The sequence below is a fragment of the Cupressus sempervirens genome, chromosome 7, assembly GCF_028749045.1.
Source record: "Cupressus sempervirens isolate cs-2001-9-10 chromosome 7, ASM2874904v1, whole genome shotgun sequence".
Lineage (NCBI taxonomy): Eukaryota > Viridiplantae > Streptophyta > Pinopsida > Cupressales > Cupressaceae > Cupressus > Cupressus sempervirens.
The window spans coordinates 866,278,867-866,350,955 of NC_143124.1; the positions used below are offsets into that span (position 1 = coordinate 866,278,867).

The following is a 72,089-nucleotide window of genomic DNA, read 5'->3' on the forward strand; positions in this document are numbered from 1 at the left end:
GTAGACGAGTTTGATTATTAAAGGGCCAACCCCCTAGTTTTGGCTGCTCTTAATTCAAAAACATTTAAATATATTATAAATATTACTTTATTTAAAATATCTATCCTTTATATTTAATTTATATTAAAATGAAAAATAATTAAACATCAATGTCATTTACATCATCAATGAACCACATAGCCACTCGCATGAGATGATAAAGGCTAGATTTCTCAAGGTAAATTGTCTAGTCAATATCATCATCACATAAACTAGGAAATGCCAGTAGGGAAGCATGTAACAATATCAGTCCAAATGCTACACTTATTGTAAAATATCCCTTCGATTTCCATCATGCTTGCTCAAACCATGCTTCTGCATAATCTACCCACTAAAATACATTACAACATATACATTTAATCAATCTTACAATTTCATTGCATGGTCTATCTAACCATTTCTACTTGCCAATATGATCTAAATGAAGTTTTTACATGACATGTATAGAACTAACAACCCAAAAAAAAAAAAATTCAATGGATTTCTCCCTTCTTGCAACTAGCTTGAAATTTTCCAATTCAACCCACCAACTACCATGCAAATAAATATTTATAAGATATATATTTTAATTAACATAGATATAAAATACAATAAATTTTATAATTTGATAAATTTCTAACATATAATTACATGTCATATAGAGGGGAAAATTAGGAATCCAAACTCAAAATTTATATAACTAAGTCTATTATTCACAATTATAATTTATTATCAAAACTAAAGTTGAAACAAATATAAATTATATTTTAGAATTTAATTCATTGCGGAGAGATTTTAGTGTAAAGATATAATTGTAAACTAGAACATGAACTTTATAAGATTTAATGGTTAACTCTATTGAAAGAAATAATTAGTTTTCTCAAACATTTTCTAGACATTAAAAATTATAGTAATAAGTCTACAATATTTTTGTAAATAAAAAATTCTAAATATCTATATTTTCTCTTGAAAATGACTAAGGAATTTAGTTAACCATTACAAAGGTATTTCTATGATTGAATATAACAATAATCTTGGCCAAGAAGTAGGGTATGTAGTATAAAAAAGTGCTCACCCAAGTACTAAATCAAAGTAGCGGTGCACATGTGTTTTATGGCCATAATCAAGACCTTATCATAACAAAATATCCATAATGTAAAAATCTATAAAGGTATCTCTTATAATGATTAAAAAAATAAAATTATAACCTTCTATAGGTGGTGCCTCACAAAATATAAAATGAAACTTGAAAGAAATTTTTTTTATTAAAAATTAAATAAAGTACAATGATTGTTTAGAGATGGGGCAAGGGCCTATTACACAATGGTAGATTGTGAGCCTCTCATCTTGAATGTCTTGGGTTTGAATCTACTTGAACTTAAAATATCACAATAATTATTCTCAATGAATAATAAAACCTAATAAATAATCTAGGCTTTGATCTCTTACCCAAAAATTAGAAAATAATTTTCTTAACTTATCAAATTTGAATTTAATCTACATATAGAGAACTCTTGTCTTATATATAAAAAATATACTAAACATTTTCAAAAAAGAAAAAAACCATATTACCTTATAGTTTTATCTAAATTTGAGTGGTAATGCAATCTTAAATAAGTGTATCAGTTCTTTAAAACAAATACATTATTATAATAAAGTAAAAGTAATAAAAGTAGTAGCACATCTAGGTTTGTAACTTAGTTGAAGTATGATTAAAAGAGATATTTCATTTTTTTCTATAATGAAAACCCTTTCACTTTCTACACTTTTACTAGATCAACAAGAATTTTAAATATCTTCTCCTTGATCTCCTTGTGAGAATTTGTAAACCCATCTCTGAATATATAGAAAAATTGTACTCCTCTGGTACTATTGACACATATCTTCTCCCACTCAAGAAATTGAATATTTGATTTTAAAAATTCTTTAATCAATTCCTTTAATAATTCATTATTGAGTTTGATGATATGATTTACTGCCTCTCTTTCTGAACAATTTGGATGATCACCCATATAACAAGAAATAGTTGAGGCGATCTTTCCGTGGAGCTTCTCCTCCTACAATAACATTTAAATACATTAATATTTATTTTCCTAAAATATCTACCTGTATATTTAATTCATATGAAAAGGGAAAACTATAAAACCTCAAAGTCATTTATATCATCAGTTAATCACATAGCCACTTGTATGAGATGATAAAAATTAGATTTCTCAACGTAAATCTTCTCAATATCATCATAACATAAACTAGGAGATGCCAGTTGGGAAGCAAGTAACAATATCAGTCCAAATCCTACACTTGTTTCAACATACTTTATGTACTCATTGTAGGTTGGAAAATATCCTGTCAGTTTCCATCGTGCTTGCTCAAAGAAGTCTTCCGCATAATTTGCCCACTAAAATACAATACAACGAATATGTTTGATCAATCTTAAAATTTCATTACATGGTACTTCTAACAATTTCTACTTGCAAATATGTTCTAAATGATTTTTAGTCCCTGCCGCATATAGGCGGGGACTAATGTTTTCACCATACTTTTCAATTAGTCACTATCTTGGGAGTCGGGGAAAACCTTAAAACAATCCCATTAAAATCTATTGAAAATTAAAACTATAAAGAAACATGGTGACAGTAGATAGCAAAATTATTTGATTAATCTAACTGCACACTTAAAACCAAATTACATAGCCTCTATAAATAGAGGACTTCCAACTATTTAGAGTGTACATGTGGATCATCTAATGTGACAGCACTAACACTTCACTTAACAACCTTGCCATGTGTTTGGAGACAAATTCAATTGTGCATACATGTGGTGGAGTTAACTACAGTCCTACAAAACTGATGGCTACAAAATAGGGAGCAGCAGTCAACTATTAAACAAAATAGCAGATTTGGTGCAACAAACTAGTGACTTATTCCAACATCCTCCCTTAATTTCTACCACTAAAGACTCTTTCAGTGGGAGAAATTACAATAAGAAATTCAAACATGATAGGTCCCGGCATTAAGCCTTTTGAGGTACCCATTTACAACATAGAAAATTCATTTTTCTTGTTAAGTGGTTTTAGCTTACCACAAACTCTTCGAAAAAAAATGCTTTAGGATCTTTCACCCAAACAAGTGGTTTTGGTTTACCACAAACCCTTCAATACTTTTAGGTTTTTCACCTAAATAAGTGGTTTTGGCTTACCACAAACCGTTCAATAGATTTACTTAAACAAGTGGTTTTGGATTACCACAAACCCTTCAAACTTCACAAAACCATTGATCCAATGATAGGTAAACCAACTCTAAACTTTTCTCTAGCATACTAATATTTAGTCCATATGAAAAATAATCCATCTACCGAGTCACATGGGTACCCAGCCAATGTGCTCGCTAGTTCTCTAGGAATATTTTTCAGATACATGGTTCATCAATATAGTAAAAACTTTTGAAGTGTCGGGTACAACCGATAGTGCACCTCTTGCTACAACCATCACTATTTTGATCTTCATATTGCAAACATTGACTTCAATGATCAGCCTTTCTTTTCATTTGACAACAACGTATCTTATAAATCACATTTAAAACAACAGCTTCTTAAAAAATCACAGCCCAAAATTGCAAACACACCATTTCTAGCAATATTTCTAGCTGAACTTCTAAATGAATCTCCAGCTGAACCTGGCTAAACCTGGGTCTAGTACCATATTGAAAATTAAAACTATAAAGAAACATGGTGATAGCTGATAACAAAATTATTTCATTAATCTGACTGCACACTTAAAACCAACTTACATAGCCTTTATAAATAGAGGACTTCCAACTGTTTAGAGTGTACATGTGGATCATCTAATGTGATAGCACTAACACTTCACTTAACAACCTTGCCATGTGTTTGGAGACAAATTCAATTATGCATACATGTGGTGGAGTTAACTACAGTCCTACAAAACTAATGGCTACAGAATAGGGAGCAGCAGTCAACTGTTAAACAGAATAGCAGATTTGGTGCAACAAACTAGTGACTTATTCCAAAAAAATCATCTCCATAGCTGCATTTCCATTTTTCATTATTATTTCCTTAAATTTCTATCCATTTCTATTGGCTCAGAAATTTTCTTCGATAGTTTTTTTATTTTCTTACCTGAGAAATTAACATTACAGCTGCATGCATTCCACGTGTTATTCCCACAGCCTACAACACCTGCCAACAATAAAGTTGCATGCATTCCATGTGCTATTCCCATAGCCTATAACACCTGCCTCATGCATCACCGGGTCTCCATTTTACAATGGCTTCTCCAAGTTTTCTCATATTACATTTTTCTGATGAAGTTCCTTTATTATTGCAGACTTGATTTACAAAATTGTTCCATGGCATTTGCTCACTTCCTTGAATTGGGTGTTATTGATGGGTTGCTATATTATCATAGAAGTCTTCACTTTACCACTGCAAGTAATTCCATCATCTCTCACCTGCAGATCATCCGATATGACATTCTCAGTACTCTTCTTTAATGCTATTTCATTTTATTTTTTGTTGCCATTTTTTAATAGTTTGCTATCACAACAATTCAGTAAAATGTCACAATGTATGATGTTACTAACAATGTTCACAAATTTTAACTCTATTTGCAAAACAGGAGTGTTAATGTTCATTCTTGAAACCAAAATTATCAATTGCCTCTCTAATTCATAGTTGAAATGGGAGGCTCTTTCCTCCCAACTCCAATTCACTATCTTGCGCAGAAGGCTTAGTCATCATACAACATTAAAAGGATAACCAAAGATCTCTTGTGAATCTAAATTTTTTATATGGAACTCCCTTTGCAAATATCTATTATGCTTATGCCGTGTTAAGTAATTACCAGTCATTCTTTGCAATTTTATATGAGTTCTATTTTTTCAACAATTATCATGTATTTTCCATTTTTTACATCTTCTCTATTAATTGCCTCATCTGTGCACATTTTTTAATGTTTAGTATGTTAACTGCCTGATTTGTGCTTATTCTTGTAATCTTTTTTCTCCTAATTTGAAATCTTGATAGTGGAAGTTAGGCTAAATTACATTCAGGCTTATATTTTTCATGTTCAACTTTATTACCAGGGCCTCATCTTCAAAGGAGAAAAGAGGTAAAGAAGTTCACTGAAGAATTTAATATTTGTTAATACTGAAGATTTTGGCGCACTTATTTAGCTATTTTTAGTTTTATTACAAAGATAGTTGAAATTGAAATTATTTTATTTTTGAATTTGGAATTGTTCTGGTTCTTTATTTTCAAATTATTTTTACAACAATCTTCAATTTTTTCTCAATTTATTTTTTTTGCCTCTCGTAAATATTGCATAAGTATAAGTAATTTGAAACTAATTATGAGAATAGCGAGCATTGTAAAATTCTACTCTAATCCTATTTCCTTTATTGTTATCAGCATTGTTGGCTTCCTTTGCTTTAAATACTTTTATAATGAACATCTTGACTCTTGAGCAAAGTTGCTATTTTTTGTTACAGATATTTACATTGTTGGCTTCCTTTGCTTTAAATACTGTTATAATGAACATCTTGTACCTCTTGTACACAACCAATTTATCGAAAATGACTCTCATGCAAAGTTACTATTTTTTGCCCTTTCATTTGCAATGAACATTAGCATAGAGAATCAGATGTCTATAGCTTAAATTCTTGTACCTTGAACCTGCTTGATTTAAACTTGTTTTTTGTTTAACTCTATGACAAAATTAACTATAACTAAATTAAAATAGACATCTTGTTTGTTCATCATCTTTTTCGTATCTCCTAATCCTTCTATTGGTGTATGCTTTTGGCACTCTTTAAAAACATTAGAACTTACTATCTTGACTCTTCTATTAATGGTCTTATGTCCGACATGTGTTGTTATGAATCTTGACATATGCAAACCAAAAATTGGAAGAATTAAAACATCAGGCCTAAGACACAATTTAAATTTGTAAAATTCATTGCTATGCATCTCATATGTACTTCAATTACTACTATTATTTTAAATTCATTCTATGTGCAACGAGATAACAATATTTTGCCAACATTTGATTCTTGATTGTATACCTCAATTTGTAGATAGCAATGGATCTCACAACCTAATGCCAATGCTGCCAATGCTCGTGGAAAGTGGGAATTTGTGCTTAATGGTTGACTGTAGTTTTTATACTAAACTTTTAAATGGAGATGTCATCTACTTTGTGCTTTTTTTTAATGGATTTAACATAATTGTATATCTAAGATTAATTTGAAACTCAATATTTATGAGCATTAGATGCAATTCCTCCCTCTTTCCTTCCAAGATTCTCTCCTCATTTATCTTTTCTTTCTCTATTTAACTTGTTCTTTGTACTAGACATTGGCTCTTTACGAATTTACATGAGCTAGGTAGAATAGAATCAGTCCAAAAGTTCTATTACAATTCATTGTTTACTTTTTGGTTCACATTATTGTTATGAGCTAAATATGGCATTAGTTATAGAACTTGAATAAGTTTAAGAGCTCATTATTTTGGTTAGCATTAGTATGATATTTTTAAGAAGCTCTCAAGTCCATATCATATGTAGGAGCTAAATGCAGTCTTCTACAAAATAGAAAATCAACATAGTTTTAGTATAGATCTGAATTTCTCTCCATAACCATATGGAAATGAAATTGACATAGAGAAATTGCAAATCAGAGATTTGGGTTTCATTCTCGGTGGTTGTGATACCCTACACCAAAGCTATTGGGGAAAGAGAGCTTAGCGATATATACTTCTGCTCATGCACAAAGTTGTTGAGTAATACTGTAGTTCATCTTTACCATCTAATGCTAATAAGAATTTCTATAAGAATTTATATGAAATACAGTAGCTGATCAATGCTCCTGAATAGTGTAAATTCTTCAAGAGTTCAGTCTATGCATTAAAAGAGAAATATTATAGATTTATAGCAGGTCAGCAATACATTTGTAATTTTCTGAGATCAATGTTTCATTAATTTATGTTAATAAGTTTTCAGTCCTCTTGAAGAAATTAATAAATACTATTATTTTTTAGAATCTCTATATTTTAATATCAATATATGTTTTGTAATATCGGTCAAATTACCATCTCAGAGAACCCATTTTCCCTTAAATTGAGAAAAAATTCAACAGAGCTTGATGTTAGTGTCAAACAAACAACACAAGATATCTATCTCTTCTACATTGACCAGACATAGTTTCCAGCTGAATATTATATGGGATGAGCATACATACTGTAAATGACATTTGATCGCTTCTTAACTAGCTTCTCAAATACTGTGAGTCAAATTTGACCACTTCTTGATGATGAAATGGCTAGACCCATTTCTCCATGCAATTGACTACGCATGCAATCTCTAAATCTCATACTCTAGTCTTTCTACATCATGTGGGAACTAGAGCTCTCTGCTAACCAAAAACTTTTTCTCCATCTTTCCCACCAAGCCTACCACAAGCAGGGACTAATGCTGCACATAGCACTTGTTTTTAGATCAATTTAAAGTTTAGGTAATAATACTAATACTTCTATTGATATTGTATATGGTTCAACATAAAACAATGGACCGTTATTTTACTAATAATAATATATTCTCAGTAATATTTTTAAGAAATGTGTTTAAATACATAAAAAAATAATTCAAAGAAAAGTAATGTGATGCTAATTTTCATTTTCTATAAATTCTAATTATTTCTAAATTTTTATTGACACCATGTGTAAAGGTTACAAATTGGTAGAAATCTAGCATCTAGTATAATTTTTTATTTGACTTCTCTCTTTATATATAATTCAGATAATATGTTTAAAAATACATGAAAGTGGTCTTGGAGAAGCATACATATTGCCTTTGTAACAAAAGTCATCGTGTCATGCCCTTGATATTTAGCAGCATCTATTGTCAATTGATGAATTGTTTTAGAGCTAAATTCAAAGCATCTCTTCAAGTTGTTAGGAATATTTTCTATAATAGAAATGTCCCAACCGTTTGAAATGGCATCTATAATACACTTGAGTTGCTCAAGTGTTGCATAATCATCGAAACTATCATCTAATATTGTGATAACTGTTGTTATTTTTGCAAAAGCTATTCTACTACTAGAAAGCTCCAATTCATTTGGAGAAATAATTGCCCAAAAAAGAAATTCAATGATTCACTCCCTTGTTGCAAATAGCTTGGAAATTTTGAATTTCAACTCACCAACTGCCATGCAAATAAATATTTATAAGAAACATTGCTAAATTAACATAAATTCAAAGTACAATTAATTTTACTATTTGATAGATTGCTAACATATAATTGCATGTCATACAAAGTGAAAAATCACGAAACCAAATTCAGAATTTATATAGTTAAGTTTGTTATTCACTATAATAATATTTTTTTTTACTCTCAAAACATAAATTGAAAAAAATATAAATTATATTTTAGAATTTAAATGATTTTATTTTTCAGATAAAATTGTAAACTAGAACATGAACTCTATAATATTTAATGGTTAATTCTATTGAAAGAAAGAATTAGTTTTCCAAAACATTTTTTAGACATTGAAAATTATAGCAATAAGTCTACAGTATTATTGTAAATAAAACATTCTAGATATCTATTTGTTTACTTGAAAATAAAACAATTTAGATGTCTCTTTATTTACTTGAAAATTTACGTTGCGAGATTTTTCATCTCCAATTTGTAGTGAAATTGTAGTATGCTGAAATCCAATTTTGCAAGCTCTACAATTCTTTTGTCTTTTAACCTAAAAAACAGTCAGTTAGTTTACTTTAAAAATTATATTTCTTTTTAATAAAGAAAACATATTTGACTTGTACCTCTCATTGTCTAGCTTATAGGTTTCTATGAAATTTCGTGCCTCCCATCTACTAAAGGTTCGAGGCCATTCGTATCTAAAAGTATACTTCACCTATACGATAAAAAAATCAGTTTAAGTAGTCAAATTTCAGTGTACACTTTAAAATCAAGAATATACTACACAAATGTATCACCTCTTTAAGAAAACTTCTCTTAGATGTAACTTTCGAATTTTGTAATAATTCTTTAAGATATCTAGTGCTAAATGCTTTAGCCTCCTCCATAACGATTTCTCTAGGAAACGCCACCCTGGAAAGTCTTAATAGGTTGAGAATACTTCTCATCACTTTTTCTTCCTTACTATTATTCTGCTCACAGAGTACAAACTGCCCATTGTCATCCTTGAAATTCTTCAACGTGTCTTCTTTCAATACATAACATAAATAAAACTAGTTAATATAAAAGTACATGTTTAAATGGATATAAAAGTTAGATACATCAAAATACATCTTAAAGTAAAGATAGATATTTGTTTTTACTAACGAAATATGTATTATATATTCAAGATAAAACATAATGAAAGATAAAACACAATGAAATGTTCATCGTCAATAGATTTATTTTTTCTTGATGAATAGTGATCTTTTTTATTAATAATATATAATCAGTTTACAATTCACAAAAAATGGGTCGAGGGAAACAAGATCACCACGTGAAAGAGTTCAAATAGTCAAAGCAAGACTAAAAACATGGCCGTAGTTGAAATCAGAAACTATTCATAAGAAAAAAACATATAAGGCAACCTTAGGGTGCCAAAGAAGTGCTAGCCAAGGGTGGTGGATCATCTTTAGGATTGGGGGGTAGGCTAGGAATAGTCCAACCATCGTCACCAGCAGTAGCAACAATGGCAGCCTCTGCATCTTTAACCTCTGGCCACGAAGGAGAAATCACTAGGTCCAGGCGAGGCCACTTCCCTAAGTGCGCACAATGAGAACTAGGGGGAGGAGCCGAAGACCAACTAGTACCACCACAGGGTGGGGAAGTTGAGAGATGCCGCCATCTACCATAACCACCACTGGGAGAGCGGTGACACAAAGACTAGGAGCATGAGGTGTGTGACTGGCAGTTGAAGGAGTGGCGCAAAGGACGGCGCCCGCGGGGCGTCAAGGTCTCCATTGAGGCATTTGGAAGAACTCTAGCAATAGTACAAGGAGCATTTCCCTAGTGATTGAGCAGCTCCTACAGGTGAGAAAATTCAAGTGCAACTTTATTAGCTTGCACCTAAATCTATATAATTACATTATTACAAATGCATGCCTTAATATACATAGCAATGTTAACATCCAAAAAATTGTGTGTGAAAAGAATAGCATTCCTATCTTTCCACAGAGAAAACGGGATCTCTAACCTGAAGGTATGCCAAATCTAGGTGAACTTCCAAGGAAATCTAGGAGAGTTACCCAATAAAATCATATGCCAAGAGAAAGACTCAGGTCTGAATGGCTTGAAAAAATCATGAATCTAGTGTCAATAATTTTGAGCATGCTTGCAGAAACAAAAAATATGCAAGAAAGACTTTAGTTGTCCACAAAAGGGGCATCTAGGGTCAGAAACTCCAATGTGTTTGAGCCGAGGCCCTAGGAAAAGACCTTGGAAGGCTAGGAACCAAGAAAAATATGCAATCTTGGGTTTAGTTATAGCATTCCATATGGTGTCAAAGTGTTTTCTCCATTGAGAAAGGGAAGATTACAACTGCCATCTATGCTTTAGTGTATCCACCATTGGAAGATGAAGCAAAAGCCATTTGTAGCCAAAACTTATCTTGTAATTAGAAAAAGGAATGGTAAGAAACCACCTCCAATCAAGCCACCAAGGGCGAGTAGATTGAATCCCCACTTTATGAACTAAGTGAACTAGGATGGAAGAAAGTAGAAGGTCAAAACTCTATCAGTTTGAATGGACAAGGCGGTACTGTACTTGCATATCTTCCTAGGTCTTGAAATTCATGGTGACCAGTGAGAAGAGTTCCTTAGGAGTTTTTGATGCCACATTTGAAAAAACATAGAGCACCAGCCCCTTGAGTCTTGGTCAGGGGAGTACCGTAAATGGTAAATAGGGGAGACCACCATATGTTATGCTGATTCAAGGAGAGGCCATTGCAGAATTCATCTCTAGCCCATCGAAGTCAGGGCTTAACAACCTCCTAGACTTTCTAGATGCTATTGATGATGAAGGAGCCCTAAAGGACAATAGGCTTACACATAATGAGAAGTGTTTGGAAACCAATCCCCTTCCAAGCAGGCCTGTTGATAGGGAAGGCATAAGAAATGCAATGCCGAACCAGAATCTTCCAAGCTTCATCTCCTGAGAAAGCCCTAATAATCCATTTTACAAAAAGAGCAAGGCATTGTCTCCAAGCAAAAAGCAAGCCAAGACCACTGGACTCTTTTGGGAGACAATAGAAATCCCATGCCACTCTATGAAAGCCATGGTGATCAAAACCAGAGGCCCAGAGAAAATACTTGAGCAATCTTTCTAGCTTCATGTAAGAAGCTTTAGATGGAGCCCAATAGGAGGAGTAATACACATGAGTGGCCACAAGAATCTTATGAAAATTCTAGAATTTTCCCATGAGGGAGAGTAGCTTTGTGATCTAGTAGTTGAGCTTTTTCCTAATCTTACCCAACACAGCATTCTAAAGTTCCATAGGCGATGTATGGAACACAAAAGGAATGCCAAGAAAGTGAAAGATTTATCCATGAGAAACCCATTTCTACTCAAGTTGGCTAAGCCAAGGTGGAGCTAGCAGAAAGGACTGGAAAAAGTAGAGCATTTTATGCCATTGAATGGTAGGACTAGAAGCTTGAAAAAAGGTGTCTAGGAAACTTAAAGCATTATTGATGTTTTCTTCATCCTCTAAAAGTGTGAGAAAATAATCATCAGGAAAGTGTCCATTGACTAATTGGGAGGATGATTTAGGCAAGAAAATGCCACGAACTATTCTTGAGGACATAGAATGCACAAGCAAATATCCAAAATGTTTCATAGCATTGACATAAAGCACAAGAGCTAGCAAACAAGCTTGTCTAATGGAACGAAAAAAGTATAAAAGCATCTAATTGCAAATTGTTGATGGTAATTCAAGCATTAGCATCCCCAAAGAGCATCTCCATGGACTGGAGGAAGTTGAGGCCAAAACCCAGAGCCTGGAGCATAGCCAAGATGAAGGGCCATTCAATGCGATCATAGGCTTTAGCAAAATCTATCTTTAAAAAGATGGCCTTCTGATTGGACTTGCGAGCCCATTCCATTCCCTCCCAGATAGCAATGATGTTTCCAAGAATATATCTGGACTTGATAAATCCAGTTTCCTCTGGTCACACAATTAAGGGAAACATGTGCCTAATTTTGAGAGAGAGTGCTTTTCCAATGATCTTGTATGACACATTCAGAAGGGTAATGGGTCTCTAATTATATATATCCTCTAGATCACCAGATTTAGGTATGAATTTGATATTTCCTTTGTTTATAATGGCTCCTAAGCTTTTAGAGTGATAGTCTTCAGGATAAACTTTGTGCAGATCAAGACCTATATGCTCCTAGAGGTGTTTGTAGAATTCACAAGGGAACCCATCACACCTAAGGGACTTGTCATCTCCCATGGATTAGCCTACTTCTTTAAGGTCTAGGAGGGAAAGAAGTTGCTCACAGAAAACATGTTGCTCAGCTACTAGATGGTTTGGAGTAACAGAAATACACTTTTTGAGAGCTTCCTCTTGAGAAACTGAATTTCCCTGTGAAGAAAAACATGTTGTCATAGTGATGAACAAATGCTTGTAGGATGGTCGGGAGACTAGATAGAATAGCATTTCCTTATTTGATTTTTTAAACCCCAACATTGGTATGACGAGCATGAAGAACCTGAAAAAACTCCTTCAAGGCTTTCTCGCCAACCTCCAACTAGTGGAGATATGCTTCGATTCGCTCTCCCTACGCAACATAATTATTAGCAATTTGTTTCTCATGGTGAAGCTTGGCAAGCTGAATTTGCAAGTCCACATCAAAGGGATTTAGGGTGAAAGCTTTAGAGGATTTTTTGAGGGCAAGCATGTTGGCTTCATATGACCATTTATGAAACATAGCCAATTGTCACACATAAATGCGTAAGAATCAAGTAGTTCTGGTAATGGCATCATTCCACCATTGAATCCAACCCTTTTGAAAATGTAGATGTGCCTCCAAGTTCCAAATACGTAGGATGTGTGAAATGGTGGAAGCATGCATCAACACAAATGTGTTGATAAAAAAATTGAGACTGGGCCACATTTGGGACATCTATTTGCCAAGAAATGAAAAAATAAATGGGGTGGTGGTTAGCTAACATCACATTTGGCAAGGGAATGATAGGAAAATCTTGATCCTTAGAAAAAGAGAAAAAAGATTGCATAGTGATCATAGCAAAATCAAGGCATTTTAATATACGGTAAGAGCTAGCTCGAAAGTTGGACCAAGTGTGCCAAACCCCACTATCCTAGTGGTGGTTTGTGTTGTGATAAAAAAGGCCCAATTTATTGCACATTTAATAGTAGGCTTGTCTTTCCCCCGTTATCTAGCAAACAGGTAGAATGCTATCTTTGTTAGAGGCCACTTCAACCATATTAAAGTCCCCACACATAATCCAAGTAGTTGGAGGCAAGTTGTCAGCTAGCCAGGCCCACATCTGGGATCTTTCCACAAGATCATTAGAAGCGTAAACATTAATGACTCTAAAAGAATGATTGTTAATGGAAAGAAAAAGCTAAATAATTCTATGCATGGGGTCAGAACCATGTGAAATAATTGCAAAATGAAGGCAAGGTGACAAGAGAGTAACTACAACACCTCGGCCAGCTCCGTGCTAGGAAGAAAACATCACACTATCCTGTCAAACTACGTGGCATGCCAAAGCAAACATGAAACCAAAAATTTTAACTTCTTGCAGATAGAGAAAATATAAATCACCAAGTCTATGATAGACATCTCGAACATAGTACTTTCTATGGAAGTCTATGAGACCTCAAACATTCCATGATAGGAAGTTCATGAGAACTCTTCCATATCATATTTTTCCTCATGAGAGGAGTAGCTATTTTGCAAGAAGGTAGAAACATGGTTGAAGTGAAATGGAAAACCCTTTGGACTTATAGCTTGACATTTCACCTCTGGTATCTCCAGACATCCAGGAGGACTGTGAGAATGATGCATTACTGGTGGTGCTATGGAAGAGGTAGCAAGATGAGTTCACACCCCAGCCAAGGCAGAAACCCTAGCAGCTACCTTAATCCCCTACCAACCAGTAGGGTTTGAAACCTGCGAAACTTTGGAAGTAGTTCCTTTGTCTGCCACTTGCATCCTTGCACTGAATAGAATTGACACTCCTATAGGGATAGGAGGAACAACAATTACTATAGCATAGGACTTCTTTGGGGGCAAGGGATTCGAGGGAGCCTTGCCCTTATGCCCAACAATAACTCATTCTTCTTTTTTCCCTTTAGCCTGTTTGACAGGTGCTTCTTTAGGCATGGGCTTGATCCTAGGCATAGCCAGAGGGCAGTCTTTGATCTTGTGTTCTGCAGACTAGTACCTATAACAAGTGTTGGGGAGGTTCAAGTAAAGAACCTTCTAAGAGAAGGTTTTAGTCCTAATATGAATTTTCATAGAATCCTTGAGATCCTTGGAAAGATCCACCTCTACACAAATGCATCATTGTGGGAGGGCATTGAAGAATTTCTCAAGCTCTTTGGTGACAAATTTGCTAAGGGCTTTGGCAATCGACTCAATGAAAGGCCAGCAAGGTAGGGGTAAACCTAGGAACTTGATCCATACAGGAACCCTAAGCTTTTTATCATTCGAGATTGTGAAGTCTCATGACCTTTTTTGAAAAATGAGAAAGGAAGAGTGCACAGACCATGGTCGGTTGTTAAAGACCACGTCTACCTGCAAGCGGTTAGTGAAGCAAAATAATAATAAAAACCTTTGGTAAGGTTTTGTACAGTGTCAAGGCAGACTCCATGAGGAGTCCAACTCTTGTTAACCCATTCTAGAGCATAGCTTCAGGGAGAGTGGTACCCACAAAATAACCTATCAAGGTGTGTTTTTCTAACCAATCACATGCAACATCAAATTCTTACAAAGGAAGGATAATGTCAGGATTACCTCATGAAAAACCTTTGGTACAAACTTGTGCGGACATTTGTTCTGTGGAGATGCTATGGCAGACCGAAGCAGTAGAGTGAACACTAGAAACAACTAGTTCACCACTGGCTGGAGCCATTATATCCTAGCCTAAAAAACTCTTGTAGTAAATGCGATGTGACAAGTGGAGCTAATAGAGGGAAAGTTCACACGAAAAGCCGTACACAAAAGATTGAAAGATCACATGAAGCAAGAAACCCTAGCAGAGCAAAAAAAAACCTCCTCCTCCACTCTACGATTTTTTCATTTTTTTGTTAATATATATTCAAAATATACTAACCTGGCCCTTCATCCTAGCTATGCTCTAGGCTCTGGGATTTGGTCCCAACTTTATTCAATCCGTCAAGATGCTTTTTGGTGATGCTAATGCTTGCATTACCATTAATAATTTGCATTTTGAGGTCTTTGGGCTCTTTCGCTCCATCAGGCAAGGTTGCCCTTTAGCTCCAACACTTTATGTTCTTGCTGCTGAAGGGTTTGGTGTAATGTCCCCAATCAGGCAATTAGGGTTTTAATTCTGATTGTACATGTATTTTTCCTTTTTCCTCTATATGAACCTCACAATCCTCTTATCTATATAAAATTTGATAATAATTCCATATGATACCCATCTCAATATTTGATATTATATAAATATATATATTTATGTTCATTTCAAATAGTCACGTCCTTCCATTAACATTAATCTTATTAATGATAATATAATTAATTATCTATTTACATTAATAAACTTAGTTAAATTAATTAATATCATTATATATACTATTGTAATTGCTATATTATAATATATTATTTTGATTATATATATATATATATATATATATATATATATATATATATATATATATATATATATATATATATATATATATATATATATATATATATATATATATATATATATATATATATATATATATATATATATATATATATATATACTTTGTATTAATAGTGTTTTCCTATCTTAATTATTATAATATCATAATATTATTATTTATTTATAATTATATTAGATTATCATTTAATTAATTTTATACTACCATATTGTTATTATAATGCGATATTATTACTTATAAAACATTGTTACTTTAATATTATTATTAATATTACTTTAATTCTTATTTATTATTTAAATTATATGTTGGAGTGGGGACATCACAGTCCTCCCCTCTCAAATTTTCTTGACTTCAAGAAAAATCTTTCATATACAAAAAAACATATTTGCATTCAAAAGACAAGAGATATTTATGAAGTATGAATGAAAACACAAAGCATACGCAAAGTAGACACGATGTAGACAGATGAAGACACGGAGCAAACACGATGCAAACACATCATACATTATTTTTCACAATGAAGTAGAACAAAGAGAATAATTTATCAAATATACTTCCCAATATGCTTTTTGATCATAGATCCTGCAACACAAACAATTATTAGCATGTACATGTATATAATAGCTTCAAAGAAAATATTAGCAATGATAAATTAATCCTAAACAAATATCCTACCAAGCCCAAGAGTGGAACTCTGGCCCTCTTGGCCTTGATGACAGCTATTTGACATCCATCAATGTGGTCTACTTGGAAAATTCTCAATTGAATAGAGTTGACATGATGTCAAGTGTTTAATCAATCTAGGCCTAGGAGTGGAACTTTGGCCCTCTTGGCCTTGATGGTAGCCATTGACATCCATCAAGGTGGTCTACTTAGATGGTAATCTTATTCTTCCTGCCTAAGTCCAAGAGTAGAACTTTGGCCCTCTTGGCCTTGATGGTAGCTAGTGACGTCCATCAAGGTGGTCTACTTAGGAGGTAATCTTATTCTTCTTAAATATCCTACCTAAGCCCAAGAGTGGAACTTTGGCCCTCTTGGCCTTGATGGCAGCCTGTGACATCCATCAAGGTGGTCTACTTAGGAGGCACAAATAATATATCTTTCTTATTTGTTTTCTCACATCCTTTAATATATTTCCATGTCGTCCCATTGTTGTCCCTTTCAAAACTCTTGTTTATTTTTCATTAGAAAATTCCCTAATTGTTTGATTATGACCTATTAACATGGTCGATTAATCTCACTCCCTTATAACTATTCAATTATAAGAATGAATAATAGATAATTGAATGTTCAATAATCATCAAAAATACTAATAAAAATATTTGATGAAAATATACAAAGAAAATAAATAAGTTACCTCATTACCCATATATGTCTTCATGGTCTTCTTAAATCTTCTTTGTTCACTTGGCTCCCTCTTTAGTTCTTCTCATATGATAAAGTTCACTCTCTTATCTTAATGAAAGGTTATTTATTTTATTATTATTTTTATTTGTATAATCTTCTTCCTTCCCATCCAATACGTGTGTTGACATTGACTATAAGATTAAAAATATTTGATAAAAATATACGAAGAAAATAAATAAGTTACCTCATTACCCATATGTGTCTTCATGGTCTTCTTAAATCCTCTCCATTCACTTGGCTCCCTCTTTAGTTCTTCTCATATGATAAAATTCACTCTCTTATCTTAATGAAAGATTTTCTATTTTATTATTATTATTATTATTATAATCTTCTCCCTTCCCATCCAATACCTGTGTTGACCTTGACTATAGGATTAAAAATATATATATTTATAAACCCTTCTTTTGTATATTTGTCTTCTTATATGGTTCTCCTTTTCCATCAACATCTTTATCAGGATTTCTTCTATTAAAGTGATTTACTTCTTTAATTGCTAAGGTCATTACATTTGAGTCATTCTATTCATTGACTTTGAATAAGATAGCATCACCACAGTATTGGAGAGATGCATCGTCATCTTAAATGTATAATTACTGGCATCCCCCGATGTACTGTGGAACCTCCACGTGGAACTCGATGGGAGTGTGTGTTCAGTACTTTGGCGCAAAGACTGTGGGTATCCTGCCTGTACCTTTGGCGTAGATCTTCATGCAATACGGTGGGAAACAATGTATACATTTTGTAACTTCATTTTGTTGTCCAATCCTCTTATCAGTTCTCAACTATATATTCAGAATATACAATGCTAACGTATCGAGCAGATTGCCAAGTCCTGCACGCGCAGAAATAAGTTGAATAGTAAATAAGCTTCCAAACAACTTTAGGAAGATCTGAAGCTTATTCCCAATTTGTCTTCTAACATTTGAACGAGATTTTATTTTCTGTTGTGGCTCTTGCTTCAGATGTTTCCTTGTACAGAAGTATATTTATTCTATCATCTCTACTTGATACCCTTTTCTCTCCTTCACTGGTCGCTTAAGCTATCGGATGAGTGTGATATTCAATACCCCATGCATGTACTTCATTGTTGACTAAGTCTCTCATCCACGCTAGCAGGAGTCTGAATTCTTGGTGTCCCTTATATCATTCAATGATGTCTTATCCCATTATGGACATTATTTGGTTACAGAATTTGTTGATTTGTTTGTTCTACATTACTGACGATGATGATATGTTAGATATATATTAGGAGGGCCTTTTTCCCTATTTATGCTTTCTCTGCACCCTTCACTACTTGTCTAATGCCCTTGGGTCTTCCCATTATTCATGTGGATGTTGGATAAGTCAACTCATTTATATTCCTTTATTTATCATTTTTCCAAGCCGGATGTTGGGCATTGTTTTTTATTTTCTGTATGTATATTTTCTCTTTGATTTTTGCAATTCCGAATCTTTCAATCTGTACATTTTCTTCATGCAATGTTTGGACCTATTCTTCATGAATTCTATAGATCTGTAAGTGTTTGATGTATCTTCCTTTTACACACATTCTAATATAAATTGTTCATTCTATTTAATAATTTTTTAATCTACAGGATGGCAGGATGATTTTCTCTGATACCACTTGTAATGTCTCCAATCAGGACATTAGGGTTTTAATTTCAATTGTACATATATTTTCCTTTTTTCTTCTGTATGAACCTCACAGTCCTCTTTCTTATTTCTTATCTGTATAAAATTTGATAATAATTCCATATGATACCCATCTCAATATTTGATATTATATATATATATATATACATTTCAAATAGTCATGTCCTTCCATTAACATTAATCATATTAATGATAATATAATTAATTATATATACTATTGTAATTGCTATATTATAATATATATTATTTTAATAATATATTAACTATATATACATATATATATTATAATACTTTGTATTAATAGTGTTTTCCTATTTTAATTATTATAATATCATAATATTATTATTTATTTATAATTATATTAGATTATCATTTAATTAATTTCATACTACCATATTGTTATTATAATGTGATATTATTACTTATAAAATATTATTACTTTAATATTATTATTAATATTACTTTAATTTTTATTTATTATTTAAATTATATGTTGGAGTGGGAACATCACATTTGGGTACTTGTTTGCTCATTCTATTTCTTTAGAACTGGTTTGTGGTATTGCCTTGCCTGATTCTATGTCCCGGCTTGTCAATGGTCATTTTGCTGATGATTCCTTCCTTACTCTTCTTGAAGAGGAGGAAAGGATCAACAATGCACTATCTTGTCTTGAGACCTTTTGTCAAGCCTCTGGCTCTGCCATTCAATGGCATAAAATGCTCTGCTACCACTAGTCTTTTTCACTAGCTCCACCCTAGCTCAGCTAGTTTGAGTGGAAATGGGTCACTCGTGGTGAAATTTTCCACTTTCTTGGCATCCCTTTTTCCTTTCAGGCTTCACCAATGGTGCTTTGGAATGTTGTCCATGCTAAGATTGCAAAAAATCTTGATTACTGGATTACCAAGCCACTCTCTCTTGCTAGTAAATTTCAGATTTGTTCTAAGATTCTTGCGACCACCCATGTTTATTATTCTTACTGCTAGGCTCCTTCTAAAGCTTCCTATCTTAAACTAGAATGCATGCTTAGAGATTTCCTCTAGGCTTCTGGTTCCAATCATCATGGAATTCATAGAGTCGCTTCGGATTTTTGTTGCCTCCCAAAAGAATCTGGTGGCCTCGATCTACTTTCCACTCAAAAACAAGGCCTTCCTCTTTGTGCCAAGTGGATAATTCGAGCTATTACTGGAGATGAAGCTTGGAAGATTCTGGTTCCCCATTGCATTTCTTCTAGCTTCCTTGTCAACAGACCTACGTGGAAATGGATTGGTTTTCAGACCCTTCTCATCATGCGTGAGCCTGTTGTCATATAGGGCTCATTTGTTATCAAGAGCATCTGGAAAGCTTGGAAGGCTATCAAGCCTTGGCTTCATTGGGTTGGCGATGACTTTCGTAATTGCCTCTCCTTGAATCAACAGAATATTTGGTGGTCTCCCCTATTTTCCATTCAGGGTAATCCTCTTGCCAAGACCCAAGGTGCTAGTGCTCTTCATTTTTTCAAATGTGGCATCAGAACTGTCAAAGATCTCTTTTCCAAAGCGACTATGAGTTTCAGGACTTGTGAAGACATGCAGGTTTAATACCGTCTTGTCTGTGCAGATCGACACACTTTTGACCCATTACTTTCCTCCATCCTTGTACATTTGGTGCACAAGGTAGGAATTTAGTCTGGTCATCCTTAGTGGCATGACTGGAAGTGGTATCCTGATAGTCCATTTTCCAACTACAAGCCCAATAAGGGATACCGATGGCTTTCGCCCCATCTTCTGATGGTGGACATGCTCAACAAGAGATGGCATTTGCAATCTTCACTCTCTCAATGGCGACAATGCTTTGATGCCATCTGGTGCACTATTACTGAGCTCAAGATCACTCACTTTGCTTAGTGCCTTGCCTTCCAAGGTCCTCCCTTGGGCCCTCGGCTTAAGCACCTTGGGGTTCCTAATCCTGGGTGCCCTTCTGCAGTCAACCAGAGTCCTTTCTACTCATTTTTGGGTTTTGTCAATGTGCGCAGAATTATTGGCACTGCATTCATGATTTTTTCAAGCCCTTTAGGCCCGAACCATTTTCATGGCACATGATCTTGCTGGGTGACTCCCCCAGAATTCTTAAACAATACTCTCAGATTTGGCTTACATTCAAGATGGAAATTTTGTTTACTCTGTGGAAAGATAGAAATGTTGTTTTATTCACAGACAACTTTTTGGATGTTAACATTGCAATATACACTAAAGCTTGTATTTGTAACAATGTTATTATGCAAATACAGGTGCAAGCTAACAAAGTTGCCCTAGAAGTTGCTCACCTGCAGGAGCTGCTCAACCATTGGGGGAATGCCCCTTGCACTGTGGCTTGAGTACCTCTAGATGCCTCGGCAGACACCTTGATGCCTTGTGGCCATCGCCAGCGGTGCCACTCCTCAGGCCGCCACTCGCACACTACACACTCGTAAGCTTCCCACGACCGCTCTCCCAGTGGTGGGGCTGGTAGCGAGAGGCACCGCTTAGCCTCCCCACCTCAAGGTGGCTTTGACTAGTCCTTGGCTCCTCCTCTTGGTGCTCGTCGAGATAATGCTGGTAAATGGCCCCACCTGGCACTAGTGATCTCTCCTCCACGGCCTGAGGTCAAAGATGCAGAGGTTGCCACTGATCCACCTGCTACTGCTGCTCCCGATGATGGCTGGTATGTTCCCAGCTCGCCCCCCAATCCCACATTTGATTGGAGTTTCAATGAAAAAGATGATCCTCCCCCTTCGGCTGCCACTGCTTTGGTAGCCTGAGGTTGCTACATATGTTTTTTTTTTTATGAATAGTAGCTTTTTCTGGCTGATGCCATGTGTTTAGATCTGACTTAGGCCGTTTGAACTCTCTCGCGGGGTGATCCTGTATCCCCCAACCCCTTTTTTGTGAATTGTATTCTAAGTATTTTTTTTTAATAGAATAGAACTATTCATCTATATATATATATATATATAAATATATAAATATATATATATATATATATATATATATATCTTCACACAATGTCACAACCCGTACATAAAAATCGATTTGAACTATTGTTTGAATACCTGCAGAGACATCATAACGATGGAGTCGAAGTAATCTAAGTGCTAAAGCTGTAGCATTCAATTTCTTTGTAGCACTTTGGCAACCTAATCCTATCCCCACACTTTCATCCCAACAGCTGCATCCATATTTTGGTACAGTTTGTAACTTCAGATTTAACAATCCAATCTAGATGTTAAGAGGGTTTAGGGTTTTAACAGACCGATAAACATAGTCAAGAGCCGCTTTTATTTCAGCCTGAAAATAACGATCTATTCCGAGGCATTGCAATGCATCAACCATCTCAAGCTGCTCGATTAGATCACCATCACCATCACCACCTCGAGATTGCATTTCTTTTAACAAGATTTTGACTTGTTTCACAAGTGTTCAGCACGTTCACGGTATTCAGGTTCCTAAAAACTGATGCAACTATAAGCATGGGAGAAAAATAGAAGAAGATTATTGTAGAAAGAAATAGGAATAGAGAAGCATAATTTATACCCCGTATGGCGTCTCCATAGATTGAACAAAAGCATCGTCCCACTGATTGAAAGCGTTGAATTGTATGGAAAAAACGGAAGAAATGTGATCCCCCTTCAAAGGGAACTTATATTCAAATGTTTAATGCTTGCTTTAAAGTTTACAACTATACTACTATTTATAGTGTTCTTCTTGTACTCTATCTAATAAATAATTATATCCTTAATTAGATGTTAATCAATCTTAATCAAATTCCAGATTTTGGTTTACAACCTATATTTAAGTAGCTGATCACGAACTGGCTATGTCGCGAGGATGACGACAAAAGTTTTGAAATATTCCGAAAGATGCGTGCACATATGAACGTTTTTGTCTCCAATTCAACGAAATGTGGTTAAATGTTTTTCTCTCAACTCAACGAAACATGTCTTCGAATAGCGAACTTATCTCTTGTGCACTCCTTCATTCGGTCCAACCTTGACTTGGATGCCACAATTTGTGGTCTCAATCTTCTGGGAAAAATATCTGAAGAAAAATCTTCTGGGAAAAATATCTGAAGAAAAACTACAAGCTAAGTATGGAGGCAACACAATCAAACATGGATCGATGTCCTTTTACAAAATTAGTAGTAACTAGCAATCGCATCTTAGTGTGCAATAGGTATGTCGAAGATCTTGAAGATTCATTACAAGAAAAATATATGAAAATAGAGGAAAATGGCATTACTCTTTATTAATAACTCTCTCTCTCTCTCTCCCTCCTCTTTTCATAACTCTATCTACCTTTCTAAAACTATTTAGCTCTCTCTACCTCTCTAACTCTACCTACGTCTCTCTATTTTTCTCTGTCTAATTTCTATCACTTTTTTATTTTACTCCATCTCTTTCTCTATCTATAGATGGCAACCCCCCCTCTCTAAATTTTATTATATCCATAACTTTCTCTATATACATCTCCTATATATCTATGTACAAATTTCTTATGATTCATTTGAGAGATATTAATGATCTAATGGAACACTAATATTGTACTTCATTGCTACCAAATAGACTTATAGAACATGGGAGGCAGTTGAGCAATGTCGTAAAGCAAGTGTTACATTGCAGATTAGAAGGAGACAAATGACACACACATTGAAACACATTAGGCATTTTGGCACAATAAATTTATCTCAAATATAAATGTAGTGTCAATACATTGTTATAACTACAAAAGGTGTGAAGGAAGGAAAATGATGTTTATGTGTGTATGTTAAGATACCATTTTAATCTAGTGGTTCTTGTGGATTATAAGTTGTACCTTCTTGTTTTAATTTAACTAATATGTGCAAGTCCAAAATATAATAATAATAATGATAATAGCAACAGTAATAAAACCATGAAATATAAATAAGTGGTGTATTATAAGTACTAAAGTAAGAAAATATAACATCTTTAATATTCTCACTCTAGTAATCAATAAAATTCATTGACAAAGTCTTGAATGACAAATGGTAGGCATTGAGAAAAGTGATAGCTACACATAAATTGTTTATCTATTATAAGGAGTCAAACATGATTGAAACAAAGGTAAGGAGTCAAACATGATTGAAACAAAACCTTTGAGTTGGGAGATAATCATGTGCTTAATTATTGATGGAATCATGTTGTGTGTGTGTGTGTGTGTGTGTGTGAGAGAGAGAGAGAGAGAGAGAGTAATTTTCTTGGAATCTAAGACTGGCCACTATTTTTGACATTTCATTTCTATAAAATATATTCAATAGTTGAAGTTCCTAATATTATTTAGAATTTTTAGTCCAATATAAAATAATCCTTTTTTTTATAGATGCATCTTATTAATAATCTTTACTTACATTATAAAAATTATTATTTGGCAAGATGAGATTTTTATCTAAACCCATACTCCAGAGACTAAATAACATTTAACTCAATTCATTATATCCAATATTTTAATTATGTTAATGGATACACACATTTTAATATATAAATATGGATTTTAAGATTTCAAATTTAAATTTGTATATTTAAAAAGGTGATCTTATTAATTGATAGAATAATTGTAAAATATAGTGCAAAAAATGAGGAGAGGATAAAATTCTTAGTCATAAAACATGCACTTGTTTATACTTGTACACATTTATTAACATATTTCAGAATGTTGTACACAAATTAATATTGGTAATTGCTTAGCACCAATGCATAGTGCAGTCAGGCTGATATATTAACACTGAAATTTTAAGGGTCCATTTGGTTCTTGGAAGATGATAGGAAGTGGTTTTTTCAAAACTTAGATTTGAAAATTTGTGTGTTTGTTTCAAAATTTGCAAAATAGGATTAGCATTCAGAACTTCCAATTTTGCCTCAAAACCAGGTTTTCCAACTTCCTAAAAGAAGTAGGAATTGAAAATCAAAACTTGGTTTTGGTATTTAAGGAGTGTAAAAACAATAGATTGAACTACTTTTTGAAATTTGCCTTCAACTCTAAACTTATGCATAAAAATGTGTCTTCACACACATCTTCTGAGTGAAACAAATGATTTCAGTAAAATCCCAAAAATCGGAATGAAGATATACAAAACCTTGACTTGCCTAAACCAAGATTTGTAGAAATCCAGATTTTTTAAATTCCATGAACCAAACAGACCCTAAAAGAAGCCAATACCAAGCTTCCATTAGTTACTCTTAAATATTCAAATTCACCTAACCACGAAATCTGTAAATAGAGACCAGCGTGAGTTGGCAAAAGTGAGGATGTCTTCAACAGTCAGCATATTTCCATAGTCAAAGATATAGAAAAATGTTGTACATAGGGTGGTTTATTGCATCAACAGCTAGTTTCAAGCATCCATGACTCGTTACAAGAATATTCTCATGCTTTATATACCGATGAATAACTCCCATCTCGTGACAGTATTTAATTACTGCAACAAATTGTTTGATTAAATTTTCTTCTTGATGCTCTGAGTAGCATGCATTCTTAGACATTGAGTCAAGTAACCGCTCTCCAAAGAAAAACTCCATGACAAGGTGCAGGGGAGGGTTGTGTTTGAATGGGACGATAAGCATTAGGGCCGTAAAGAGAAGTTTACCTGTTGCTGCAGGTGAGGGTCATGTTTGAATGGGACGATCAACGTGTGATTGGCTCAGCTGCCTGCAACTGCAACATTCGAGATTGTGTAGAGACGGGTAGCCAATAGGTCATGATGTTGTATCTAGTTGAAAAATCTGAGAGATGCTAGATTCCCACAATAAAATAGCCGTAGACGATGGATCATATTGCTTGGACTTGCACATTAATGTCACCATTAACATAGTACATGTTTTTATCCCATTTCTCGACAATGTAGATATTGTATTACTACTCCTATCCTGAACCACCACTTGATCCGCTCGCGCGATAGCGAAAAACAGAATCACAATTATTGTAAACCACCAGTGCTTCCATTGACTCAGGGATTCCATTATGTTTCTTGTAAGTGAGTGAAGAGTTTAAAGCTAGGTCTTTCAACTTTTAGATCTCTCCATAGAGCTTGTAGAGTGCGAGGTGGTCTAAAAGTGTCTTTTAAAAAAATGAACTCAAAACCTGCCACTGATACCCCCAATAGCTGCTCACCCAAAAAATATTACTTTTTGCACAAATGGAATAATCAGCAACCAAGAAAACTAAAAAAATGATCAACTATATAAATACATGTGTGATCAGCTATTAGTACATGTGCGATCATTTTTTGGAGCTTTTTGTGAATGGTGATAAGAGAAATTTAAGTAGTGGTAGACACAATAATAACAAAACCATATGCAAGAACTGACTTGTTAAATGAAAATGCCAATAGTAAAGCCTCCATGCCAATTCTATCTCTTCAGCTAAAATTGAATATAAATCATAGAGGAATTAGCTCTATATCAGTCCTCAACTTTTACTCAAAAATGGTGATGTAAATGCATTGGTTGTAGGTACTCTATTATTTGCCTACTAAAGTAGAGGCCACCTCGATTATCTTCCATTCCCATTCCAATCTTCAAGGCATGAAATTAATCTGCCAAAGCAAGCAAAAATATATTTAATTGTAATATTATATAGTAAGATATACTTTGAATGTTATATACTGATTAAAAAAGCTGAATGAAAAATTCTCTGCAGATCTCAGGCCATTCCAATCAAGATACTTGAAGCAGGGTAAAATATTAATCAAATAGGGGAAATGAGCAAGTTGCAGCCCATGTTTGTATCTCCCCCCTTCTCAAAATAAATTGTTCATAAAAAGCTTAAAAAATGATCGCACATGTACTATTATGGATGACACATATAGTAATAGTTGATCGTAATTTAAATTTCTTGGTGATTGGTTCATTTATACAAGTTGATCAGCTCTTTACGTGTAGCCTGGATAGGAAAATTGTTTTTAAAGCATTTTCTCTTGGCCCATTTTTCAAACACTTATTAGTCACGAAATTATGGAGTAGAAAGACAATTGCTATCCAAATGGTGGATTTGAAGAACATGAATCTTTGGGGATCTTAGGCCGCGTGGATGGTATAAGAATTGCAAACGCTGGATGTGTTCTTCATAATTTTGGTCTTTTGTAAGAGAAGAAACGATATGGGAATAAGCGTACTTTTCTAAGTGGTCCTCTCTAGAGAATCCAAATGTTAAAGATTTGATCTCTTCCTCGGCCGGATCTAGAATTTTTTATTCAGGTTTCTTCTCATACTTTGCTTATAACTCTAAGGGTAGTGATTGCCAAAAGTATGCGATAGCAATGCTTCTACCGCTGATTTTGTGTCAGTTGTCGATGTGCAATACAAAGATGAAGTCATATTTTCCAATTTTTTTAGGGAATCTCTTCAGCTGGAGATTTTGAAGGATGGTTTCAGGATTGACATACTTTAACTGTGATGAATTACACCATACCATTAAATATTGTCTGCCAACAATTGCATCTGTCGACAAGCAGAGGAAGGACGGTGAATTTTGGGGACAATTTATGAAGACTATTTAATTTAAATTGGATTGTTATAAACAGGAGAATAGGAAAGTTGCTAATCTATCAAGTTGGTCTCCTTTGATGGAGATAAGAGATTGATCATCAGGTAAGGACTTTATAGAATATCCTTTGGCTCCATATTACCTAAAAACAAAATGTTTCCTTATAAGGCTGTGCAATGTAAGTTGGTGATGAAGTGTAGACTTTCAGATGGCGATAATAGCAGCTTGAATATCACTAAACTGAGAATGCAGTTGGAAGGCGTGATGGGTGATCATGATAATGGGAAACAAAATTTGGCTATCCTACAAGTAATAGCTCTGGATTGCATACGGACTATGAAGCGCAATCAGATTTTGGCGTCTTACACTTTCCGAGTTCCCTCTTATAATATGGGTTTCTCCAAATATTAACACAAGCGGGAAGCTATGACTAAGAATTCAATTTATTTAATCATTCATTTTATTTCATTTAATGTGATGATATGGCCTACATTAATATTCAACTCCTTAGTGAAGATTTAGTGAAGAATTAACGTAGCGTCTAAATTCTAAATTAAAACTCGTATCTGTTTTTTTTTAATAGCTAGACCTTTTGGATGAGAGGTTCAAAATATATTAATGTGTTGGAGACTCTTGCCTAAACTAAAACTCATATCTTACCAAGGGGACATGTAGCTATTTTTAACTAACTTTTCTTTTATGTGTTACATTTTAGTTTAGATTTTAGCCAATAACAAGAATTGGTGGTTGAGTCTTAAGTATAAAAGAATGATAGTCTTAATGGTGACATATCAAAATTTATATGGATTATAGAATACTCAAAGATAAACAAAGCATGGTAGTTAATATTACAATGATCTAATATTATATGAATTGGTATATAATATGGAATAGATAAATAACTTTTGATATGATTTAAGTTATAATTGACAAAATTCAGTTGACAACCAACCAATGTGATGGGTATACAAATGTGCTTTGATTTTATACATTCTTTTTACATTCTTGCCTTGCTTTAAGCCTATCCTAATCCCTATTATGCCATTAATCATTAAAGAATATAATGCATTTAATAAAGTTTTAAGGTATGAAATATTTCCTCAAGAATGGATGGTTAATGTAGAAATAATGATACATCTTGGTTTATTCTAGTATAGGAACTACATATAATGGATGAACATGGACCAATCGCATGAAGCGATGAATAGATGGGAGCCGTTGTTTTGTTATTTCATTTTGAGTAAATAGTTTTGTAAATATTGAACAAATTGGTTAGAGACTTCATGATCAATTATATTTTGTTAAAGACTTGAGGCTAGCGGCCAAAACAAATTGTTGCTTATGCATATTTAGGGTAAAGGCCATCAGCCATTAAAGGTTTGGTTATTAGTTAGCTAAACAAATGGGAATCTATATAAACAAATGATAAGCTTGTAAGACAATATATGCATATGATATATGAAGGACTCTGTTTAAACTATCTTTGAAATTCTTGGCATTAACAAAAGTGAAGTCTCTGTAGCAACCGGCATTAGAATATTACTCACCACATGGACCAGAGGAAGGGCCCCCTCTCGGGAAGCTTGGTGAGATCATTTCAAGTTGTGTTACATTATGTGCTTTTACATATTGATTGGTTATCTGTGTTTGAAGTTTATTTCAAATTTAATTTTGAATGTGTGCATTTATATATTGATTAATTGTCTGTTCATATTAGGAAGCTTATTGCATATATGTTTTTAAATTAAGTAAGATATATGCAATTCTTTATGTTGTTAATTAAGGATTTAATTATCTGATGAAGTAATTGTGACATTCTTATCTGTTCAACTTGCTCTATTGTTGCATAAGATACCAGACCCTCTTCTATTATAGAATACTTTTCACTGTATTCTTCCTACCACATCCATCCTTTTATAATACATCATGTCACTATTTTATAATACTTCCTGTCACTCTTTATAATAATTCCTATCGTACTCTACCTGCTACTGCTACTAAAACTCCTGCCACAACCAAAGTGGATTTCAACTCTTAATCAGATCAACTCTTAATTGGAAAAAGATTTATAATAACATTCATAAAAACATTGTACTTGATAGTTAATTGTTTAAAAGTGTGTTAATGAGAATCTAAACTTTAGATTAGAATTCATTTGCAGTTGTAATCTTAGATGTGTGATAATTTGGATAGTTTAATTTATTAGCAAGTAGTAATTTGCATCCATAAACCTCTTGATTTATTATTTTCATCCCTTGAGCAAATAACCATTATATCTCTCATGCGTTTATAATCTCTGATTGACATCCTTAGGGTATTTTTGATTTTAATCATATCTATAAATATACCATCAAATTGAATTGTAGTTTTACTCTATAGTTTTGGCACCATTTTCAGGAAGAGATATTAAAGGTGTGAAATTATAATAGGTCAACATAGGAATAGTGAGCCTTTGAGAAGTCTTGATCAATTTTCAACCTTGCTTAGGATAGTACCTTTTGTTTCCACTACAGTAAATCATTTAGGTGCATCAATAGGCTTAGATATAGTCAAGGTATATTTGTTAAGAAAGAATATGTAGGTAGTTCAAAAATTCAAAAACAACAAAAAGAGAAAAATCCATCAACCATTGAAATCAAACCAAAAGACAAAGTTAGAATCTAGTGATCTTCTCAATCCATTTCTCCTAGTACACCTTTTGAAATTTTTGAACAATTCACAAAGTCATATGAATTTAGGTGTAGTAAGCCTTTGAAATCTCTAGAACAACCCTTTAAAACATATTATACACCTTGGGCAACCAAATTTTTGGAAGAAGTCATGGCTAACAATGTTGAAAACAACAATGCAGGAGGAAATGATGCTAGAAACAATGAGAATACAATTGTTCAACACAATACGACCTTTGACTTTCCTATTCAACCTCATAAGGATAATGCTCCTATGAAAAACATCCCTCACTCAGCACTTCCCATATTTAGAGGCTCAACCTATGAGGATCGTGATATGTTCCTATTTGAATTTGATGTCCTCTATAATAGCTATGATTATCAAAGTGATGCCCAAAAATAAAGCTCTTTCCAACTACCTTGAAAGATGTTGCATTATGATGGTTTATGAGTCTTAGGGACATTAGAACATGGAACCAAATGAAAGATTCTTTTCTAGAAAAATAGCAGGAGCACTGTAAGAAAAAGGAAGAATGGGATGAAATCTTTTGCATGACTCAATGAGAAGAAGAGTCAGTCGAAGACTTCTTGGAACATTTTGCCTTTAGGATATAGCACTCAAAGAATCTTGATTTAACTTCAGATACCATCAAGATGCTTTTCTTAAGAGGGATTCGTGATGAAACCATGGATGCCTTAAATTTGATTGGTAAAGGTGATATTTCTAAAATATCCTTTGAAGATATTTGTGATATATGCAACAACTATTTGCGGTCTCATTGATCTATTCATGGGAACCCAAGTAAGTTTTCCATTATGGGTAATGCATCAAGTATCTCTAAGCATGAGATTGGTAATTTAATTGAAGATCTTAAAACTGACTTATTAAATCATATGGGCAAACAAATTGACACTTTGTATTCTCATAGGAAACATGAGGAAGCTGAAAAAGTCTTGGCATTATATTGCACAACCTGTCATAAGAAGAATGGACCGAAAGATTGTTCTCATAATTGAGCTCATATAGCATCACTCAAGGAAGCTAGCAAGACTTCAATGCTATGACCTCTCCCTGAAGGGATGATTCCTATAGAATATACTAAAGAACCCATTTACTATATGCCTCCATGATGCCAATTTTTACCTAGAGGGTTCTCCAATGAATATTTTCCTAGACTAGCTCAACAAATCACTAACCAATGTCCATGGTATGGATGTTATCAGCAACCCCAACCTTATCAGCAATGGTCTCAAAAGTTTCAACCTAGTACACAACCATGGCATCAAATATGGAGGCCACAACCTTCATATCCACCTGCACAACCTTATATACAACCTTATCCTGCACAATAATTCCCTCCACTACCATTGATAAAACCCTACCAACAACCTCAAAAATTTCTTCCCCCCATACCTCCATCTTCTTCAAATCCACCACAACCACCTAAACCTACATCCATGCTAAAGTAACCAAATCCAAACCCTAGTAATAAGCCTCCTCAACTGCTCTATCATAGTGAGATGGCTAATTTTCCTACCCATTCTATTAACATGGTTAAGTTGGATGGTGTACACCTCATATCTGCAAAGGCCCCTAAAGGACCTACTATTACAGAGGTCCATGGTGAAGCTAAAGAAGAACTATAAAAAGAGTCTCCATTTCCTAATCAATTCATTCCTAAACCAGAGTCGAAAGACCTAATGCACTCAGAATTTGATATTTTAAATGAATTGCACAATGTTAATATCAAAATTCATCTTTTGCAGGATCTTAAGGATGTGCCAGTGTACAATAAGATGATATGAGAATTATGTATTGGATGATAGAAAATGAAGGATCTGAGGACTATCCAAGTTATTGGACAACTAGTAGAATTAATATTGGGAAATATCAACATTCCAAAATATGTATATCCTGGCAGTCTTATCATCTAGATAAGTATTACTGTAATTATTATTCCTAATAAACTTGTAGATTTAGGTGCTACTATAAAAATTATGACCAATGAAACAAAAATAAAATTATCCTTGGATGGACTTAGACCTACTCCTACGGTACTTCAAATAGCTGATTGATCCTTAGTCAAACTAGAGTAGGTTATAGAAGATGTCATTCTTTCCATTGATACTTGGGATTATCCAACCAATTTAATGATCCCAAAGCACAAAGCTGAGGGGATATCCTCTTATTCTTGAAGACCTTTTCTAGTAGCACCTAGTGCCCACATTAATTATCGATCAGGTGACATGATTATTTCCAATGGTGAGCAAACAAAAGAGTTGACCTTATATCCTTGTGCTCAACCATTATTAGACATCAAAGATCCAACATGGGTCAGTAGTGATTCAGATGATTATGTTTTAGTCTTTACCGTTGGGTAAGTACAATATTTTGAAGACCCAACTGATGAGGCCACTTTAGTAAACTTTCGTTAGAATAGGTATGAGTCTAATGATATCTTTTAAACTATGGTTTCCCCTCCTCATGCGATTGTTGACTATCCTTTTGGGAATTTTCCTTTAGTTGGCAATCCTTGATCCAGTCAACACTTCCTCACATTACATCAACTTCTACCACATAAATGTTTGTATAGTCCATTATTTTCTTTAGAAAAACTAGAAACATCATCAAGACCCCTCCTTGGTGCTCCTACGTCATTAGAACCTATGGAGATCCTACCTAGCTATACCCTCAATAATAATCCATAGTTAACACTAACTTATGTTAAAGATCTCATAAGTATGCTTAAAGAATATAAAGATGTGTTTGCATGGGAGTATTAAGACATGTGAGGTATTCATCCTAACACTTGTACACATTACATTTACATAGAAGAAGGAAGTCACCCAATTCAACAACCACAATGTAGATTCAATCCTGCCTTGCATGATATCGTGAAAGAACTCCAAAAACTCTTGAATATTGGTTTCATTTATCCCATTTTAGATTGTAGGTGGGTATCTCCTTTGGTTGTTGTTCCAAAGAAAAATGGTAAGTGGCATATTTGCATTGATTATCAAGCTTTAAATAAGGCTACTAAGAAGGATCATTTTCCATTACCCTTTATTGATCAAGTTTTGGATACTCTTGCGAGAAAACTATTCTTCTTTTTCTTGGATGAATTCAATGGGTATAATCAGATCCATATCACTCCAGATGATCAAGACAAGACTACTTTCACTTGTCCATGGGGAAATTTTGTATACAACATTCGCTCTTTTGGGTTATGTACTACCCCTACAAGATTCCAATGCACAATATTAAGCATCTTTGGTGATCTAGTTAATGATTGTGTAGAATTTTATATTGATGATTTTACTATTCATGGAAATACCTTTGATGAAGCTAAAGATAACTTAGAGAAAGTGCTTAAGTGGTGTATTGACACTAATTTGTCTCTAAGCCATGAGAAATGTGATATGTTGATGATAGAGGGAATTGTTTTAGGTCACTTAATCTCCTCAAAAGGTGTACAAGTTGATCCCAAAAAGGTCCAAATAATTCAAGACCTCCCCATACCTTTGACCCAAAAAGATTTATGAAGTTTCCTTGGTCATGTTGGGTACTATAGGAGATTTATTCAAAACATCAATAAGATTGCTTCTCCTTGTTTTCTCTATTAGTTAAAGATGCTATTCTCACATGGACCTCTGAGTGTCTAGAAGCCTTTGGAACTATTAAGACCAAGCTGGTAACTACCCCTATTCTTAGAGGTCCCAATTGGGAATTACCATTCCATATTCACATCAATGCTTCTAATTTTTCAACGGAAGTAGTACTTGGACAAAAGGAAGACAATCTCTTCTATTCAATCTACTACATTAGCAAGAACTTTACTAGTGCCAAGGTAAATTATACAATAATTGAAAATTAATTCTTAGCTATTGTTTATGCTATTAATAAATTTTGGAATTACATTACTATTTATAAAGTGTTTGTTCATACTGATCACTCAGGGATTCAATTTTTAATGAATCAACCTATAGTAACTCGTAGGGTTATTATGCGGTTTCTTTTATTACAAGAATTTGATGTCACAATACTTGATAAGCTAGGTCGAGAAAATGTGGTTGCAAATTTCTTGTCCTAGTTATAGCAATTTGATAATGAAGTTGTTCCTATTGATGACTCATTCCCTAATGAACACCTCTTTTCCATTTCCACCAAGAGTCCATGGTATGCTGACATCGCCAACTATTTGGTCACATGCAAGTTTCCACCACACTTCTCTCCTCATGAGCAGTGTAAGTTGGTGGGCCTAAGTGGACAATATACTTGGATCAATGGTCTTCTATTTAGTATTGGCATTGATAACTTCATACATACTGAACCTTGTGGTGGACACTTTGCTGCTCAATGGAGTACTCAAAAGATTCTTACTACAAGTTATTACTTATCTATGCTCCATAAGGATTACAAGTGTTATGTTCAATTATGTGACCAGTTCTAGCAAATGGGTTGTCCTACATGATCAGTTGAAATGCCACTTCACCCTCAACTTTCTATTGAACCTTTTGAAAAATGAGGTCTCAATTTTGTTGGACCTATCAATCCACTTTCTAAACATAAGGAATATATTCCTATTTGTGTTACCTTAAGGAATAAATTTGACAACTAAGTGTCAATACACTTAACCAAGATCAAGAATAAGTGCCAAGTAAGATAAGGTACCGAGTGATAATAAGTGCCAAGTGAAATAGGTGTCGAGTGATAATAAGTGCTGAGTGCAATAGGTGCCGAGTGATAATAAGTGTTGAGTGCAACATGTGCCAAGTGATAACAAGTGCCGAGTGATAACAAGTGCCAAGTGCAATAGGTGTCGAGTGATAATAAGTGTCGAGTGCAACATGTGCCGAGTGATACAGTTTCGTTCAAGTGCCGAGCTATCCAAGAAACAACATGTGCCGAGTATCAAAAGTACTTCAGGAGCCGAGTAACTCAGTAGAACAGCATAAAAGTTTGGAATTGCACAAACTATGATGCAAACAGGTTTTGCAACCGAAAGAAGGTAAATCTTGAAGGATTTAATGATAAGATCGAATCTTTTATTTTTCCTATGCAATTCGCATGCAGCCAATAAGAAAAATGCTAAAGGCATGCAACCAATCAAAAAAAGATAAGTATTAAGCAGGAAATTGATATTCAATATGGATCGTAGATCCAAAACAAACCCTAAGTCTTTGAAGTCTTTATAAGGAAGATGAAATTTCACTGTAAAAGAGAGAGATGAGATATATTGAAGGACATACAAGGGTGCATAAGAAAATCTATTTTCAGAAGAAAGAGTTATCATATCACAAAGGATCAAGATTAGGAGAAGGTGGAAAAGGAGCTTGTATTCAGCAATCAAGGATTGTAATCTATCGGGTTTATTGTATCTAATACTCTCTAGCAATTGTATTAGAATGAAAATCCTATGGTGATAGGTTAGCTTTATAGCTATTTTGTAAGAACCTTTTGATTAGGTGATTAAAATCCTTTAACCAGGTGACACTTCATGTTAAGTGTTTGAAAATCCTCTAACCAGGTCACTATTAATACAGTGTAAAGCCTTTAACAGGGCAGGCCTTTAACAGGGCAAACCATTAGAAGTGGTTGAACAATATTGCTGCAGTAAATTTTTGTGGGTATCATCCCCACCCTAGTTTTACCTTCTTATTCCTGGAGGGTTTATGGGTTACCAAATTTTGGCGTTATGTGTTATTGATGCATGAGTTTTGTTATATATTTATTTGATGTATTTACATGCATGCAACTTACTTTCAGTTAAAAATTTCATTGGCTAAAGTTTGGCACTTATTATTCACCCCACCCCCCCCCCCCTCTCATAAGTGCTCTTTCCATATTTGAATATTCCAAAAATTGGTATCAGAGCAGGTCAGGTTCTCACAAGGAAAGGCCTAACAGCTTGGAGGAAAAGATCTAAAGATGGAAGCTTTCAAACTTGGAAAGATCATTGAGAATCAGGTGATAGATGTGCAACTTGCTCTGCCTAGCTTGGAGGAATTTAGAAAAAAATTGAGAAGCTCATTAAAAAAGAGGAAGGATCTAGCCATAGCTGAAAATGATATGCACTACAAGGAGATTGATACCACCAACATATTTTCGAGTGGAGACACTAAAGAATTTGATGCAGAAATAGCAGAACTGATGGAGAAAAGTAAAATTCAAGCAGATGAGATAAGAACTCTTAAGATGGAACATGAATCAAAAGCTATATTGATATGTGAAATTATTGAACAAAAGAAAAGAGCAGTTGATGATAAGGTCATGATGGAAAATGACAAAAGGAATCTTGCAAACAGACTTGAAGAAAAATGTACTGAACTGACAAGGATCTCAAACATGTAGATCGATACACTTGCCCAAATGATGAATCTTCATCATGAACTCAATATAAAGGATATTGAGATCTCTACCTTGAAGATGCAAAATGAACAAATGCAGAATGAATTGAATAGAGAAAAAGAGGTAGCAGAGAATCTCAATAAATCAAGTGAAGCAATCAAGTATTTTGAACAATTGTTGAAATCACCAAAATCTGCCCATGATACATCAGGACTTGGATATAATAGCATTGAAGTTGGAGAATCATCAAAGAGTGCTGAAAAAAGAAGTGATAAAGGTAAGAATTCAAATCCCACTTGTCATTTCTGTAATAAGAAGGGACATACAGCTAATGTGTGCAGGAGTAGAAGATTCAATCAATCAAACATACCCAAAAGTTTCTGTCATAAGTGTAACATGCAAGGACATATGACACAAAATTTCAAATCCAATGTCACAAGGACTCAAAGATTTGATGGACATTATTATAATTGCAAAAGGTATGGACATAGGGCATTTGAATGCAGATCAAAACCTATGTGGACAATCAACCAGCAAAAACATCAAACCATGAATTTTGGGATTACAACACCAGGAACAGTTGTCACTATTGTCAAGAATATGGACATATCCCACAAAATTACAGAAGAACACATTTTAGAGGGAACTACAAAAGATGGTTGAGTCAAGCCACATGTTTCAGTTGCTTAAAAACTGGTCATGTCAGCAGGAATTGCTCAACAAGGTCAAAGGCATCAAGTTCCAAGCTCAGCAATAGAAAGGCAAAGATAGATGTTGGACATATCAGAAGTGAAATGAATAAGACATGGAGAAAGAAAGATGAGTCTAGCACACCAAATATAGAGATCACTTCACCTAATAGGTCAAGTGATCACACTTCATCAAATTAAGTAAAGAATGAATGTGAGGGATTGATAAACCAAGTAACATCATAAATTAGTCCCAAGACATATAAGGACTGCAAAAATGAAATCAGCATAAAAAAAAGAATGCTAAGTCAAAATTGAGAACTTTTTGAAGATATGTCAAAATTGCCTTCAGGAGCCGAGTTGCTAACAACGACCGAGATTGATAGTTGATGCCAAACTATGAAATACCAATAGGAGCCAAGTAAAGTAAAACATAATGGGAGCCAAGTTATAATGAAACCTTTCAAGAGCTGAGTAGACAGTTGAAAACGTACTAAGCATTTATTACTCTATTTTGAAGGGTACATAAATCCTATTTTTGATCATTTTCCCACCATTCGAACAAGAAGCAAAGTCGAAAAAGGAGCAGAGAAGATCAAGAATAGTTCAGAAGCCATTCATGAAAGATTTCAACAGTGATCCAAGACAAATCTCATCGATTTAAGGTATTTTTCTTAAGTGCCGAGCTACGTAGGACTCATAAACTTGTTTAAATTATAAACTCTAGATTGGCAAACAATGGCATCTGGGTCAGGAACCACCAAGGGTTTAGAGAGTCATGAAGTGTAGTTGGTCAGCAAGGAAGTAAAACAACCTAAATTTAAGCCCATTCCAGAAGTAGCATACAAGAATGATCCTGGAGGTACATTATTAGTTATTCCGAAAAAAGTTGTTATGGTACAAGATGTTCGCAGATGCTACAATTGCAAAATTGGTGCCATAGGAGACTTAGAAATTCATAATGCATATGATAAACTGTGTGAAAAAAAATTTCTAAAAAACAATTTTTCAATAATAGAAAGAAAAGGATTGACCAAAACCTTAGCAATTCTGACTATTTTCAAAATAGAATGGGTACGGATAGTTTTGAGCCGAATACATGATGGAGCTTTTTGGTTAGAGTCAAGGCTAGTAAAATTTACAAAGAAAACTGTTCATAGGGTTACCGGTATTCCAACCCTAGATCGACCAAAGACCCTACGAAGTGACAAAAGGGAAGTAATAGAGAAAAATACAGGCGCCAAATGGAACAATAGAGCAATGACTATCGACACAATCATAGATCCTCTACTAGATTTTGCTGTGAGAATTATTTCACACAAATTCTATCAATCAATCAGGTTGAATAGTGTACCTTGTATAGCAGTTGATGTTGCATACAAGATAATCAAAAGGGATCATGGTTATGATTTGGTAGAGCTCATGTTTCAATAGATTAATGAAAATCTGGGAGCTATAAGGAAGAGCAAGGGAGCTCAATGCAAATTTGGATCAGTTTTGATGTGTATGTTTTTCTATCTGATGAAAGAATTTCCTTCTATGGGTAAAGTAAAATGGAATCCAGATAAAGCAATTGTTGAAAAAATTAATGGATACATTGAACAGATGGGTGAAAATTTTGATGCCCAAATGACTGGTTATTTTGAGGACTTCAAAAAGTCCATGAAACAAAGAATGAGAATTCCAGTCTCATTGATTGAGAAATATGAAAAAGATATTTGTTTTCTTGTAGATATAGATTATACTTATATACAAGCAGTTATACCTAGAATAAGATGGCTTAGGCCACTAGGTTATGAACTTGATGTTGATCAAGCCTCTGTAGCAATAACAACCTTACTTGTAGAAGAAGCAAATAAAAATGCACAAATTTTTGGAACTTATGATGTTGTCAAATCAAAGGTAATAACAGATTTGAAGACTACTTCAGTAGTAAAGAAGAAAGAGAAAATGGTGAGACAAATCAAAAGAAAATTTGGCGTAGAAGAAGAAGAAACAACAAAAGAAGAATGAGAAGACATTGAAGAAGAAGGAGATAAACTTCAAGGTTAGACTCAAGGGTCAGAAGGAGATAGAGAGGAAAGTGCTGAGGTAGAAGAAGCCAAGGAAGCACTAGTTAAGAGAAAGACCACAACTCCTTCTACTCCTAAATCCAAGGGGAGGAAAGTAGCTGCCCTTGCACCAAAGAGACCGACCACAAGGGCTGCAGCACAAAAAGCCCAAGAGGAGGCAAAAGGAAGGAAGAAAGACTCAAAGAAGACTGCTGCTGAGTCAAAGAAAATTAAATTTATCCCTAGCCTGAAATAGATGAGGAGAAAACAGAGTTAGAGGACAATAGTCAATTTCAAGTGGTAAGACACAAACCCCAGACTGATGTTGATAAATTATGTTCAAAAATTAGAAATAATTATTTAAAAGGTCTAAAGAACCTAAATTTTTCTAAGCTCACCAAAGAAGAGAAAAATAAATTAGAGGAATCTGTGTATGCTAAGCACACACCTCTAGAATTAGATGAATCTATACCAAGAGAACTGTATAAAATTATAGAGGATAAATGGCATTTTTGTTTACAAATGGAAAAAGAAATAAGGGAGTCAACATTGGCAAGATTGTTGCCTGATTTGACTAAAGATCAAATAATAAATGCCATAAAAAGGCATAATAATAGATTCACTCCCAAGTATAGAGCATTTAGTATATTACAGAATAAAATTGAAGAGGTAGTTACCAAATCCACAAGATTGTGGAAAATAGTTTACAAGAAAATTGAAGATGTATATAATGAAGAATATAAGGCAGAAGTAATTGCCAAGACAAAGGAAAAGAAAGCATCAGAAATAAAAGAGAAGAAACTAGTCGAGAAGGAGAGTAAAGAAGAAAAGGAAGAAGAGGCACACAATGAGGAGAAAGAGGAAGAGAAAGATACAGCTGAGCCACAAGATCAAAGTATGCAAGACATACAGGTATCTCCTCCTAGTCCTCCTCATGCCACCATCACACCTGCAGGTTTCATAAAAATAAAGGATGTTATAGACATTTCAAATCTAAACATCAATCCATTAACTGCAGAGGATTTGGAAATCCTTGACCAATCATCACTAGTAGCAAAATTTAAGTTCAAATCCTGTATTGGTTAGTGTTGATGAATTACAAAATCCAGAACTCAAGGTAAAAGCACAAGTGCCACCTTTGACACACAAACTACTGGTATTCTATTCCTTCCACCACCACCTCCACCAAGTATAATCACTGATACACTCCAAGTGTCGAGTACAAAAGTAGGGGAAATAAAAGAAGTATCTGAACAACCAACAAGTTCAAACCCACCTAGCATTCATAAAAGGGATATTCAAGCTGAAGAAAAAGAGATACAAAAAAATGAGGAGACTGCAATAAAAACATTGGTTGCATTACCAAAATTTGGTACTCCAACACAAACTCTTCAGCAGCCGAGAACAGATGGATTATAGCTGAAAATCAGAACACCAGGCTGGAGTTCATCAAAGGCAGTCAGGAGACTTCACTATGGAGTTCCTGAGCTTGATGAAGAAATAAAGATCCCATATTATGAATCTAGCACTCTTACTGAAGAAAAGATTAATGAAATTCAGAGTGCACTAGAAAAAAGAAGGAGACAAGAAGCACTAAGAAAGGAATACAAGCATAAGCTTACATTGAATGAAATTAAAGACATATTCATGGAAGCTTTTTTCTTATAATCTCTAGATGAGTCAAGACCAATCATGGAACAACTATCTGATATAGTTGACCAGGTGACTAATGAAGACCAGGAAACAAATGCCAAATTGCTTGAATGGTCGGAAAAGAAGTTGCAAGGAAAAGTAAATAGTAAAATATCCGGTGATATAGCACTGTCACAAGAAGAACTAGCAAAGAAAGTTATAACAGTTAAAATTGTACTAGGAAACATCTTTTCCCTGTACAACAAGTTGTGTGATTTTTCCACATTCACACAATACACTAGCCACAAAATACTGAGCTTGGAAAACAATCTGAAAACTTCTAGCATACAACTCCCCACAGATCCAGCTCAGAGTGAGAAGCATTTTTTCCAATTGCTTCACACACAAAGAGAGCTAGTTGTTTTAGCAGCAGAGGAGGCAACCACAAAAGCCAAATTGATACAAATGCAATCGTCAATTACTCGTCATTTGGAATTACTTCACAAGGAGAAGATAAATGTAGAGACAGCCCTTAGGAAAGACCCCAACCTTTCTTCATCTGATGGACTTGTACACCTAGCAGCAGAGATTGCCATTTAGCATAAGACATTAGATGTCACATTAGCAAATTGGGATGTAGCTTTGAAGGTACTCTTTGAAGTAAATAGCACATTTTTGGCCAAATATGGCATTTCATTATAAAGAGCCTTGACATAAGTGTCAAAAAGGGGGAGAATAAGTAATAAAAGTTGAGTACAAGAATGAAATGATAAGTATAATAAAAGAGGGAGATAGCAGAGATAGCAAATTTTGAAATTTTGGGGGGGATAGCAAATTTTGGGAAGCAAAGTTTGAATGAAGGATAAATCACTGAGTCACATGGATCTTAATTAAGTGTTTTTGCCACTCATGTCAAAGGGGGAGATTGTTACCTTAAAGAATAAATTTGACAACTGAGTATCAATACACTTAACCAAGATCAAGAATAAGTGTCGAGTAAGATAAGGTGTTGAGTGATAATAAGTGCCGAGTGCAACAGGTGCCGAGCGATAATAAGTGCTAAGTGCAATAGGTGCCAAGTGATAATAAGTGCTGAGTGCAACATGTGCCGAGTGATAACAAGTGCTGAGTGCAATAGGTGCCGAGTGATAACAAGTTTTGAGTGCAACAGGTGCCGAGTGATAATAAGTGTCGAGTGCAACATGTGCTGAGTGATACAATTTTGTTCAAGTGTCAAGCTATCTAGGAAATAGCATGTGTCGAGTATCAGAAATACTTCAGGAAATAATTAACTCAGTAGAATAGCATAAAAGTTTGGAATTGCACAAACTATGATGCAAATAGTTTTTACAACCAACAAAAGGTAAATCTTGAAGGATTTAATGATAAGATCGAATCTTTTATTTTTCCTATGCAATTCGCATGCAGCCAATAAGAAAAATGCTAAAGGCATGCCCAATCAGTAAAAGATAAGTATTAAGTGGGAAATTGAGATTCAATATGGATCATAGATCCAAAACAAACCCTAAGTCTTTGAAGTCTTTATAAGGAAGACAAAATTTCACTATAAAAGAGAGAGATGAGATATATTGAAGGACATACAAGGGTGCATAAGAAAATCTATTTTTAGAAGCAAGAGTTATCAGATCATAAAGGATCAAGATCAGGAGAAGGCGAAAAAGGAGCCTATATTCAGCAATCAAGGATTGTAATCTATCAGGTTTATTGTTTCTAATACTCTCTAGCAATTGTATTAGAATGAAAATCCTATGGTGATAGGTTAGCTTTATAGCTATTTTGTAAGAACCTTTTGATTAGGTGATTAAAATCCTTTAACCAAGTGACACTTCATGTTAAGTGTTTGAAAATCCTCTAACCAGGTCACTATTAATACAGTGTAAAGTCTTTAACAGGGCAAACCATCAGAAATGGTTGAACAATATTGCTGTAGTAAATTTTTGTGGGTATCATCCCCACCCCAATTTTACCTTCTTATTCCTAGAGGGTTTCTGGGTTACCAAATTCCAGTGTCATGTGTAATTGATGCATGAGTTTTGTTATATATTTATCTAATGTATTTACATGCATGCAACTTACTTTTAGTTAAAAATTTCATTGGCTACGGTTTGGCACTTATGATTCCACACACCCCCCCCCCCCCCCCCCCTCTCATAAGTGCTCTTTCCATATTTGAATATTCCAACAATTTGTACAAATTATGTCACAAAGTTGGTTGAGGTGGTTGCGCTTAAGCATGCTTAAGATACCAAAGTTACTAAATTCCTATATTCTAAGATCTTCACTTGCTTTGGTGTTCTACATGAGATTACTACTGATCAAGGACCTGAATTCACTTTAGACCTCATTACAAAATTACTCAAAGAATATGAAATTTTCCACAAAAAATCGTCACCTATCATCCTCAAGTCAATGGACAAGTTGAGGTAACTAATTGCGAACTAGAGAACATTCTTACTAAAATTATTGCAATTCATAAGCATGATTGGGCCACATGGCTTCCTGAAATTGTGTGGGCCTATTGTACCACATGGAAGACCACCACTAGTCTAACCTCTTATGAAATGGTTTATGGTAAGAAGGTTATACTTCCTATTGAGTTTGAGATTAAGACTCTTTGAACTACCCTTCAACTCAGATTAAGTCTCTCTAATGCTCAAAAGGAATGCATAACACAACTCTACTCGCTTGATGAGTTATGTCAAGAAGCACATCTTCATACTAAACTTGTTTAGAATCAACAAGCACTGTGGCATGACAAACATATTCACCAACATTCTTTCTAGCCTAGAGATTAGGCACTTCTATATGATTCATGATTCTAGGATTTCAAAGGCAAGTTTCATACATGATGGCTTGGACCTTACGAAGTTAAACATGTATATGAAAATGGTGCAATTCAACTCTATACTGTAGACTTTGAACATTGCAAGCTCCTCATTAATGGTCACAAACTGAAGCTCTATAAGAAGCCTCCTTCCAAGGAAGCTTTTATTTATGATATCACATAGGAACTTACCATGGTTCCTTTTGGTCTCCTTTAGCATTGCCAGAATATGTCTATATAACTATAGATATAATATATATATATATAAAACCTCCAGCAATAAACTCTGATGAATACGATAGGAGGTTTCTTTGTTCTAGTCACCCTTCTCTCAGCATTCCTTCCTCATGGCCCTCCTGTCACTCTGGGTTTTGAAGTGAACTCCACTTCTCAACCTACCACATGTTCCTAATCGATATCTTCAACTTTGATGACTATTCCTTCCCAAATATTTTTGTTGTGGGTCATTATTTACTCCTCTCAGATGCCTATTGTCTCTTTCCTTGGGGTTGGCGGTACTCTCCTTTCCTTGATGGGTGATCTTCTTGGATTTCCTAACATCTTCAGATTTGCCTTCCTCATTGTTACCATGTCAAGAAGTGTCTTCTTACCTTATGCTTTATTTCATGTATTTTATTTCTTTTGATGTTTACTTGGCATGACCAAGATAGATTAGCCTCTTAAGTCAAGGGGGTTCTGTACAAAGTTATTCTATCCATGTATTCTCATGAGTACTTCTCGGTCATGATATTAATTATGATTCCCTATTACTACTTTTGATGGTAATTGAGATCACCTTGTCATTATTACTGCTTTTGATGGTATTGTTTCCATTTATTCTATTCTCTATTGCTAAAACTATTTACAGTTCCTATCATTTCTTTCATTTCTTTCCTACTTGTTTCCTACTATGTTCAACTTACTTGAACTCTATCACTTGTTAGCATGGGGGTAAACATCTTCATTTTGAGCTAGACTCATTGGATAAGTTGAATGTTGATGAGGAAGCATTACATTTTTTTGCTCATTCTAGATGGACAAAGTTCTTTGAAAGTCTATGTAGGTTTGATGCTACCATAGCTATGGAGTTTGCTATAGGATTTCAAGGAGCCAATGCTATGATTCAAGGACTACAATTTCCTATGAATTTGCAAAATATTGCAAAGGTCATCGGCCTATCCCAAATTTGTGACCATTTCGTTCCCATTTCATCATTGAGGTTTACAAATTTAAGGCCTCATAAGAAGTAGTTTCTTTAGCAAGGTGAGTCAGTTGAGAATGTCCAAGGGCAAGGAGTATCGCAAAAATCCCTGCCAGTGCCATGAGATACTATTTCTAAATTATTGATTAGTTATATCACTTGTAAAGGGTGGTACAAGTATGTATTTTCCCACCATTTATGTCTTGTGTTACCCTTATAATATGGTGTTCTTGATAATCTTCCATATTACCGATTTTGCTCCCTGAAGCGGTCCTGTGACCAGTATAATCAGGGTCATGTTGATTCTTTGGCTCACCATGGGTTAATTAAGTTGATTATTTACCATAACCTCTATTTGGATCAACTTATTCTAGAATGGGATGCATTTGTTAACTAAACCAATATAGAAGACCCTCAACTTCTGCTAATAATACCCTCGAAGCCTATCCTTCTAGGAAATGACATTTGAAATCTCTAGGCCTATAGAAATGAAAAGCCCTAAAACCTAAAATTTCTAAAAAGAAAATAGGAAATGGAAACCCAAATCCTAGCCCTCATCTTATGGTTACTCACTTGAAACAACATACTCATGATAGGTTACAAGGATTAAGTTAAATAGTTGGGTCCGTATGTGATATGGAAATTTTAGGAACACAACAACCTCAGATAAAGAATGATTAGCTTTTAAGAAGATTGAGAAGCCAACACCATAGTAACAAAAGGCAACAAAAAAAAAAGAGGGATTTACTACTACGGATCTAATTTCAGAAGAAAATGAGGCACATGAACAAAGAGACAAAGAAGAAACGGAACACCATGAGAATGTTACTTAGTTTGGTGAAGAAATTGGCAAAGAGATTGGGGAAGAGAATCTAGAATGTAATATGAATATTTAGATTATTGAAAATGAGGGCACTATAGAAAATCATAAAGAGAATCCTAAGATTGAAAAATCACAAGGAGATGCTCAACAAACAACTGAAGAGGTTGTTGGTAAATACATTTGTTCTTTTGATTGTTACACTTGAATACCCAATCTTGGAACAATATCTAATTACAAATAGTTGAGAATCAACTTACAAATAAACAAGCTTTTCTCTGAATTGATAGGTACATCTCCTTATGATAGATTTTCAATGAATTATGTTTTAATCCTAAAACTAATTTTGGGTATGTTCTTGACCCGAGAATAGAAGAGGTAAGACTAAGTTAGACCTAAATAGGATCTAACTCAAGCAAAAGAAGATTTCTAAATATTTGGTTAAGTTCATGAACCCACATATATTATGCATTCACGAGGCTTAATAGCACTCCTCACAACATTCAACATAGCTAATTCTAAATCTAAACTACAATTAGTTAAAGGAAAATGGTTAAAGAGATTTCTCTCTGAAAAAACAACAATAATTCTTGTCACATTTGCTCACTGTCATGAAATAGGGGAGCTAAACTATGTTCTTTCCTTGCTTCAATACAAGCAAAAGATAAAACAAAAACTAAAAATTATAGAAATGGAATAGGAAATAATTGACACAAAATATGGTTAATTGTCTCTACAACATCAAGTATCTCACACCAAAAATTTTCTGACCTTTCATTAATCTTTCAATTTCATACATATAGAGTTTCAAGATGACCATTACAATAGAAGCTTAATTAGTTCATCTTCTGAAAATGAAAAGTGGCAAGATGCTAGTTTGTCATATTACAAAAATTACAAAATAAAATGAAAAGAAGGCATAATATGAATCATTTAGACTTCTTCCCCTTTTCTATTTTCACTCTATATGTCTTAGCAATAACTATAATAAGAATTAGCTCTTCATGGTTGGGCACATGTATATTGGTGAATCTCAAGAGCCATTTTGAATGTTCTTGAGCCAACCCTCTAACACAATTCAACTAATTTTGCAACTCTTCCATGGCCACATGTATACAACCACTAAGTGTTTGGAGTTTTCAAATTCTATTTTGACCATTGGAAGTCACTTCGAACTGATTATCAAAAAATGTAGAAAAGTTATTTTTCATTATATCTATTCCAATTAGAGATTTTCCTTGACCACTGGTTTTTGAATTAGTGTGTAACCCTTTCATGAGTTCAAGTCTTCTATTTTGAGTCTTCTTTTCTTTATCCTCTATTTCTTTGAGTCCCTTTTTAGCTAGCTGGATCATTTCTAGCTTGAACTACATGCTTTGGAGCCACTCAAATAGAGGTTCATTTCCCTTCTTCAAAATCTTTTCTTCAATTTCTTCTTTCACTTTCATCTAGATGATCATCTTTAGAAGACAGATGAAATCATCACATTTGACCCTTTCTCTAGCTAGAGTATTGCTATTAGACATGATGTTTTCCTTTTCTATTTCCAGTCTTAGGATAACATTACTGATTTGATCTACGATAGAAACTCCTTCTATTTTGAGTTTCTCAATCCATTCCTTTCCAATCTGGCCAAGGTGACTATCCTCCCAAAGTTGAGAAATGAGGGCTTGCATTTCAACAGTAGTAAGATTTTGGGTTACTGACACACCGGAGATAGTTGCCAGCAGGGTGACCAATTTCCTCATGAACTTGTTGAACTCTTCTATCTTAGCTTTCATCATGATCTTTGATAACTTAATTACTTCACTTCCACAAGCCAACCTTTGTGTCATGTTTGGCCTCTTCAAGATCAACTGAATGTAGAGTGAAATCATTAGCCACCCTATCCTCAATTCTCCCTCCTTTATTTGGCTTGGCTATTTCCATTGTCAAATGCACTATTTTTGGATCTTGCCCAAGTATTGACAAAGTCTTTTTCTTCTTAACTTTTGTCAATGTAGACTCGGAATGAACCATGAGAGATACAATATATTTTGTGGAAGCACTTTCATCCTTTCTTTTTCTCTTCCTTTTCAAAGTATCTTACAACTAGGAATCTATACCTATCACTTTGGAAGTCATTCCAAGTGATTCTATACTTAGCATCTTTTTCTTAATTGGAGTTATTGTTATAACAATAGAAGTCTGGCCCTTCTCCACTTTTGAAGTTTTCTTCACTACCTCATCTGACTCATTAGATTCATTGATGCTACTCTTTCCATCCCCTAAGTCTACTATCTATATGGGGCAACTACTTGGCCTCAGAAGTGAAGCACTTACTAATAGAACGGATCTATGATGAGGAGATGGAGTTGGATTTTGTATGAGAAGGAACTGGGGTAGTGTGAGGAGATGGAACCCGAGTAGTATGAGTTGATGGGACTGCAGTGGAGGTACTATCCTTTGGCTCTTCCATATTCTTTTCTTTAGTACCAGTTTGGGTTCCTACGACTAGGAAGGAACCATCATGACAAGTATTAGCCATAGGGACATTCTTGTCCAAAGGTTGGTCACCTCCTCTTGAAGGTTGAGTTGGTGCTTGAGTGGAAGCTATGGTCACACTTTGTGTAGCACTTTGAGATGAAGTAGGTGTTGTAGTTGTTGGAGGAACTTGAGTGGTTGCACCTTTACTTTGACTCTTCTTGGTTCCCCACTCAACCCAGTTTCCCATTCTCTTGATGATCCTATCCATCATGATATCAAGATTCTCTTCCACATCTATATATGGCTCAAAACTGATAGAAATTCCCCTTAACTTAGTTAAATAGGTATTGCTATACATGATTTGACCATGATTCTCCAATCAACATTGAGGTCAATACCATATGTCTTTACTTGTTCCACCATGAGCCTGGCGAAAGCACGATCTTGGCTCTCCAACTCATTCTTGCAATCTACCCAGTAATCTTCTATAGTGGTAGCATGCTTGAACACTCTCTCAATTTGTAGCACCTTAAACAACCTCATATTCTTCCAACCTGTACTTAGTCTCAAGTGCCTTGAGCATATTTTTAGCATCAGACCGATATTCACAACTATAAGCTCCAACCTTCATAGCAAATTCATACCCTTTTTTCTTGAAGCTTGTACTCAACACATTCACTTGGATTGCTTGGCTCATGATATCTATCACTATAATCAGATCACTTGGGTATCTGGATAGCTTCATAGGATATCCATTGAAAACTACAAGATGAAAATATGAAAATAATGAGAACTGAATAAAATAGCTACCAAACTGACTAATGCCTACCATTTCCTCTGGGTTGAACCGCCTCTCCCACCACCCTTGGAGTTCCCTACAAATCCTCATTGTAAATGAGTCATTAACTTTTACATATTCTACATAGCTATTTAGTAATTGCAAGGATGGATAAAATTCATAACTTTCCACATCATTAGGGAAGATCTCTATTCTAGGAAGGCCTGGCCACAATTGTAGAGAAGCTAACATACAAATTAGGAAAGAAGACATGTAGAAGGTATTGTAAAACTTTATAGCATTGAGGGCTCTAGAAAAATGCACACTTACCTCATAGGCCCAATCAACATAATGTGTATCTGAATAGATGATTTGTACCAAAAAGAAATATTGTTCAACAAAATTGAGTTCTTTTAGCTCACCTTTCAATCGATGTAAGAGAACTAGAATGTCTATGATCTCAGGCTTGAGATCAATGCCAAATAGAGAGTTAAGAACCTTACTCTTAGCTCTTCGTGGCTTTTGGAACCAAGACCTCATAATTTCTTTTCTCCACACTATTTTCTTCAAGGAGAACTTAGACAGGGCTCCTCTTACTGTCAATTTGGAAAATGCTTCTCACTCTAGAACTTGAAGGCAATTTACTATAGTTTTCCTATCAATCAAGATTAAAACTATATGGTCGGGTAGAAAAATTTTTCTAGTTTCTAAATTGTAATGATTTATACATTTGACAATCAACTCAGGAGCTTGAACCACCACTGGAAATCTAGCTACCTCCACTAGCCCACTTCCTGAGAGCTTTTCAATTATGGGGTGAATTGGTTATGACCTTAGTCTCCTTTGAAAATCTTGCATGTCAAAGAAATGGAGCGAGGTGTGTATAACATTCTACAATGTAGACTTCATTCTATTTAGCCCATTAGACCTTGTGAATCTAGTTGCCATTTTATTTGAGGTAGAAATTAATTAAAAGCTTAAAATTGAAAATAGCACAAAGAGTAGAATTTACAAGTATAAGAGCTTTGAAAATGTTATACAATTCAATAGCATAATAGTTCAATAAGAAGTGGTAATATGAAAAACTATTCTCTCTCTCTCTCTCTCTCTCTCTCTCTCTCTCTCTCTCTCTCTCTCTCTCTCTCTCTATATATATATATATATATATATATATATAGAAATCCTAATTCACCCATTAATCTTCAAGATCTATGCCACATGAGTGAATTGTTGAGATAATGGGTGTTGCACACATTGCATAATATTTTTATATTTTATTATTTTATTTTATCATGTAATGTTCCACTTAGATGGACGTGCAACATGTAAAGATTCTGATGGAATATTCTTGATGAGTTGTATTGTAACATTGTGAAAATATTTCATGTAATTATTTAATATTGGGAAAAAGAATTAAATGTCCAATATTAAATGTGGGGTCAGTGGGTTAGGTAGCACATGGTTCTAGCACATGGTTTTTGTAATACCACTTAGTGGTTTTGTTGGACTTGCTACTATATAAGCGGTCCCAAGAGTAGTTGTTGTAGAGAGTAAGAGTGAGAAACGCAAGAGTCAAGGGAGACAAGGCTTGACAGGTTAGCCAAGGGAGCATTTGTGAAGGTTGGAAGCATGGCATGGGATGTGTGGATTCATGCTTGTTCACATAGTTTTCTCGGTTGAGGCTATGGCCATGAAGGCTTCCATGGTTGTATGGCAATGGTATTTTTGCTGAATAATACATGGTGATGGATGCTTTTAGAGGCTGGGTTTTTCCCTCAATGAGGGTTTCCCAGGGTATATCTTGTGTCACAATTTTGTGGGTATGTTGTCTATTCTCTTACATGTGGATTTTAATTCTATATTTATTTCATATTTATTTAAAATTTATGTGGAAACGGTTATATTCTTTATTGCCAAGTTTCCTTATAAGTGGTATCAGAGCTATGGTTTTATTATTGTAACCTCACCATTGGATCCGGGTTGATATTTCCATAAATTTTGATATATAATATGCCCTAGTATGGCCATGTTGAAAGGAAATGAAAGACTTTTTATTTTCAGCTCATGATGGCCGTCAAATTTAATCCCGTCAGAATTTTTGTCACAGAAAAAATAAAAAATGAAAAATCGCAGTGAAAATGGTAAAAAGACTGTCTTAGTAAAATGACCATAACTTTCTCTCAGAATATCATATTTCAGAGTTCTTATAGGCGTTGGAAAGCTAATTCAGAGCACTACAATATGGTATAGGTTTGGTTCTATTATTTTGAGATTTTTTTAGGTTTTAAGAGCCCTAAAGTTAGATGTTGTTTATTTTTAGCACGGATTAGGGCATAACTTGGGCATACAGAGTCAAATTTTGGACTTCGAGTAGTCAACGAAAAGCTCTTGGAGAGCTCTACACATTGGTTTAGATTTGGTGCAAGTTTGGCATGATTTATTTGTTGATATATTAATCTGAACAGTTTATAGATATATTTTGACTATGGTAACATTATGAGTTTATGGCATTAGAAATTTAAGATTTGATGTCATTGTATACTCAATTCATATTTCAGATTGGTTTCATGATGATATGGTTATTAGTGTTTGGTTTGGATATGTATGATGACTTATTGGATCTATAAGTTGTGCAATGTTGTAAGCGGTTTATACTTACAAGTTGCATTTATGGCTTGGTCATGGGTTGTCTTTGCCTATTGATCTTTCATTATTGATGCATATTCAGATTGGTGGCTTGGATTTGGGTTATCTATGCCCTAAGTCACATGATTTGATGATTTATTCTTCATGTAGAAGGGATGAGATGTTGTTACTAGGTATAGTCATGGTGGAGGATTGTAGTTGACTATTGTATGCTGACAGGTTGGACATATTGAGAGCCAGATGCTTGGTTCATGGATGTGATCATGGTGCCATAAATTTTGGCATGACATGATTGGTTATATAGGTACATCTTTGATGTTTATTAGCTTGGATTTCTGATTTAGTTATGGTGGTATATCTTCTTGGTTGAGGATTATGGTTATTTGATTTCTTTTGAGGAGCTCATGATTTTTTATTTTTTTATTTCTTTAATGGTTTAATGCCTTGGTTGCTTCTCATGATTAGAGGATGGTTTTTTCATCATTATGTCATGGATAGCTTGGATACATGGTTTAGTGGGAGCTTGTGATAGTGATGGGGTGATAGTACAGGATTAGTTCCTGGTTTGGTTTGGATCTTCATGTAGGAGATGGATTTTATGATGCCATAGGTGACTTGGTACCACAGTTGAGTGAGAGTTGTTATCATTGATATATTTATTGAGTGTTTGCAGATGTTGGAGGTTTGTCTTAGATCATGTTTCTACAGAAGCATCTTTGACATTTGCATGGTGCACTTGTTATCTTTATGGTGTGTGAAGATGGTTAGATCTTAAGGACTCATGGAGTTCTTGGTTATCTTCATGGTGTGTGGAGATGGTTCTTCCTGGTATGTGGAGATGGTTTTCTTCATGGTGTATGGAGATGGTTGCATCTTGATGACTTCTTGGCAAAGGTGTGGTTTATGCTTTTATTTGAAATGTTATCCTTGGTATGAGGATGGTTTCATTATTATGTCATGGTATACTCTTGATATGCTTTTAGAGTTGTGACATGTTATAGTATGTTCATGTGGAGCATGTTATCTCTTTGGTTGAGATGGTTAGATCATGTTTTCATGTTTATGTTCCTGAGGCCATGGTTGGAACTTTGACATTGATCTTGGTTTAGTTTTTTGGTATTGAGTACACTGATCATAGGCTGGATACTTCATGATATTGCTATGTTGCATTTGGAGTTGGCATGGATTGATTGGTTATAGGTGCTCATGGATACTGAGAGATGGTGGTGATGCTGATTTCTCTTGGATTAGAGAAGTATTTGTTAGGACGATTGATGGTTTCAGCAGGAAGTCTGAGGGGTAGTCACTTGATATGGACTTGAGAGGAGATTGTTCTTAGATGAGTCTTGGTTGGAGACTTGGGTATCTTGATGAGCATTCTCATTCCCCACTCTTGGTCTACTCGGCGGTTTGTTACTTAAGAGGTATAGCCTATTATTTTTCTCAAGTGCATTATATTTATGCTTGTCTTGAGCTATGGTACATGAGTTAGTTCTAGAGGGTTCATTTGAGAGATGGTTTAGCATTGGTTATCTCCATTTGCATATATTTTTATGCTGGTTGACTTTGGGAGATGGTTTTATATTGGGCATATTCCTTGGATTAGGAATGGTTTATGAGTTTGATCTTCTTGTGAGAGGCTTACATCCATGATTAGTTATATGGTATGGTTTGGGTGTTGTTGAGGCTTCTTGTTGGGGTTTTATGGAGGAGATCATATTTGCATAGTTTACATCTAGAGGTGTGTGTAGAAGGACATGATACATGTTATGATTTCCATGGTTTCTCTGGTCTTGGTTATCTTCTTGGATGTTCAGTTTTGCCTACATTGGATTTGAGATTGGTTAGAGATAGTGATCACTAGTTTGTGCTCATGTATGTCATGTGAGAGATGACATGGTTATTCCTTTATCTCTTTCCTTTGTTGGTTGTGGTGAACTTGGGAGAGCATTGGAGACTTGTTATGAGATTTGTTCTTGTAGGATATCAGTTTATGTATTGCGGATGTCCTTGATGCTACATGGATTCACTTCTTTGAGATGTGTTGAGTAGATTGGTTATAGATTTGACATTATCTTTTGCATTGAGAGCTTCTTGGTATATATGTGGCAGGTATTGCTTTTGAGGCTTGTGATTACAGGTTATAGATTGGATATGTCGGTGATATGAGATTCACTTGTTATACCTTTGAGGTATGGATAGTTGGATGGGTTTGGCACTTGCTATGGGTGCTATTTCAGCTATGGATATTTTGACAACTACAGATACATGTGATTACCTTTGGATCAAGTTATTTGTGCTTGGAATTTCAGTTGGTAAAGGATTTGATGATCTTCTAATGTGACAAGTTGAGTGGCTTTCTCTTTGGATGGCTTCTATGTTTGTCCAGTGGCAGTGGCATAATAGGAGTTGAGATCATTCATGCTCGAGATGCTAGATACTTTGATTTTGTTGTGGGTACCAAGATGGAGCACTTGGTGTATTTTGATCCATGATGGTAGATGTGCTAGGAGGTATTGTTCCCTTATTCATTTATGTGACTACGGATTGACCCTACGCAATGTATACAACAAGTGAGAGATTGTTGAGATAATGGGTGTTGCACACATTGCATAATATTTTTATATTTTATTATTTTATTTTATCATGTAATGTTCCACTTAGATGGACGTGCAACATGTAAAGATTCCTATGAAATATTCTTGATGAATTGTATTGTAACATTGTGAAAATATTTCATGTAATTATTTAATATTGGAAAAAAGAATTAAATGTCCAATATTAAATGTTGGATCAGTGGGTTAGGTAGCACATGGTTTTAGCACATGGTTTTTGTAATACCACTTAGTGGTTTTGTGGGACTTGCTACTATATAAGTAGCCACAAGGGTAGTTTTTGTAGAGAGTAAGAGTGAGAAAGGCAAGAGTCCAGTGGGACAAGGCTTGACAGGTTAGCCAAGGGAGCATTTGTGAAGGTTGGAAGCATGGCATGATATGTGTGGATTCATGTTTGTTTACATAGTTTGCTCGGTTGTGGCTATGGCCATGAAGGCTTCCATGGTTGTATGGCAATGGTATTTTCGTTGAATAATACATGGTGATGGATGCTTTTGGAGGCTAGGTTTTTCCCTCAATGAAGGTTTCCCAGGGTATATCTTGTGTCACAATTTTGTGGGTATGTTGTCTATTCTCTTGCATGTGGATTTTAATTCTGTATTTATTTTAGATCTATTATGGGTTATGTGGAAATAGTTATATTCTTTATTTTCAAGTTTCCTTACATGAATTGAAGGATAAATTTATTAGATTAGTAACTATGAGAGTTTATAATGAACTTTCCATGTCTTTTTGTAGTTCTTGTTGGCCCAATAGTAACTTTGTTTTATTACATACTTACGTTTCCATTTTTTACCTAGTTCTAGAGAATTAAGAATGGGGTACTCCATAAATAAATATCTCCAAAGCCAAATTTTGCTCACTACACTTCTCCAACCATGATTAGCTTATTTTCATTATCATCCTTAAGTATTTTGTGACCAATTTATGTGCTAGAGATGCTTGCATAGTTGATTTTCTTCTAGATGTAGAAAATCACCTTCAATGGTTAGAAACTTGCCAAGGAGAAAGATATTTCTGTTTTTCCACCCTTGCCTTTATTTTCACTTTACCTTTTAAGTCAATATGCCTCTAGGTTTTAGAAAATCTCAAAAGGGCTATGAAAGTTCAAGAGGGACTCACTTACTTTTTTTTCTCTCTCACAAATGCCTTTATTGGAAAACTGACTTCATGGATCGAAAGCCTGCCATGGAGAAGTCACTTTAGAGTTTCTTATTAGCGATTATTCTGAGCACTATGATGAATCTCGAGTGCCTCCCAAGGCAAAAGACTGTAATGTAGAGATGACCTATCCATAGAATAATTCATTTCCTTCTTGCTCTAGCCTATAAGCCTCATTTGTTAATCTTTATAGAAAAATCACCTTCAAGGGTTGGAAACCTGTCGAGGAGAAAGTGATCTTTGTTTTTTCACAAGCTTTGTACTTTCACATGAAAAATATGATGAAACATAAACAAGTCCACCATCAAAAACTACTTTGTGAATTGCTAGAATCTCCATTAGATTTAGTCCTAAACTACCCACAAACTCATGACATAGAGGGAACCTACCCAATCATGTGATGCAAAGGAAGGGAAGAATGCATAATCCAATGGAGAAACTTTATACCTAAGAAAGATTAAAACTAGACCCACGCACACCTAGACTTAACCAATGATAGGATGTTTTCCACTTTGCATTATGGATTCAGGATAAAACATGTGGCAACAATTGGCTTTGACTGGGGACTTGGGTAGAGCATACCCAAGCAAGGAACTCGAAGTCTCTAGTTTTGCAGACGAATAAAAGATGGCTAAATAACAAAACAAAATAGGGGGAAAAATAAGGAAATGATGGTAGAGGAAAGAAAACTATGTAGGAAACATAGGAAGAAACTAAAACTAACTAAAATACAATATAGGAGTTACCTATTCTTAGTTTGTAATCTGGTAAAGTTTCAAATCCTAACCATTGTAGGTCAGGGGTAGCACTTCTCCATCTTGATAAGCTAGTTTGAAAGAATTATTTCCAAATGCTTGATGAATTTTGAATAGACCCTTCCATAAAGTATCAAACTTCTTATGCATAACTTTTAGAGCTCTTTGTTTATCCCAGAGTAACACACTGTCTCCTACCATGAATTTTTGGGGTCTTGCTTTCTTATCAAATAGATCTTTCACTCGCATCTGATGCTACTTTTTGTGATCTACAATTTTTTTTCTTTCCTCCTCAAGTTTTCTTAGATATAGAATCCTCTTCTCTAGATCATTTTTATAAATATCATCTTCAATCACTATTCTAAGTTTATTCCTGGCCAATTGTAGAGGTAAGGAGAGATTAGCCCCTGTCCCATAAACCAATTCAAAAGGAGATAATTTGATTACCCTTTTAGTTGTCACTCTATCTGTCCAGAGTGCTTCATGAATCTTTTTGTGCCAAGTCTTTTGATTATCTAAAACTAATTTCTTAATGATATTCATCAAATTATTGTTACTAGACTTGGCTTGAACATTTCCTTGGGGGAAATAATCGAATGAATGACCAACGGTGATCTCATATTCAAAATAGAAATTGGTAATTTCAATTGAAGAGAAATAAGATGCATTGTCCATCACTAATTTAATGGGAATGTTGAACCTGACCAATGTGTTCTCCTTTATGAATTCACATACCACCTCAGAAGTTTTTTTCTTGGTAGCTTTAGCTTCTACCCACTTAGTGAAGTAGTCAATTGTAGTTATTATGTATTGGTGACTGGCACTAGATGCAAGACTAATCAGACCAATAAAGTTGAGACCCCATCATTGAAAAGGTCTATTGATGATGACAAGTCTCAATGGAAGACCAGCTAGTTGAGGGCACCCAAAGAACATCTTGCACTTCTTGCATTTTGCTACCTAGGCATAGGCATCTTTAAACATTCCAGGCCAGTAATTGCACTACCTTAGTATTTTAAAAGCTATGACTAAAGATGAGAAATGTCCTCTACAAGCTTCATTGTAAAATGTTCTCAACATCTTTTCTTATAGTTGTTTGTCTATACACCTAAGGAATGTGTCATCAATAGCTTTTTTGAATAATTTACCATCCCAAATCACATACTTAGATGCTTTCAATTTAAGATCTCTTCTTTGTTTTGTAGTTAGGCCTTCTGGACATTCACCATATGTTAGTAGATAAGAAATATTCTCAAACCATCAATCATAGAGATGTATAGCTAAAACCAACTACTTCTCCCCCAATTCTTTTGATTCTTCAGTGATCTTGTTTTTTGCAATCACCTTGCATAGAGAATTTCCCCTTTTAAGCTTGGTAGTCTTGATTTCTTTGTCAAACTCTTGTATTTTTGCTACCCATGCTCCTTAGACATTACAATCCACATCCTACTATGTTAACACACTCTTTACTGCTACATCAAGGACAAAAACTATAGAATGTGAATGCACGATATAGAATCAAATTTTTGAGTGCCTTGACCACTTCGTAAGTGTGTTTTTCAATCTATGAATATTTTAGTTCATGATTTTTCAAAGGTGTGTCATGAAAGCTATTGGGGCTTGTACCCCTTCATCATTTTCTTGCATAAGTATTGCTGATAATGTGTGTTCGGAAGCATAATAGTAAATGAAGAAATCTTGTTTATAATTTGGGTGACTCAAAACTAGGCCATTAGCAATAGTAGTTTTTATATCCTGAAAGGCTTGTTTTCCTACCTCATTCCATTTGAAATTTGAATTCCCTTTCATCATATCCACTATATGCTTCATGGTTTCTACAAAATTGGGCACAAACCTTTTGATTTAACTCCTATTTTATTTTAAGGCAAGCTTAATCATTTTATGGCTTCTACCCATTTGAGATCAATTCTAATGCCTTCCTAGTATACTATATGACTCAAGAGTTTTACCTCTATCACATAGAAAAATGATTTCTTTGGATTGATTGAGATCCCATGCTCTTGGCATCTTTTTAAAACTTCCTTCACATCTTCCATATGATCCTTCCTTTTTTTTTAAAATACCTTGAGGTCACCTAGGTATACAACTATAATTTGGTCTTTTAGATTGGTAAACATCTTGCTCATACATCTTTGCAACATAGCACTAGCATTGATAAGCCCAAAGGGCATTTTGTGATATGCAAATGTACCCCAAGGAGTGGTGAATGTCATCTTATGCTGATCTTTCTCTTCTACTTCAACCTGATTATAACCTTAGAACCTATAGAGCATGGACATCATTTTAGATCCTACTACCATTTTTAGTGGGTAATCCATATTGGGAAGAGTGAAGTTATCCTTTAGAGATGCCTAATTTAGATTGCAGAAATCAACATAGATTCTTATCTCTCTATTCTTCTTTTTAACGAGTACTTTATTAGCTATCCAACTGGCATGATGAATGGGATAGATGATCCTCACCTTTAGCAGTTTATGTACCTCCAACTAAATGGCATGTGCAACCTTAGGATTATAATTCCTTTGTTTTTACGAGAACATCTCTAGGCAAAAACATCTCTATATTCTATGAATAGTTTTCTTGTAGCTTCTTTCTCTTCAGGTGAACAAAATTTCCCAATGTTAATCATTTTAGGATTATGAATATCTCCTATGTTTACTCCCTCATACTCACCCATGGTAGGCCCCTTTTCTGCTCTCTTTTGCTTTATGTAAGCATCATGCCTATTAAATAGTTTTTCTAAAGCCAAAAAATATGGGGGAATAATATTACCTTCTAATTGAACTTCTTCATTTTGATTCTATTTGTTATTGACATCAACACTTTCATGATTGCTTCCACTAGATTCATGTTAAAAACTAGACTTATAATTTTCCAAGAATAGCTGCAAACTCTCATCATCTTTAAAGACTTGAGAGGATTCTACATTGTCTGGAATGGAGGATTGATACACAATTTCAATCTAATACCTTTTATCTTTGAAGTCCAGATGTGGAAGTAATAGAGAGGCAGAGACTATAAGGGAATCAGCCTTAGTTTTCATCTCCCTTGGTACTGATTCAATAGAGAAGGCATTTAGACCTTCTATCTCATCCCAAATTCTGTTCTTGTAATTCTTTAGGTTGTGATTCTTTAGAGAATATTGTCCTTTTATTTGTCTCACAATGAGCTCTGCATCACCTTGAGCTTTCAAAATCTTTATTCCTCTTTCTTTTGTTGTTATTATCCCCAGTAATAAAGCCTCATACTCTATAGTGTTATTTTTATTCCCAAATTCTAATTTGAAGGCCATGGGTTCGGGTTCTCCTTTTAGGGATATTAACACTACACCTGCACCAAACCTCGAGGAGTAACAACTTCCATCAAATTCAAGTGTCCATATGCCTATTATATCTTTATTCTCATCAGGAACTTTCCTACCTTGATTTTCATCTCTCTATTCATCCAGAGCTTCTTTGGTAAATAACATGTCATTGCCAAATTACAACTCTTTATATAGGATCTAAGCTTTAGGATCATCTAATTACAAGACTAGAAAATTTTCCTTTTCTTTGAGCTCTAATTTGAATATCTTATTCCTGATAAGTATCACCACCCAAGACCAATCTAGCTTTATTTCTCCTCCTAAGTCTTGACAAAAACTTCTACTTAAAGGTAGTCCATAGCTCATTGGAATGTTAGCTACTAGAATGGTCAATAAGAGCTTATTTTCTAGATGTAAAGCTAAGGCTACTTAAACATCTTTAATCTGCCAAAGTAAGGGAACTTGTTTAACATCCATAGAATAACATCTCCCATGCACTTTAGTGAGGTTGAGACCCAAGGCCTTGGATATAGAATAAGGCATAACATTAGATGATGCACTCGAATCTATTGTACAATTGCTAAGTTTACATCCATTGATATACAATGAGATATAAAAAGGGCTATGTTTTTTCCCAGGAGATTTTTCTAAGATAGTAGAATCTTCTTGATTAAATAGACCAGATGTCAAGTTTTCATCTTCTTTTTCAACAGTCACACTATGATTCAAATTTGATGTGTTCCCTTTAGACCGGTCTACTAATTTCTTTTACTCAGAAGGGTGTGACTTTAAATAATCTATAGGGAAAATTTGAATTTTTGATTCTTCACATAATTGAATGAAATCAAAAGGTATTTTTTCCTTACCTATTTGTGAAGTATATGCTCCTTTATCTGTATGCATGTTACTCATCGAAGGACTAGAGTTATTTTTGTGAGCATGACTAGAAGATTGGTTCTTCAACTTTTGGCCCTAAGTAAGCACTATGTATGAATTTCCATCGATGGTTGCATAAAATTCAGCTTTTGGTTCAGAATCTAATTTGTATTCTAAAAATAAATTTCTAGAGTCACCATTTGAATAGGAATTGGGCTCTAAATAAGGAGTTGCAGTGTTCAATTCATTAGTAGAGAATAACTGCATCATATGAGCCATCTTTGGACAACTCTCACTATCATGATCTATGGTCAAGTGAAAGATGCACATATTTCCATTCTTTGGTGCCACTTCAATTTGCAACCTGGGTTGTGAACTTGTGAGCTACAGGAATCTACCTTAGTTGTTCCTTCCTTGTGAATTTTGATAATTCTAATGATAGGAATTATTGAATCCAGGTAGCTACTTCTTTACTACTACTAGCTTATTTGAATTTTTTTGAATCATCTCCTTAGATCACATGGTATTACTAGAACTTCCTGTAGTTTGAAGTTCTCATTTCCATTTTCCTATACAAATCAAATCATCCTCACATTCGATTTCTTTCTTTTGTGCATTAGCTAGATCTATGGGATGTGCTCTGATTCAATCATAATTGAAATCTAGAGGCATCACACTAATAAAGAAAGTTTTCAAATTACTAGTTGTGGGTCTATCGATAGTTGGAATTCTATTGATAATCTTATTGAACTTGGCAACAAAATCTCTCATGCTCATAGTGGATTTATTTTTAATTGAAGTCAACTATGTTAACAGGGCATGTTCATATTCCATTGTCTTGAACCTTGTCTTAAAGGTCATTCTCAATGTATCCCAATCAATTATTGAGCCATCAGCTAGATGATAAAACTAGTCTATTGCAATGTCTATGAGAGTCTCTACGAACAACCTTATAGCAACATCTTTATGTCCAACCCCTAAGATATGAGTGGTTGCAAAGAAATATTTAATGTGTTCATCTATAGTAATTTTCCCATCACCTAAGAATTTAGGGAAATTCTTCCTTGAAGCAGTCGAGAGTGTATGATAAGAATTTAGAACTAATGGCCCTATTGTCATGGCCGATGGAGCAGCCATGATTGTCCTGGCAATATATGGTAGGAAGTTAACAACTAGGGGAGAAACAATTTCATGTAGGGCCAATACCTAACAAGTAGAATGTGAATTCTTAGTGTCTTGATTCCTAATAGAGGAAGGCAGCCTACTTCAGCTTTTATTTTCACCTTTCTACTTTGGAATGTCTATGATGGGAAAATGAAACTTTGTAAGCTTATCAAAGATAGGATCTTTCCCACCCTATTCCTTGGTACTTCAAAGGAACCTAATTTGTTCTAGGATGCTAGGTTAGGTTTATCTCTAAACTTCTTGTCTGAATTGTCATTCTGGTCTTCAGATGTTTCTCCTTTGGATATCTCTTTCTAAGGCTTCAACTCTACTTTCTTCTTGCTCCAATACCTAGCTAGCATTCCTATAATGTTCAGCATTCCTCCTATGTCTCTAAATCAATGTGTTGAGGGATGAAATTATGTCTTCTTGGTCATCTTGAAAACCAAGATTAGGTTGGAGCAATAGAATAATGTTTTCATGAGGAAGTACCATCTTTCCTCATGATATAGGCTTTTTAGTTAAGTCACTATTCATTTTCACCAGTAGAGTCACAAAAAATCTGTTGGTAAATAGATTTGTTCTTTTGATTGTGACCCTTGAATTCCCAAGCTTGGAAAAATATATGATTACAAATAGCTGAAAAGCTACTTATTGATAAATAGGCTTTTCTTTGAATTGATAGGTACAGCTCCTTGTGATAGATTTTCAATGAATTATGTTTGATTCCTAAAGCTAATTTGAGGTATGTTCTTGATCGAAGAACAAAAGAGGTAAGACCAAGTCAAACCTGAATAGAATCCAACTCAGGCAAAAGAAGATTTTTGAAGATTTGGTTAAGTTCATGAACCCACACATATTATGAATTCACGAGGCTTAACAACACTCCCAACAACATTCAACTTAGCTAATTTTGAATCTAAACTATAGCTAGTTAAAGGAAAACACTCAAAGAGATTTCTCTTTTAACAAACAACAACAATTCTTATCACATTTGCTCGCTGTCATGAAATAGGGGAGAAAAACTATGTTCTTTCCTTGCTTCAATATAGGAAAAAGAGAAAACACAAAATAAAAATGATAGAAATGGAATAGTAAATAATAGACACAAAATACCATTAATTGTCTCTGCAACATCATGTATCTCACACCAAAAAATTTCCAACCTTTCATTAATCTTTCAATTTCATACATATAGAGTTTTGAGATGACCGTTACCATAGACGTTTAATTGGTTCATCTTCTGAAAATGACAAATGGAAAGATGTCAGTTTGTCATATTGCAAAAATTTAAAAAGAAAACTAAAAGGGGGCATAATGTGAATCATTTAGACATCTTCCCCTTTTTTGTTTTTTCTCTATATGCCTTAGCAGCAACTATAATTGGAATTAGCTCTTTATGGTTCGGCACGTATATATTGGTGAATCTCAAGAGCCATTTTGAATGTTTCCTAGCTATCCCTTTCATGGAATTCAATTGATTTGGCAACTCTTCCATGACCACATGTATACAACCACTAAGTGTCTGGAGTTTTGCAATTTTGTTTTGACTACTAGAAGTCACTCTAGATAGATTATCCAAAAATGTAGAAAAGTTATTTCTCATTATATCTATTCCAATGAGAGCCTTTCATTGACCACTAGTTTGTGAATCAATGTGTAACCCTTTCATGAGTTTGAATCCTCTACCTTGAGTCTTCTTTGCCTTACCCTCTATTTCCTTGAGTCCCTTCTCAGTTAGCTGGATCATTTCTAGCTTGAACTACATGCTTTGGAACCATTCAAATAGAGGTTCATTTCCCTTCTTCAAAATCTTTGCTTCAATTACTTCATTCACTTTCATCAAGATGATCATCTTTAGAAAAGAGATGCAAACATCATATTTCACCCTTTCTCTAGCCAGAGTATTTCTATTAGACATGATGTTTTCCTTTTCTATTTCTATTCTTAGGATAACTTTACCAATTTGATCTATGATAGAAACTCCTATTTTGAGTCTCTCAATCCATTCCTTTCCAATCTGGCCAAAGCATCTATCTTCCTAAAGTTGAGAAATGAGGGCTTGCACTTCAACAATAGTAGGATTCTAGGTTATTGACACACCAGAGATAGTTGCTAGCAAGGTGACCAGTTGCCTGATGAACTTGTTCAACTCTTCTATCTTGGTTTTCATCCCGATCATGGATAACTTAATACTTTCTAATTCTCCTTCTATTACTTCATTACTTGACCACCACAAGCCAACCTGTATGTCATGTCTAGCCTATCTAAGATCAATTGAATGCAAAGTGAAATCATCAGTTGTCATGTCCTCAATTCTCCCTCCTTTGTTTGCTTAGCTAATTTCCATTGTGAAATGCCCTATTTTCAGATCTTTCCCAAGTATTGACAAAGTCTTTTTCTTCTTAACTTTTTTAATGTAGACCCCAAACTAACCACTAGAGATACAGTATCTTTTGTGGAAGCACTTTCATCCTTTCTTTTTCTCTTCCTTTCCAAAGTATCTTCCAACTAGGAATCTATACCTATCACTTTGAAAGTCATTCCAAGTGATTCTATGCTGAACATCTTTTTCTTAATTGGAGTTATTGTTATAATAGTTGAAGAGAAAGGATTCTTCATATTTTGAGAGATTAACCTAGAAGAAGTCTGGCCCTTCTCTATTTTTGAAGTTTTCTTCACCACCTCATCTGACTCACTAGATTCGCTACTGCTACTCTTTCCATCCCCTAAGTGTACTATATGTATAGGGGAACTGCTTGGCCTCAAAAGTGAACCACTTACTAATGGAATGGGGCTACAATGAGGAGATGTAATTGGAGTAGTATGGGGAGAAGGAACTAGGGTAGTGTGAGGAGATGGAATTGGAGTATTATGAGGCGATGGGACTAGAGTGGAGGCACTATCCTTTAGCTCTTCCATCTTCTTTTCTTTAGTACCACTCTGGGCTCCTATAACTGAGAGGGAACCATCATGACATGTCTTAGCCATAATGAAATTCTTTTCTAGAGGTTGATCACCTCCTTCTAAACATTGAGTTGGCCCTTGAGTGGAAGCTATGGTCACACCTGGTGTAACACTGTAAGATGAAGTAGGCATTGTAGCTACTAGAGAATCTTTACTGGGTACACCTTTACTCCAGCTCTTCTTGGTTGTCCATTCATCCCATTTTACCATTCTCTTGATGATCCTATCCATCATGATAACAAGATTCTCTTCCACATCTACATATGGCTTAGAACTAATAGGAATCCCCCTTAACTTAGTCAAATAGGTATTGCTATACATATTTTTCCCATCATCCTCCAATCCTTCAACATTAAGATCAATACCATATGTCTTTACTTGTTCCAGCATGGGCTTGGTGAAACCATGATCTTATCTCTCCAACTCATCCTTGCAATATGCCAAATAATCTTCTATAGTAGTAACATGCTTGATCACACTCCCAGTTCATAGCACCTACCTTATATATCCATTTGGATCCAACATAGGTCTCATAACATCATATTATTTAAACTTGTACTTAGTCTCGAATGCCTTGAGCATATTTTTAGCATTAGACTAAGACTCACAACTATAAGCTCCAACCTTGATACATAATTTATAACCTTTTTTCTTCAAGCTTGTGCTTAGCATGTTCACCTAGATCTCTTGCCTCACAATCCCTATCCGTACAATCAGATCACTTGGGTATCTGGGTAGTTTGAAAGGAAATTTGTTGAAACCTGCAAGATGCAAATATGAAAAGGATGAGAACTAAATAAAATAACTACCAAACTGACTAATGGCCACCATTGCCTCTAGGCTAAACCTCCTCTCCATGCATCCTTGGAGTTCCTTGCAAATCCTCATTGTAAATGAGTCATTAACTTTGACATATTTTGCATTGCTATTTTTTAATTGCAAGCATGGATAAAATTCATAACTTTTCACATCATCAAGGAAGTCCTCGATTTTGGGAAGGCCTAGCCACAATTATAGAGAAGCTAACATATAAATTAGGAAAGAAGACATGTAGAAGGTATTGTAAAACTTTTTGGCACTAAGGGCTTTGGATAGATGCTCAATTACCTCACAGGCCCAATTTAACATAATGTGTATCTGAAGAGATGATTTGTACCAAAAAGAAATATTGTTCAAAAAAATTGAGTGCTTCTACCTCACCTTTCAATTGATGTAAACGAAGAATAATGTCTATGATCTCAAGCTTGAGATCAGTGCCAAATAGAGTCTTAGGAGCCTTACTCTTAGGTCCTCATGGCTTTTAGAACTAGGACCTCATAATTTGTTTTCTCCACACAATTTTCTTCAAGGAGAACTCGCACATGGCTCCTCCTACTGTCAATTTAGAAAATTCTTCTTGCTCTAGAATCTAGAGGCAATTTAATACAATTTGCCTATCAATGGAAATTAAAATTGTATGGTCAAGTAGCAAAATTTTTCTGTTGTCTAGATTGTAATGATTTATACATTTGACAATCAACTCAGAAGCTTAAACTGCCACCGAAAATCCAACTACCTCCACTAGCTCGCTTCCTCAAAGCTTTTCAGTTATGGGGTGAATTGGTTTTGACCCTAGTCTCTTGTGAAAATATTGCATGTCAAAGAAATAGAGTGAGGTGTCTATAACATTCTACAATGTAGACTTGATTTCATTCAGTATCAGACCCTACAAATACAGTTGCCATTTTATTTGAGCTAGAAATAAATTGAAACCTTAATATTGAAAATAGTGTAAAGAGAAGAATTTAGAAGTATAAGAGATTTAAAATTGTTATACAGTTCAATAGCATAACAATTCAATAAGAAGTGGTAATTTGAAAAACTGTTATGTCTCTCTCTCTATATAGAAATCCTAATTCACCCATTAAACTTCAAGATCCGTGCCACATGAGTGAATTAAAGGATAAATCCATTCGATTAGTAAATGTGGGAGTATCTAATGGACTTTCCATGTCTTTTCACTATTTTCATTGGCCCAATGGTAACTTTCTTTTATTACATACTCGCCTTCCTATTTTTCACCTAGTTCTAGAGAATTAAGAACAGGGTACTCCGTAAATAAATACCCACAAAGCCAAATTCTACTCACTACACTTCTCCAATTGTGATTAGCTTGTTTCCATTATCATCCTTAAGTATTTTGTGACCAATTTATGTGCTCGACATGCTTGTAGAGTTGATTTCTTACTATATGTAGAATATTGCCTTCAAGGGTTGGAAACCTGCCGACAAGAAAGTGATTTCCCTTTTTCTACCCTTTCCTTTATTTTTACTTTACCTTTTATGTCAATATGCCTCTAGGTTTTTAAAATCTCAAAAGGGCTACCAAAGTGGAAGAGGGACCCACTTACTTGTTTCTCTCTCTCACAAATGCCTTTATTGGAAAATTGACGTCATGGGTTGAAAGCTCGCCCTAGAGAAGTCACTTTAGAGTTTCCCACTAGAGATGATTTTGAGCACTTTGATGAATCTTGAGTGCCTCCTAGGATCAAAGACTATAATGTAGAGATGATCTATCCATAGAAAAAATCATTTTCTTCTTTCTCTAGCCTGTAAGCCTCATTTGTTAATCTCTACAAAAAATCACCTTGAAGGGTTGGAAACGCACCAAGGATAAAGCGATCTCTATTTTTCCACAAGCTTCATATTTTCACATCAAAAACATGATGAACCATAAAGAAATCCACCATAAAAAACCACTTTGTGAATTGCCAGAATCTCCATCAGATTTTGTCTTGAACTACCCATAAACTCATGAAATAGAGGGAACCCAACCGGCCATGTGATGCAAAGGATGGGAAGAATGGATAATCTAATGGAGAAGCTTTATACCTAAGAAAGATTAAAACTAGACCCACACACACCTAGACTTAACCAATGACAAGACATTTTCCACTTTGCATTATGGATTCGAGATGAAAAGTGGGGCAATAGAGGTATGCCATACTTCTCATGAGGAAAATAATCAACAAGATGAGGCCATAATAAAGGAATATCCAATCTCCAATACTAATATGCTTCTTTATCCAGATGCAAAAAATGAGCATCCTCTTCATGAATCCACTCTTGCAATGATTAATCCCTATGGTAATACACCCTCTGTCACTTTTACACCTCAGAATGATTTCAATCCATTTGTTAGAGGAGTGGGTGGAACTCATTGAGTTCCTAAAGAAGAATAGGGCATGCCACTTCTCCTTAATACATAGTTATGGAAGATTGTTACTCAACTCCAAAACTCCAATCTGTAGCTATAGTTGCAATTGAAAGCAATTATTTTTTAGGATAGGTCAGCCACTAATATGACTAAAGTTGAAGAGAATATAGGCATACTATTGGATCTAGCCAATCACCTTATTTGCATGAGGACATGCAAAATCTTTAAGCTAGGAGGAATGATGGGTGTGCAAATGTGCTTTTTTTTTTAACATTCTTGCCTTGCTTTAAGCCTATCCTAATCCCTATTATGCCATTAATCATTAAAGAATATAATGTATTGAATAAAGTTTTAAGGCATGAAATATTTCCTGAAGAGTGGATGGTTAATGTAGAAATAATGATACATCTTAGTTTATTCTACTGTAGGAACTACAGCTAATGGATGAACATGGACCAATCACATGAAGCAATGAATAGCTAGGAGACATTTTTTTGTTATTTCATTTTGAGTAAATTGTTTTGTAAATATTGAAAAAAATGGTTACAGGGTTCATGATCGGTTATATTTTTTTAAAGACTTAAGGCTAGTGGCCAAACCAAATTGTTGCTTATGTATATTTAGGGTAAAGGCCATTGGCCATGTTGGAGTTTTAAAAAGTATTGAGCAATGGATTTTAGAGTCTACTACAAATCCATAGATCTGATTTGTTGCCTTACAAAAAATATCATCAACAATTCCTACTAGAATTTATCATTCAAAACATCCTTCCTATTACTGTAGCAACCTTATCAAATTCATCAAAGGTTTTAATTAATCCATTGAACTAATAGAAGTGATGAATAGATATACAACCTAAATGGATTGCATTCAATTGCACAAGCTTTTACTCATACAACATCAAGATAACTAAGCAACCAAAAGGATAAAAAAATTAGAAAGAACTGATATGGGGACAGCTCATAATTTGTATTCATTTTCTTTGAAAATTGTATAGACTTGCAATAAACTTAGAATGACCTTAGGAATCTACACAGAGATCATTCTATATTAATGTATTCTCAAAAACATATAGAGATAATACATCATAAAAATTGCTCAAATTACTGGACCAAAAACAAACTAAGAGAATCTACACAAAGATCATTCTATATTAATGTATTCTCAAAAACTTATAGAGAAAATACATCATAAAAATTGCTCAAATTACTAGACCGAAAAAAAACTAAGTATATGACTAAAATAATTAGAAATTGGACCCTTCTCTAGCCCTGGAATCTCACTTAGATAATGTGAGATGCAACAAGCTTTAGGGTAAGAGAATTAATAGGCGTATTTTCCAAGAGATATTTACATACACCTATCACAAAATGACAAAAAGTGAGTAACAGAAAGATTTCTAGATCAAACATTCCTTTTGGTGGGTCCCTTATAGTTACATCCTTTGATGTCATTGATTTGGCAGCTATTCTGATTCCTCCGTGTATGCAACTGCCAAGCTAGCCAATGATGAAGTTTGTTCTGATGATTGTAGGTTAATCTCCACCACTAGGTTTTCACCATATTTGTCCTATATTGTGGGAGTAACTTCTACCTTTCCCTCTTCCTTGGTTGTGTCAGAATCCTATGGGTCTAGGCCTACAACTAAAATTGATTGGTCATTCTTGTCTTCTTCCTGTTGTCCTTGTGTAGTGGCAGTATCAATGATTTGGATCTCATCACCCTGCACCTTATCACTATCAGTTTCAACTTCCCAAAACTATTCCTAAAGAGTTATTTCTACCATCCATTTGTCAAATAGTGTGTCATCTAGCTAATCAAACTGCAAAATATCTTGTTGCTTCTTGATTAAAAAACTCTGCCTTATTTTCAATATTAACAAATTCTTGTTTCAAAGAATCAAAGAATAGTTGAACCTTTACCATTTCTTCAGTAGTTTTAGCCCACCATGCATGCCCTTTTTCATTGATAACTTTATTCATTCTGAGACAAAATAAATCATCTAACTGCTTGGTCCATTCATCTTTACTTTTCAATTTATTTTTTATATCTAGGGCATGAGGGAATAAGCTAAACCTTTGGCTCTTATATTTATCTAAGTAGCTAACAATTATTCTCTATAAATGAATTCTCTTTTCATCACACTCTGGGAGATCAACAACCACGTTATAGGTTCTCTCAATTATATCATATGATGACCTTATAATAAAGTAACAAAAAAAGGTAACCTCTCTCCTCCTCTATTTCTTTCCCCATTTGTTCACAATAGGCTTTAAAGCCTCATCATTTTCTTTCAATTCATTCAAAATGTTTACCACACTAGCCAATTGATCATAAACTAATGGCCATTCAATTTTATTAGCCAAGTATGTAAGAGCTTTTTGCAATTTATCTTCATATTTTGACTCCAACTCCACATGTAATGCCCATAGCTTGCTTTTTTCTTCCTCAAAATCTTCTACTGTGTAGTACTCTAGCCTTTGGGGTGTATCTGGTACTTCTATGAGGGGGGTGGATTTGAAAGGTTCAATTGGGGGGCGAGGGAATGTTATTCTTGGCCTTGTCGACCTCCCCAATAACTTTTTTTTCAAGTTCGATTCTACTCTTTACCTCTTTATTGTAGGCATCCACAACTACCTCATACTTTCCCTAAAACTCAATCATTTCTTTTTCTTCCCTTTCTGTAGTAGCCAAGGAAAATTGTGAATAATCCACATTCATATGGGCTACTTGTACATGTGAGGTGTCAACAACTCTCCTTACAATGATATTCCCTCTTAGTCCTAAATCATCAAGTTGTGATGGAACAACCCTGGATCCTCTTTTCAATAACCACATGACAAGAGTATCTTGGTCATTACTAAATGTAGTTCCCAAGAACTCTTTTTTATTTGGATTTTGCAATCCCAAATTAGTTGACATAGAATTGAAAATTAATGCATCAACAATGTCCCAATTGGACAACAATAAAATATTTGAAGCTTTTACCATATGTCTTCCCTCTTTAGGGGTTATACTTTGGAACTCTCTAATCATTTGTTCATTTACTTGATTTTGAATGGAGGCTTCATCAATTTCTAGATGCTTTGTTTGCAAATTCTTACATCTTTCCTCAAAACTATTTATGTTTTCTCTCCAAGTAAACTGATGGAAAGTTCTAGACTTTAAGAAACTATCATCAGACAAAAGTTGCTGACTAGCTTGTTCCAAAATAGGGTCCAATTCCTTTCCTCTATAATCTACAATACTCAATTCAAAACTTGGCACAAGAGGCTCCTCGAGGTTCCCTTCATCTATCTTTGCTTGGGTAACAAAAATTCCCCTTGTGATCCAATTTGTTTAACTTGCTCAGTAGTGAGCTACTCATCCTCAATTCTCATGGGGGTTTGGAAAGGTGAGTACTCCTCAACATGATGTTCCTCTTCCCTTATTATCTTTCTCCTTTTAGGAGAAGGTTTAGGAGGACTTTCTTCAAGGACAACACTAGTAGATTCAATTACCATTTTTCGTTTATCCATAATGGGCCTTTGATTCCAAATGATAGTATATCCTAGCCTCCTTTGAACAATTAATGGACATACCCCTATTTTGGGAGTGAAAACCAATCTTCTAATTATTTCCCTAGCCTTATCTGGAAAAGAATTAATGAAATATTTATTCTTCTCATTCATTTCCTCCATTATTTCAGGGAATGTATTCATAAGCTTATTAATTTTATCTGTAGTAGTTACAACATTACTTAGAGGGTTGCAATCTTCATCAAAACAATTAATAAAACTCAAAACTTTTGAGTAGACTCTCCATTTTTCTTTCTTTGTCTCTTGCTCCTATAGAGAGTACTCATTCCTTATTATATATTCAAGAAAATAAAATTCATGTTCAACTAGACCAAGCTTGATCCTATGCCTAAGAGCCAGATGATAAAAACCCTGTGTATCACAAAAAAAAGGGTGAGAGACAACCATCTTATACTGATCAAAAAAATTGTAAAGGAAAACCCACCCTTCCTTGGTTATTACAAATTGGTGGGCTATTGTACAAGTGGGAAAAATTGATCACATCCCCCTCTTTTGTAAAAAGGCTTCTTCTACTCCTCCCAACTACCACAAGAATTCAGCAACTCCTACCTTTAAGGGCACTTGGTAAGGTAGTACATGGGGTGTTCCTTTGAATCCATAAATTTTGATAATAGTTGAAATTGAATATGGGAAGATGTTTCCCCAATTATGCAAAACTTTCAAATTATTGGATTTATCCATAGGCCTAATGAGGTGCAGTAGTGCCTTAGGGACCCTAAGATTATCACTCAATATAAGGCATCTCAATTTGGAGGCAAAATACCTATCAAATTTAACAAAATTGGCATTTCTTGCTTCCCTAGCCATGTTTGCACTCCACA

At 34.6% G+C, this 72,089-nt stretch overlaps 1 pseudogene; it reads right to left on the reverse strand.

Moving 5' to 3' along the window:
• Nucleotides 1-1,778: 1,778 nt before the first annotated feature.
• Nucleotides 1,779-45,219, reverse strand: LOC149550211 (delta-selinene-like synthase, chloroplastic; annotated as a pseudogene).
• Between the last annotated feature and the right edge of the window lie 26,870 nt (nucleotides 45,220-72,089).